The sequence below is a fragment of the Engystomops pustulosus genome, chromosome 1 (genome assembly GCF_040894005.1).
Source record: "Engystomops pustulosus chromosome 1, aEngPut4.maternal, whole genome shotgun sequence".
NCBI lineage: Eukaryota > Metazoa > Chordata > Amphibia > Anura > Leptodactylidae > Engystomops > Engystomops pustulosus.
In genome coordinates this window covers 98,925,094-98,997,182 of record NC_092411.1, presented here as the reverse complement: position 1 = coordinate 98,997,182, position 72,089 = coordinate 98,925,094, and the positions used below count along the sequence as shown (strand labels likewise).

Sequence of the window (72,089 nt, the reverse complement as noted above, 5' to 3'; positions counted from 1 at the left end):
ATGTAAGTGTATTTACTCTGTAATGTCTTATTTTGTTTATATGTGTAGCCCATGATCTGTAAAGAATGCGATGGAAACAACCTTTTTGCCCATGGCAACCAACAGCTGCACACTTTTTTGTTTAATTAATCAGTTGAAAAAATAAAGCTATACTGTGATTGATTGGCAAAGAAAACTGCTTGTCTTAAGATAGATGTCATGAAAGTTCATCAAGAACAGATTAACTAGAGGTTAATATACTGTTTCATCAGGAAATTTATATTAACCAAGTCATCAAACTGTCCCATGGTTTTTTTTAGCAAAATAGAGATTGAGGCTTCACTTTTGTCACAATCCTACAGTGATTTTAGGTATCATCATGTCAACTGAGATATCTGAAAAAAGGTTTTCTAGGATGGGACAAGGAAAACAATGCTTCTTTTAGTAAAGGAAGCCCTCTTAACATCAATCTTTCAGGAAGCCTGATGACAAGATGCAGGATTACAGCCAAACTAGTATATCTATTCCAGAGGAACAGATTTCCAACTGTAGACAGCACTGTTTCAAGGTGGTTGCATCTCTTCAGTACAGTGTAGGGAACTGGTTTAGCCGAGTGAGAGGATTTTGACTAGGGTTGGATAGTAAAAATTCTCCTTACTGAGACAATTAAGACTGCATTTCATGTATGTGTAGACATATAGCCATTGAAGAATTACTAGCCAACTGAAATACAGTACGCACATTTACCATCTTTATGCTTGCACTGAGTTTCTTTATTTCCTTTTCTTCAAAAGATACAAAAGGAAAGCAGCAAACAAAATTGAGGACAATGTACACTAGGGGCTTGAATCTAAGCTTAGCCAAACAACTATATAATAGAACACAAACGAGTAACATAGTACAGGGGGCCCTCTCAAGTCTGCCTACTGCCTACACTCAACAGGTAATTATTTCAAAGGCTATACAGGAAAAAGGGAGGAAGACAAAGAAAGAAGCGATACAAAAAATGGTGAAAGAAGGAAACTTGGTTGAACTTTGAAAAACCATGAGATATTTTGGGGTGTAGTAGAAATCCTCCAAGACCAATTCTTCCATCCATTGGATATAGATGATTTCTTGGACCCATCTGCAGCATCTAATTTTTTCCAGAATCTGTAATTCTAGAGGTGATTCATATATAACCCCTTACCAACATGTGATGTAACAGTACATGGATGTAATGGTGCATGGAGAGGGCTCACGGGCTGAGCACTTTCCATAGCCATTAAATCTTTGCTGCATATTGTGGATGTTAACCCGCCATTTTGGCGAGGATCGTCGTTTCATTATAATGTGGGATTAGCACATTGTAATGAATGAGGAGGAAAATCCCCATATACTGCCATACTGTAGTAAAGGGCTAATGCACTGACCAGAGGCTGCACAGCCCTAATTACCAAGTGCAGCTGAGAGAAGGGGTTATAACCCAGAGCTGCATCCTGGGCTGGAGCTCTGTGTGAGAGACATTGCTCTGGAAGGCTTGCCAGCCGTGTGTCACTAGCCGCTGTGAGTAAGCTCTTTATCTAGAGAGGGACTTACCAATGTACAGGTAGTGCTCAGACGAGCCCGCTTTTGTTTTCCGCTTTGTTTTGTTTTACTTGCCTGTAAAGCTGCATTGTTTTGGCTGCCAATAAAAGCCGCAAGGAAACCGCATTTCTGCCGTCAAGCCTGTCTGAGTCTCTGGACTTTATCACATTAAAAACTGACCCCGCTACAATATACAGTAAAAATCATAAACACATTGGGTATCCCCACGTCCAAAAAATGTCCCATCTATCAAAATATAATAGTGTTTTTCCACTGGGTTTAAACGGAAAATCGCGCCCAAAGTCAAATCTTTTTTGCCATTTTTAAAAATATAAAAAATTCTATAAAAAGTGATTAAAATGTCGTACAGTCCTAAATTGGTAACATTGAAAAGGTCATCAAAAGTCACAAAAAATGACACCACCCACACAGTACACCAAAGTATGAAAAAGCTATTAGCACCAGAAATGAAAGGAGGATTTAATCTTTGTAAATGTATGAAAACATTATAAAACTTGTACAAATTTGGTATCCCTGTAATCGTACCGACCCAAAGAAAAAAGTAGATATGTCAATTAGGGTGTACAGTGAAATCTGTAACATCCAAGCCCACAAGAAAACTGCGCAAATGCGATTTTTCATCAATTTCACTGCATTTGGAAATTGTTCCTGCTTCCCAGTACACGGCATGGAATATTCAATATCATCAAAATGAAGTGCAATTTGTTATACAGAAAACAAGCCATCACACAGCTCTGTACATGGAAAAATAAAAAAGTTATAGACTTTTGAAGGTGGAGAGTAAAAAATTAAATGCATAAACGTAAAAGAGCTGCGGCGGGAAGGGGATAAGGTTCATCTTAGTGGGGAGTCAGGGGTGCTACAAATTGTCTTAGAATTAAACGAAATATAATCTTCAATAAGACATGCATATTCAGAAGGACTATGGGTGGGCATATTTAAACTCTTCCAATGATAAAGTAGAGGAAATCTTATCTCATTTATGGCAGCCCAAGAAAAAAAAGTAAGAAGAAGTGATAGAACCCTTGCACATAGCTAATTGGCCTTCAGCAAGCAGCTTAAACTGTACCTCACTTTTTACCAAACCTTTCAGAAATCAGTAGTCCATTGTATGTGCATGAGGAAAAAATGGTCATTATGTGAATTGAAATAATTCCTTAAGTTCACATAAGCTTTCCTCTCTACTGCCTGTATATATCAATTTTCCATCTTCTCTATGCTGCAGGGTGGAGATCTAATTGACCATGACTTAGGGTAGCACGGTCTGTTAGTGGTTAGCATTACAGCCTTGCAGCACTTGGAACATGGATTCACGCCCATGGTCAACATCTGCAAAGAGTTTGTGTGTTCTCTCTGTGTTTGCGTGGGTTTCCTCCGGTTTCCTCCCACACTCCAAAACATACTGGTAGGTGTCAGGATCGGTGGTAGTGGATCCTCTATACCACCGCGGATGATGACGTAAGCTGACACCTAGGACCGGGTTTTCACCAGAGCCCGCCACAAAGCAGGTTGAACTTGTTGCGTCGTGGTACCACCAGGTCATTTCACAGGCGCGGCTTTGTCCGTGGTGGCGGCCAAGGGGTAGTTCAGAATTGTCAGGCAAACTTGTGGTTGGGGACAGGCAGGGATCGAGACAGGCAGCACATGATAGGAGTCAGGAACGTAGCAATAGGTCAGGACAGGCAGCACGGAACATAATCAAGGTCACAATGGGAAATCAGGATCATCGCAAAGGGTTTGGAATACAGCTTTCTCTCAAGCACAGAAGCACAAAGATCTGGCAAGCGACATAGGAAGGGGCTGGAATTTACAATGGCAAGCAGCTGGCCAGCGCCAATTAGCGGTGTGCTGGCCCTTTAAATTCGACAGTGCCGGCTTGTGCGCGCCCTAGGACACGGGAGCGCACCGCAGCCGCTGGAGATATGGGATATAGGATATGGGTCGCAGGGCCACCCGTGACAGTAGGTTGATTAGATTGTGAGCCCCATTAGGGACAGGGACCGATTTGGCAAGCTCTGTGCAGCGCTGCATAATCTGTGTGCACTATATAAATAAAAGGAATTATTAATTACCCACCTTTAGAAAAAATTTCTGAGAAAAAAGCAAAATAAGGCCAGAAGGAGATGAATGCGTTCAGCCTGAGGAAACTGACCCATTTGATGGTCCAATCACATGGACTGAAACCATTGGACGGGAGTCCTTGCATCATACAAAATATGATGCAAGGACTCCCTGCAACAGTTGAACAGCAGCTAATAAGAGCGAAAGTAAATGCAGAAAGAAGCACTTTAATAAATTAGGGACAAGAAGACTTTTTGTAAAACTATGCATAAAACCTGATGGGACAAAGGATTTTCCTTTTTGAGTATCTTTTATAGCAGAACACAGAGTTTGGACTCTGGCACAGGAAGAGGAAGAGTCTTTTCATGGACCACACCAGCCTGGCCCCTGATGTTGTATTGGTTCCTATAAAAGTCCTCAGAAGTGTCACCAAGTTTCAGTGGATGATGTTCCATACTGTCTTCAAATGTTCACATACAAGAACTTTGGGAGGCCTTTCACATCCTTTCATGGCCCAGAGTGACTTTGAAAGCAATGACTTTGACTAGATATGTAAATTAGAGTCAACTTTCCAGTCCCAGAGAGCAGGTTTAATGAACCTGGGCACATGAATGTCAGTCACAGTATGGATATGGCATTCTAAGGAGTTAAGATTAGGTCTCTGTGACTTCATACAACTAATTTGAATATCACTTAAATGTTGAATTTCTGCTGAAGATACTTCTAGGAGCAGGCACATTTCATCCCTAGTATTACGGTAAGTAATTGGTTCAGGGTGTGAATATCGGACAGAAGTGTTGACTTGGTGTGCTTGTTCCCATTCTATGTTTTGCTTGATAAATACTCCTCAGAGCTCATATTAAGGGTTTCTCATTAGACAGGAATGCAGGTGGAATCTGAATGGGTCTTGGCATAATGTTGTTTGGAACCCAACTTTTAATAAACCGACCCTTCCTGTGTGTTCACAATGTTTCTATTTTTACTAACTTTAAAGCACTGCCCCTTGAGAGCTCTTTAACCAACCCACAGGCACACACCCATCCCTAAATCTGGCCACTTTAGTGTGGGATTTGAAAACCCCACTACTTTTTCATCATCTTCTTATATTCTCAAAGGAATCCTGGCTAGTGACCAGCACTCATGTAAATAGAATCTACCCAGAAAAACATTGGAGAGGTGAAGTAGCCACTAAGAAAATGGCAGGATGCCAAGAGATTAACATAAATGTTTCTGAGAAGTGTTGTCAGAAACCTCTCAAAGCACTCAATGCTAGGAGAAACCTTCTGAGCACTGCATGGACTATAGACAATAAAATGTCTATAGGGACTGAGCAAAAATCCGGGAATTTTAACCTTAAACTTTATATTCTCCAACATAAGATATAACTGTTATCTGGCGACAGCTAATTTCTCTCCTCTAAAGTAACATGCCATTTGGAGATTGACTAAGAGATTAACTGTCCAAAAATTATGTTTTGTCTTATTGCACAGAATGACTGCAGATTGGAAACTCAATCAAGTGTCACGCATATAGCTTAAAGTATGTGACCACCTGACAGTCACATCCATCTAACTAGTTGGAAATCCATTACAAAATCATGGTTGGTAATATGGACTTAGGCCTCTGTGACAGCTACAACAAACTCTCCTGGTTTCCCACAAGAGTTTGCTATACAAATAAGGGCTTTGTGGACAATAAGCCAGACGGCCCTATTATTGGATATTGTCTGGCTCTCAATCAGCATTCAAAGTCATCGCAAAAACGGATGATGTGGAGATCAGCAATCTTTTCAATCTACCACAGTTATTGATATGAATTCAATCAAACCATCTTGTTATGGACATTTCCTTGCTGAAACAGAAGTACTGTATTAAGTATATTGCATGAACGCTAAAACCTACTAGTGTTTAAACAAAAAAAGGAAAAAGTTATGTCTGAAAATGTGTCAGAAAATGGAAAAAGATCTATAAAACTCTTGCCGCATACAGCACTAATAGTACGTCTGCAGGTGGCAAAAGGGAGTATGGAGAGGGATCATTGGCTGAGCCCTCTCCATACAGCCAGGTGTTTGCTGCATATTGAAACACCCTTGGCTAACACTCCCAATTGCTCCCGGGAATTATTGTGGGTGTAAACCCTTTGAATGTTGGTGACCATCTTGGCAAGGGTGGCAACTCCCAGAGGCCTTATCGAGGGTGACAATCTGTTGCTCTGGATGCATGGAATCTCTGTCAGATTCCATGGCCTGTCATTTTTTATAGATCTATAGAACAGAAATGTAACAGAGCAATATATAAATCACTAGCAAAATGTTCATTTACTGCAGTACATTATTATTGCAGTATATGGAATAAGTGATCTCCTAGCGTAAAAAAAAAAAAAAGTAAAAAAACAAAAACTTTTAAATCACACCACTTTCCCAAGAATGAAAATAAAAATAAATAGACAAACATCATAAACATGTTAAGTATTGTCGCATCCCTATCTATCAAAATATAAATACAATAATTCAGGGCAGTAAACCTGTAATGGAAAAAAAAGGCACCTAAATACCTAAAAATAGTAGCAAGTAAAATATCAGTTTTTTTTTTAACAAAAGGTATTCATTTTTATTAAATATATTAAAACCTAATAAAACATTTATAAAAATGAAAAACGTATAGATTTTGTTATGGAGCAAAAAGGGGAATACAAAATTAAAAGTGGGAAGTAAGGATCTAAAATACCTATCCCATATGCTCAAGTGAGATTAAAAAAAAATGTAAATGACATGAAAGTCTTTAAAAAAAACTAAATCTCATGGGTGTTTATGGGTACCACTCTATATCTGGGATTTTTGTCTCCTCCAAGCATTGATGCTAAAAGCTCATATTATATAGTCAGAATTTTAGGGAGCGTCCACACACTTTTTCCCATATTGGGGCTTATTTACTAAGGGTCCGTGGAACACACTTTTGTTTGATTTTGGAAATTTTTGGAGATTACACAGCTGTGGCAGCTATTTAGAAGGGGATTGTGTCGCATGCGATTGAATTTTGGCGCAGGGGCGCATATGATAGAAATTGGGAGACAGGCTGTTGGACGATCCGACTGATTCTGGTCTGAGTGTGGAATTCAATATTCAAATTGTGTCGCAACCAATGCACTTACATACACCGGGAAGAAGATGGTGAACTCCGTCGGACCTGAGCAGGGAAGCGACAGATGCAGGAAATCGCAGCTCAGTGCATTGTCGTCTGACAATGCACTTCGCGTGAACTCCGTTGGCCGGGTAAGGAAATGTGCCCCATAGTGTTTAAGCCAACATTTCCAGGAACAAGAGAAAAATACAGCATTTACAACAAGCAGCAGTAAAACTACATCACTAGAGTTTGTATCATATCATGGAAGGTTTAATAATAGGGATACAGAATATACTGCTATTCACTATAGTATAGATTTCTGAGATATTTTCTAGATGTAGCTTAAATCTGACAATGACCGAGTGTTAGAATTGAATGACCAAGACAGCATTGCTAAAATAAAAGCATAATCTGCGAAAATCAATACGGATCCAGATGGAAGAAGCGAGATATCATTAGTTAGGTAAATGGTTATCAATAAAACAGCGCTCAAAAAACTGTTATCAGTATTTGTTAGAGATTATGGAAATTCACTACAGCAAATCACAAACATGCTATTGCTAGAAATATTAACAATTGAAATCCCAACTTTTTATTGTCAAGGTCATTGTTAAGGTGCCTGCAGTAACATTGATTGTAGCTATGCTTGGGATGTAATTCTCGCACTGATTACTCTAGCACGGCAGAACTACAGAACTGTACGTCTTCAATGTGAAGTCGGCTCCTTACACTCATTACTTAGAAACATACTGTTTCTTCATGGCCTGTTAGCTTCATCTATGACCATCAGAGCATAGGAAATTATAGAACATAAACCACACAACCAAATGAGCAGTGGCCATATTGTTAAGGACAGGGCTGTAAGAATGCAGTTAGTGATTGTAGCTACTTCTCATCTTTTCTTAGAAAAAAATAGCTAAATATTTTGTTTCGTCATTGTACTAGAAATGTATAGTTGTCAATTTTCTTAGGTTTACTGATATTTGTTGAGATTCTAACAATAAGAGTTTGAGTAGACATTCTTAAGCCATTTTGACCATACTAAGCTGCAAATAGTGTTAGGTTGCATGTCTAAACTTACCTCTGTCTATGTTGTTAGAAGCAGCTGGACTGTGAAAAAAAAAAAATTTTTGTTCCAGAAATGTGACTGGACTGAGATGTTGTCACCAAACTGCTCCTGCAACATCCCCCACCGGGGCCTGACCTATTTGCTTGGGGGCAGCTGAATTTCCCCGATACCTGGGTGGCTGGTTTGAGCACTGTTTAGAACTCAACTGGGGTCATGGTCACTTGGTCCATTTGGAGCAGCCTCATCCACGCTGGGCAGGAATCCGGATAGATTGCAAGAAGAGGGAGATGCCGTGGAATTATGGAAATAGTTCTCCTTGGGGCACTTCCAATGTATGTGTGTATGAGGATCCCCAGATAGAGGTAGAGGGGAGGCCCTTGATCTTAACGGCAGCAAGGGATCAAACATAGACATCACACCATCTGAAAGACCATCATCACACCATCTGAAACTTCTCTAAAGACCTGGAACGTTCCAGCCACAGGGAATTTAATAGACTTCACCAGGTGGGTGGAGAGTTCTAGTATCCAACCAGGGACCTTGTTACAAATAGATTCACATTAATCAAATATTACATATCATTGGTCAATATTTATACAGGTTCTATCCAGGCAGAGGTTATTCAGCTGCAATACCTGTTATGACCAGTGTCTTTTAAGGGTAAAGGACATGTTCTAAGAGTAAAGGCAACTTCCTATAGGAACTACAGAGATTGCAGGAGTAGATGTCTTGAGGACATTGAAAGAGACACTGAAGGCATTGATAAAGTTCGTAACTGACCCATCCAGCTGGTCATTACTCTCCTCAGCTCCTCCCTTCAGCTGTGATATCTAACCAGAAGCCTGACACTACTCTGACTCAGAGGAAAGGGTTGTGTTACAAGATCTCAAACAGGAGTGAATCACAGTAGTGATGGGAATTCCAGCTCTTTTTAGTGAACAGGATCATTTGGCTCAACTCACTAAAAAGAATCTTCCTCTCTGGCTTCCGAGGGTCTCCCTATGTAATTTTATTGGGAAACATCTTAAGGTGATCAACCACCCATCACTATTCACAATTTTAACATGATTTTATCAGATTAACACAGACAAGGTTGCCCACATAGAGGGAGGATTTGATTAGTAAGGGTAGGGGTAAGTGAGCTATCAGTTTTAAGCAAAGACCCAACTTTTGTTGTTCAGCTGAAAGATCTGTCTATTTCGCGAATGACACACTGTAACTCTGCGCACCAAGTCCAGCTACAACTCTGGAATATAAATAGATTTTTCCATTGTGTTATGCTACACAATGTGCAATTTAATATAAAATAAACATGAGAACTCCTGCAGTTAGAAGTCTTTATCCAACATGCATAAAATGAACATGTTACAGGAACTGACCTTTGGCTTTTACCCAAAACAGGAAACTAACAATCTCTCAATGCTGAGTGATTGGTATGATGGATAAGTGCATTATGGTTTTAAATCTAGAGAACACAGAAACATTTCTGTGGGTAACAGAGTTGCAGCGTAATGCCATTTCAATCCTGGTAAATATCTGCAGATTACTCATAAGATCCAGTTTAAGAATTCCTAGTTCTTTCCATGTTGTGTAGTTCATTAGGTAATGGGTCTGTACTTCATATGGCACACCTCTAAAACAGCAATACCTGATCATGACATGAAATGCAATACAGCAATAAGGTTTAACTTAAAATCTAGCACCAACACAGAATATATAAAATACAGTAGGTCCAGCACTAAAAGCTCTAGTAGTGCAAAGGTTAATGAGTGCTGGCAGGGGAAGCGGCAGTGATGCAGGACAGGCGTGTACTGATCACACACAATGACAGGAAGGACATAGGAGTCCACAAACCCCCACTCCCTGCTGAACCATCATCTATAGTGGAGAAGGGAGGGGGTATCAGAAACAGAAAAGGCAGATTAAGGCACATTTTCTATTTTTATTGTGTCACTTCTTACATCTATATCTGTATATTTATATATAGAGAGAGAGATTGAGGTCTCCTTTTGACACCCATGCAGAAAAGTTTGTGGAAAAGTAATACAAAAACTATTATCTGTGAGACAACTTTTTCACTTTGGAGGAGTCTTCAGAATGATCACTTTTGGTGATTAAATAGTTAATCTACTTAGCAAAATTAGGGACTAAACACATTTATATTCTGGTTTCAGAGACAGATACTGAACAGGAGGGTTGTTTCTCTCCCCACTGTGCTGGCACATTATAAATGATGCCAATTATCCCACTATTGTTCTGCTGATACCAGGCTTGGCATACTAATAATAGCTTTCACAATCAATGTTACCATCATAGCCTGTTGCCTGATGTTCATTTAAACAGGAAAGAACCCCCTCCACCCTGCAACATTCTTTAATCTTTGTGAATGAGGGGCAAAAGTCAGATACCACCTTTAGCAGCAGAGTGCTGGATGAGATGGGCATATGTATTGTGGCATCCAGAGCTCTACTGCTGGCTACTAAATGAACATAAAGATATAACAAATGGATGTCTACCAAATCCCTAAGTGTATCATGCCTGGTTCATGATAACCAAACAACTACTCGCCTGGATTGATTAAGTGTGTGTGAACTTGACCTACACACTAGTTTAAATAGAACAGCCAGAGACAGACTTGTGTATGACCTCACAATAACTGGCAAAAATAGCTAAAACTAAATTTATCAGATTATTTTTGGCCGTACTGCAAAACAGAGTGTGCAGGTGACCACCAACTGCTATATATGTGTGACATGTGCCATATACAGTGACAAGGTTACGGTGCCCTGCGTGACTGGAACTTTTCTTGGATGCATCTGAGTAGTCAACTTGCAAAACATACTGTGAGGGGCTTATGATTAAGCAGGGTCCTTGCGACTTTCTTCGGTGCTCCGCTGCCTGTCAGATGTATTATAGTGGTTTAGACTGATTGATACGTCTGGTATATGAAGGGCTGAAGGGGGTTTGCGACTTTTTCAGTGAAGGAGTCAAAGTTTTTGCTGCAATACTTTTTTCTACACCAGGAGGAGACTTTAGTAGTTTTGAGCCAAAATCTGATTTGTACATCTGGATTGCCTTGATATATCCGGTATTAGGTGGAAGAATTAAAAAATGTGGATTAGGTGTGTAAAAGTCGCAGAAAAAGGCACAAATAGGGCACCAAATGGCGATGTGACAATTCTGCAACCTTTATACACCAGAAAGCGAGGGGGACCGTAATGATTCATTGTCCCCAAATGACATTATTAAGAAGCACAATTAAGGAGAGCTCCTACTAGATCATTCTAAGGCCTCAACATCAATGAAATCAAAATTGTAAAGAGTTAATTGTTAATAGTAAACAGAATTCAGGAACATTGGAAAGACTCCCTTGTAAATGTTGAAGGCAAAAATAGAATATTTACCCTATGTCCTGTCAACACCCTCTCTTCCTAGAAGTTAACCCCCACCCACTTACACCGCGGGCCCTGGTATGCCCTCTTCTGTACCGTACCATACAGTTACCGCTGTGTCTATATTCATTAGCAGATGAAGCATGGCAAAGAATTCTGGGAAACTTCTCAGGTCTCCATGTGCGGAGGGACTTTAATTAGTGACAATTCCAGCAGTGAAAGAATAGAAAGGCAAACTCCCATGGCGAAGGGAATGAAACAGGAAAGTCGGGGACAGAGGTGGATAAGAGCTTTTGTGCAGTTTAGGCAGGCGTGACGAAATTGCACATACTAGTTAGTTATTACAGAATGTTATGTACATATATCAAGTCTGCACATGGGAATGAATATTTTGTGTCTACTCTGCACAATAAAGTTACTAAGGTATGGTGTTAAATCCAGTGTCAGAGTAACACATTTTGGCTTCTTCACTGATAAGATTTCATTTCAGCAAATATTGTAGGTAGTCACAGGATGAAATGACTTTTCCATGTGTGCTTATCGCAGAAAATCCAGCCTTCCTCAGACTCTAGAGAAGGACATGTATCTATATATCATATCAGCACATTTGCGGCTGCTGCCAGTAGTCCTTTTAAATGCAATAGCACCTTGTAGCAATTTTATAGAATATATTAATGAAACTGCTTACATAGAAAATGACTCCCCTTGGCTACAGGAGCAGTACAACAGTTGACTGTAGAGCACTGGAGGGAATCCCATTTCCCAACCAATCACCTATCTATAAGCTGAGATATTTCCAAGAGTCTAAACAGGGAAGTAGTGGGAAAAGTAAAGGTCCACAGAGATTTCTGCCAATAATGAGCAGTGACTGGCTATACAACACATTGATCAGCGCGTTTTCTTACTTTAATCTTTACAGTTCAATAATTGGGAGAGGTTTGAATGAATGACTGCTCATTGAAAGCTCTCCTCTCATACACGTACGTTGTTGTTACATCATAATCCCCTGTTTACATTGGGATATGTGCTGCTGACAAATTAACTTTTTTATGCCTGGCTAAAGAATCTGATAAGAAAGTGTTTGCTTGTTTGTTGTCTCCATCTTCCCTCCCATAAAGACTGTGAGTACTCACGGGCAGAGTCGTTCTCCCGCTTGTACTTGTATTTGTTTTTGTCTTAATATAATGTATGTGAACCCCTTACGGATTGTACAGCACTATGGAAATAATAGTGCTCTATAAAAAAAAAAGTTTGTTGATTGGTTGATCACTGGTATCTTCATACAGTGCAATGAGTGGAGGAGGGGGTTTGTTCAAGTGTTCCAAACTGCAATTGTTCACCAATGTTAAAGATCGTAAGCCTCTTAGTGTTAAATCAATTTTGACTAACATGTCCAAGGTGCCGTATGCGGGCTTGTTTTCTGTGGGTAGAGTTGAATCTTTTAATGGCAACATTTTGAGGCCCATATTCTATTCAGCAGTCATAACCCTGTTTAGCCCAGTAAGGCCAGGTTCACACCTGTGTTTGGACCTCCGTTATTATCTGCCATCACTTAAACTATAATAATGGAAGTATAAGGGATCTGTTAAAATATCCATTAATTTCAACTGAATTTTAATGGCTTCCATTAGTGTCTGATTGCACCACTTTTGAGCAGAAAATTGGACCACAGCTGCAGTGCTATTTTTCCTGTTATGGCAAATAACAGGAACTTAATGGAAGTGATGCGAACGGACACTAAGAGAAGCCTTTAAAGGTAACCTATCAGCAGAGATGTGGAAAGATACAAATCAGCACTGCATGAAGGAAATCCCCGGCGAGTCTTGAGCCAAACAAATATCCTTTATTTAGTAAAATGCACAGATTCACATGAGGAGAAAGTACGGTTAACGTTATGATTAAGACGCCAAGCGTCGAAACGCGTTAACCGTACTTTCTCCTCATGTGAATCTGTACATTTTACTTAATAAAGGATATTTGTTTGGCGTAAGACTCGCCGGGGATTTCCTTCATGCAGTGCTGGTTCGCAACTTTCCATATTTTGTATCAAGACGGCTGTGGATCGTTTTCGTGCACCGGAAGGAACCTAAGGTTGCAGTGCCGCTTCAAGGTCCTAAGGTTGGGTGAGCTGGCGATCTTTACTACCTTGTTGTAGTTTTATTGAATATACATGAGCAGAGATAGACCTAATAAACCACTACCAGTATGTTGTCAAGCGTCTTCTAGATCATGTTTCTTTCATGATCCAGAGTGGTGGAATCATCAAGAAAATCTACTTCGAAGTAAGATATAAATTTGTTGTATGAAGTCAAGGTGACTTAGAGTTTAACACTGAAGTCAAGCTTTCACTTCCTCAAAAGACCCCCTTTGGTGTAATTGATGGTCCTGCATCAAGAGACATCCCTAACCAGGTCTCCTGAAGTCTGATGATTTCAATCATAGAGGAGGCATTCAGAGCTCCCCACCTTGACATCAGTGTTAAACTCTTTGCCTCCTTAACTTTACACAACCAATTTACAGTTCTATTAAAAATTCATTTTCTGGATGATGCCATCACACTGGCACATGAAAGAAGGTTGGTGTGAAAGAAGGAGATGTTACGCTGCTAAACGATATTCTGGTAGTGGTTTATTAAGTCAATTGCTGATGACAGATTCCCTTTCAAAGTTCTTTGACATCAATAGACATTTTAATGCATCTGTTAAACATGACAATCAGTAGAACTGACATTTTCTTCTTACTTTTTTCGGGGAGGAAGAAATAGTGTATTCATGGAAGGAAAATTAGTACAGTGCAGTTTTATAAACAAAACAAAAGGCACATAATTAAATTCTGTCACTGATATATCTTCCTAATGTTTACAAAACAATACCAAATCTTAATTTATTATCCCATATTCAGCTGCTGTTTGAAATTGTTACACGCAGTAAAAGACAAAACAATAAATAATCCTGTTCCTATGTTGGTACACATGATTGATTCTTATCTTTGTTCATGGTTCCAATGCGGACGAAAAGGAGTTAACTCCGCTCACCGTCATCATCTTCATCATCAAAGAAGCTGCTCCTGTAATCTGTGGTAACGTAACACTCTCAGTTCCTTGTTCCCTTACCACAACTGCTGACCTTTTCATGAATTCTTTTTGTCTGACAAAGGGTTAAAAATAGATACCGGAGAGGCGCTATAGTCTGTCTTGTCTAAAGCAGTGACTGGTTTTACCTCATTCCATAGGCCTGTGACTGTCAGGTGTAGAGCAGATGGTTTTCTGACACCCTCACGTAAAGTTCTGAATCCAGGACGACTCTTTCCGTCCTGCGTAGGTGAGACTGTGAGCAGGAAACCTGGAGAGAGTGAGGCATGATGAAGAGTGAAGAGTAATCTTATTCTCCATGGCAGGTAATTATAAAAATAACCCAACATTACAAAATAGAACACGGCAGGGTCTGAAGAGGAGGAAATGATAGTTAAAAATAGAACGGCAAATAAAATAGGTACTTCAGACAGGCATACAGACACCTTCATATGCTAAGAGTTCGGGAAACTGTGGACAAGAGAGCAGAGACAAGACAGTGGAAGGAGGAACTGGCTGGAGAATAGGAGGGAGATAACGGCAAGACAGGGAGCTGCTGTCACTCTTCTTTGGGCTCATTTCCAACTGAATCTGGTAATTAAAAATCAGCAGAGATAAATTGGCTGCATCTTGTGGCGCTGTGCCACTCCTGTCTCTTGTATACATGCTTGTAATCATCCGCTTGCACCTCTGCCTGCCTGTTCCATCTCCATCCCATGCTCATACATGTCTTTAAAGTTCTCAGCCCCCTTTTCTGCTGGGTACGAGGCATTTTGTCTAATCCACAATGTCTTACCTCTGCTTCTGCATTTATCCGCCTGTTACCTGTCTGAGTTGCTCTGCGTTGCCTCTGTGGTTTCTAGTCTGCCTTTTCCGTCTTCTGCTTTCCATGGCATCTAATTAAAATGAAATCAAATGCCCCAGATAGGAAGATAATTATGAATTCCTATTGAGGAGCCTGCACAGTATCACACCTTAATGACTTTGAAGAACACAGACTAGACAGAGCTAGCTTCATTGCACTTTACAAATTGACTTTTTTTAACCCTTCCCATCCCTGGAAAATGGCAATGAACCCTTCTAGTCTTACGACACAGGTTTTCTATAAAGCATTACATGACTGGCGTCATTGGGCATCCTGACATGATGTTCCGCTGCCATGCCAGCTGCAGAACATCCGCTGACATTGTGTGCAGACAAAACAATATAATTATTATTTGTGCTTTTGTGTTTTGCTATGCCAATGCCTTGCTGTAGCCAGCTCCGGAGCTGTTGTTGGAATAGCAGAATTAGATTCTAGACTGGACTTGTTGAGTGTTGTTAGTATTCTGGGAACATAAAAGACCAAATGGGATTACTTGATCCTGATAAAACTTTACTAAGTGCAGAATATATTTGGAAAAAGAGAAAACTAAAAGTAGTGCACAGGGCTTGTTTACAAGAGGCATGCACAAGTGGCTAGCATAGAGAGTGCTTGGCAGGATGAAGGTATCATTCAGCACTAGAATACATTGCGATGTGAGACAGGAAGAAGGCGTCTGTCAGCACAGAAATAGCAGATTGGACTTCGAAATGCGATGGAGGTACATCAACCGAGCCCTGCCTGCAACGTATTAGACCTGCAATATTAGAGCCCTCTCTAGGATTCAGCAGGAAGAGTTAAAGGATACACAGGAAACCACAGGGTGGGTCAGACATCAGACAACAAGAAACAAAGATGGAAAATACTAATAAACTCTGCTAATGACAACTAATTAGCTGTGGAGGGGAAAGGGGGGGGGGGCTGGCAAAGCAATGAAGGGAAGAAAGACAATGAGACTGACAGGGGCAAACAAACTGAGACATACAGGCAACATTTAGAGACATACAAGAAAGGAAAAGAGAGTTGACACCCAGAGCAATGTGAGAGAGAAGGTTTAGTAAGGCAGAAGGAGGGATGAGGATTAGGGAGGGACTCCAGGCTTTGAAGATTCAGTCTAGAGGCAACCTGGAGGCAATCTCGGAAGAGAGGGAAGGAGAAGGAAAAGAAGGCATTTGACTGAGACCTATGATCTAGATGGTGTGAGTGGGACCACGCTGATTCGGGGAAGACAAGGGCTGGCGGCTTAAAACTGGTGAGAAGGTGTTGGGAAAGAGGTGTTGTGAACTAATGAAGCTCTGTGGCGGGAACACTGATTATTATGGGATATCTGAAAGGTGTTTTGTCTGGTGACAATCGAGTAGTTTATGCTGTACATAGGACTATCTTGTGGAGGGCATGACTTTTAATAGATTGTAAGCTCTTAAGGAAGACATCAGCTTTAAGTTCATTGCTCCTGCCGCTTATCTTTGGTAGGTTGTTCTCTCTCCCTGACTGTAAAGAATTTAGAATATGTAGGTGCTATATAAGTAAAACAAGGAAATGACAGAGTACTATGAACATGAATGGCTGATGCTGAAGTTTTTAAGAATCGACAGCTCTTTCATGTGGGCTTGATGTCCTTTTCTTCTTCTGTGTTTCTCTGGGAGCTCTTACTCTGCAACAGTTGCTGACTACTGAGCTAAAGGATTGAATCACTAGCAAAGCAAAGGAGTCATTCTTTTTATATATGATTTTTTGTTGTGAAGACTGGTTATTTGAGTTTCTGACAAAGGGGGAAGGGAGATAGTATTGTTTCAGCCATGGAACATATGTATAAGAATGTCACAGAATGGATGAGGCAAATCTCACCCATGAGGCAACTATTTGCTGTTGTACTTTTGTGTACTAGACAGTCTTGCAAAATGTTCAGTGCGTGTGTCACTCAATGGCCAACACCTGTTAAAAAGCTTTTTTTTCTTGGAAGAGTCAGAGCAAGATTAAAATTCATGTGTTTGTCGTGTTGGCAAAAAATACTGCATTTTAAGACTGAAGGACTGTACTACAAAAAGTATTTAGTATGCAATACACGAAAACTCATTCAACAAATATCTCTGCCTAGGACATTCAATGTTCTATTTATTACAGTACAGGCAGTCCCCTGGTTACGTACAAGATAGGGTCCATAGGTTTGTTCTTAAGTTAAATTGTATGTAAGTCGAAACTGTATATTTTATAATTGTAGTTCTAGACAATTTTTTTTTTTTTGCCCCAGTGACAATTGGAGTTCCAAAATTTTTTGGTGTAATGGGACCAAGGATTATCAATAAAGCTTCATTACAGACACTTTACAGCTGATTATTGCAATCTGGGACTATAGTAAAGCACCCAGAGAGCTTCACCACAGGTCACAGTGGGCAGAGGGGTCCGTCTTTAACTCAGGGTCTTCTGTAAGTCGGGTATCCTTAAGTAGGGGACCGCCTGTACTCGCTTTTTGGTTTGTTAAAAGGGTTCAATCATTCTATAAAATATCATATAACTAATGTATACCAGTCAATTGCTGGTGTAATAGAACCCTCGATCATTGGATCAGAAATTGTTTGCTTGTTGTAAATCATGTATTATATAGTTATGCAGACATAATGATGTTGTCATAATCTTTGTTAGCTCCGTCTGTCTAGTTATATGCCTGGGTCAGTTTTTTCTTTAGCTGGTAACATAACAGACATCACCTGAATGTCTACTCCATAAAGGATGCCAATCCATGTTGTATGGGATACAGAGGGTAGATTATTCAATCCAGATACATCAGGTGCCGCTTATCTAAAGGATATGACTGCTTGTCCAATTATTGCCTTGTCCCCTTTATTGACATGAATTATGAAACCCGTCCATCAAAAATCTAACTTCTACTTTGGCTACAATATCATGCAAAAATGTAATGCTTTATAGCCACATGTACCTGAGAAATCATGTTCACTGTCAAATATTGATACTTTTCCTGCAAGTATGGATCAGCTGGCACCTGCTTTATACATGTTTTGTATAGGAGAAATAACCTGTGTGTTTATAGAAGTTTATCTACAATGATACCATGAAATAGAAAACCTTTATTAAATTTAAGTTCAAGAGGAGGTGAACCTACAATTGTAAGGGTTATCTTACGTGATCCGAAAAGGAAGTATTCCTGCTTGCCTTTCCAAAGAAAGTAGGACAGCAGATGATAGAAGGACTAGAAATTGGGTTAGAAGACAAAATTACCTTGGAGGTAGCGTAAAGAATGTGGCAATAAGTGTGAAATTGAACAAGGAGCTAAATTACGGCTTACATCCCGCGTAGAAATGACAGAATGGATACATCTGATCTCACAGCAGGGCTCGGGATGCAGCACAGATAGGAGCTTTGATTTCCCTGAGCGTCTACCTTTTACATAATGCTCTGTAAATGATTCACAATTTGTTTAGGTCTCGGAGTGTTACAGTGTGGTGCATTAACTCGGAGTCATGGACTTATATATGTCATACATACTCCATGCTCATTTAATGGTGGGAAGCTGGTATTTTTCTGTATAGTAGGCATGCTTGTCTTATGAAAAAAAAGAGAACAAGGGCTCAATTCAAGGTCATGTGTATAGAGAATGTCATTTGTAGCGACCAAAAAACTAGAGAATGTGATGCATTTGTGATAACTTTGGTAAAGCAGACCTTAGTTTCCTAGGTAGCAGATGCATACATTGTGGGATATTGATTGGGAGATACGGTAAGTGATGTCAAGGTAAACAGAACTGACACGCTATGCTCTTTATTTTTTGCATCACAGCAGAGTCACTGTTAGGAACTGGAAAGTGTACTTAGCTAGCTTTTCTGAGAGCTTTAGAAAGAGTTTAGGATATCAGCATTAGGAAACCACTAGGTATTAGAGATTGTTCATTTATATTTAATAAATCAATCAATATAAATATCAATAAGTCTGTGATGATACTTTGCTTGCCCTTATCATCGATGTGAAGGTTGTATACAAATCTGTCCACGTAGATATGACCTGGGATATTGTTGCCTTCATGTGGCCTTGCTGTGCCAATGTAAATTTCAACAAAAATGTACACACTGCAGATACCTTTCCACAACACGGGTCCATGCCCAATTCATTTTCCACAGTGTGTAGATCACAATAAGAAAAATGTTACCTACTTTGCATCATTGCTACATAAAATCTGCATTACGATCTGCACATCGGACATTTTGATGTGCCTTTGCTTTCTTAGGCACGCTAAGCAAAGCAGATTTTCTGCTTTCAGTTTCATGATAGAAAATCTGTGGCGTATTCGCCCCATGTGGATGTAGATGAGGTCACAAATGTCTGCAAGTGCAAGTTCACCTATTCACTACTTCTAAGTATAGTGTTTGGTGGCAAGCACATGGGTTTCTGCAAATGAATAAAGGGGCACATACATTTCTGCAACAAATCTGCAGCATGTGAATATTCTTTAAAGGGGTTGGCCACTTTACCTAATATATTTGTAATGTGTGTGTAAGTGTGAGTGGCAGGATCTTAGGTAATTTACCAATATACAACTATAAAATCTTCTGCACCAATTTATTAATATATAAAGTGCAGCGTCCTATCTTTTACCTTTTCAGCAGCCAGTGCAGAGGGTGCAGTCGCACTCGGGCCCATAAGGCGTAGGGGCCCATAAGGTTTCACTTTCCCATATGAGAAGACTAGTACTATACACCATATACATTATAATCGGGGGCCTAGCACAGACTTTGCACATCAGCCAGACATTCCTGCCAGTAGCATAATTTGAGGGGGCGCAGAGGGTGCAGTCGTACCTGGGCCCAAGAGGCTTAGAAGGCCCATAAGGTGTCACTTTCCCATATGAGAAGACTATATATATATATACCATACATCATAGTCTGTGGCCTGGCACAGACATTGCACTGGGGTCCATCAGCTTCAAGTTACGCCACTGATTCCTGTCCATAACTTGGCCGCAGATGGAAGGTCATGTGACCCTGAGCAAAAACCCTGCCAGGACCTTAATCTTATACTTATAAATACTCTCATACCATCCGGTTGGGAGATTGTTCATGGACAGTTAGAGATCACATGACCCTTCATCTGCTGCCATTTTATGATTACTTTATAACCTGCCCCCCACACTTACACACACATTACAAAAACCGTGGACACTACCAATAATTTCCTTCCCCATTGTAACACAAGTTTGATTTGCCAAAACCAAGCTACTTCTATTGCTTGATTTTAGTTTATATGCATAAACCTCAAAAGTAATGTAATAACTAATATTCTTCATGCAAAGCTGAAACCAATGACTGAATGCAGGAGCAGGATCCTAAATTATACAGGAGCTGTAGATGCCACTTCCTATGAGTGCGTTTCCCTGCCAGCCTGGAGGTAGAACTGTCTCCTTTACTCTAAAGATCTTCGCCTTGACACCTACGGATAATTTGTATAGTATCAAAAGTGTTTAAGCCACAGCATTTACCATGTAATTATGCATAGTGAAAGAACTAGCGTGGCACTTCTGTGGTTAAATCCTGTTTTATCTCTATGTTAACTGATGTGTCGCTACTACAGTGATCTCACATTGTAGTGACACAATGGTGTCAGCTTATTCCTGGAATGGTTCACTTACAGAACTGGCTTCAGTAGTACAGGGACAGTGTAATGACGTCCAAGGATTGATTCGGTAAGCGTGCCACTAAAATCTCATTTAATTGCTTGTTAGATGAATAAAAAGATAATGCAAATAAACCGTCTTATTAGAATAGTTCAGTGATGATGGTCGTGTGCAGAAAGTGTACAGTGACAGCTCGGCTGCAAGGAAGATGCTGGTTCTGGAATGGTTCAATAACCATGATGAAAGTCCTCCAGCAATGCTATGCACAAGTCTCTCATTAGTGACGGGGGAGAGTGGGCGCCCAGATCTCATTAGCTGTATAATACCACTGGACTGAGCCTGAATATATCCTTACACGCAACAGGGAACAGGCAAGAGCACAACTACAGTGTAGGCCAGGCAAATGTACAACCAGTCCAATCCCTGGCCTAAACCATTACGTCCGATTTGTAGTCACCACTTCTGGTCCAAAAGCAATGTAGAGTCGCTGCTTTTTTTTTTTTTTTTTTTACAAGACAAAGATGTGGTCTTATGAAAAAAAAAAAAAAGTATGACAAGTGGGTTTTTACCAAAAATTATGCAAATGCACCACATTGTAGACACTTTTTTTTTGTGTAAACTAAGCAAGATTTATCAGTCAGCATTGGACACTGTGATAAATATGATAAAACTATTTTAGGGCTTATTCACACAGCAGTTTTTTTTCTCAGTATGCAATCTGTTATTTCCAAGGACAGCATACTGACTGTTTTTAGGCAGTCTATTTGTGTCACTATGGTATCCGCATGCGTTTTCTTTCACGTTCACATGGCATTCATCCATCAGTTTCTCTTCCAACTTCAAAATTAAATTGATTGTTTACATTGATGAGAAGGCAACACAACTGGTTCTCCAGCATCATCAGTAGTCTAGTGTATAAGCACTGAAATAATCCTTAATTCCTGGCACACTTATTTTCCCCCTTATGTCACCTCCATGGCAAGTGGGCCGTTCCCACATTTCTGCCCCACACCTGCGCACTACTTACAGCCTGTTCCAGGAGCCTGCGCCCAGAGTCTCCTGATATATCCCCGCAAATGCACGGGGTGTGGGGTTCTGATCATAGGCAGATGCTCGATGCGTCAGGGCGCGTTCACACGTTGCGTTTTGGTCGCGGTTTCATTGCGTTTGAAACACATTACAACAAGGTAATTTGTCCAATTACATTACCATTTACGTTTGTTAATGCAATGCTAACGCATGTGTTAACAAAACACATGTGTTAACATCGCGTTTACGATGCATTTTGTAAACGGAAATGTTAACAGTGATGTAATTAGGCAAATCACCTCTCCTCAGCTGTTCAAACGCAATGAAAACACAGGTCAAAACGCAACGTGTGAAAGCGCCCTCAGTGTATGATACATCTTGCATAGACATCAATGTGCGTAGAAATGGGTGTATTACAGCCCAGATTGCTGGATGCAGAGAGCGTGCACTACAATGTATACGCCCAGGGGTGGCGCTCAGACTGATCCCATGTACGTTTCCATTGAAATGCACGCAATCAGTTACCAGCAGTTTTGCATGTGGCGTAAGGGGGAAATAAGTGCAATTCCTGCCTGTATTTGTCTTTTATTTTTTTATGATGCAGGTTTATTCTAGAGCTCACAATTATGGCATAGCTATACTTGTGCGACAACCACACATATCTGTAGTCCTACCCTCCTGCAGCACACAATGGGGAACATGTGTCATTTGTCTGGGATTGTGCACCTACCTTTTCCTGCATTACTATAGGTCAGAGGTATCGTAATCCATGTTAACATATGGCGTTTGTGTTGCTTTTTGAGATGCATGTGCAAACGCGCCCATTGCGTTTTGGTCGCGTTTTCACTGCGTTTGAAACGCATATACAACAGCTGATGTGAGGTGATTTGCCTAATTACATTACCGTTTATGTTTGTAAACGCAATGTTAACGCATGCGTTAACAAACCGCATGCGTTAACGCTTGCGTTAACATCACGTTTACGATGCATTTTGTAAACGGACATGTTAACAGTGATGTAATTAGGCAAATCACCTCTCCTCGGCTGTTGTATATGCGTTCAGGGGCGTAACTACAGTGGTAGCAGCCATAGCAGCCGCTATGGGGCCCGCAGTGTCAGAGGGCCCCATCATCCTACCTGACATACTAAAGAGTGGAGGATGTGCACCATTATATACAAATTATGCTGCACATTGTACAGCATAACATATATATAACATATATGTGATATATATGCTCTACATGTATGAATGTGTGAGTGTAACTTGTATATGTGAGTATACAAATATGTATATTTTTATTAAGTGAGAAGGGGGGCCCCATGCAAAAACTTGCTATGGGGTCCTGCTTCTCCTAGTTATGCCACTGTATGCGTTTCAAACGCAATGAAAACGCAGGTCAAAACGCAACGTGTGAACGCGCCCTAAATGTTTCAAACATGTGGCATTCGAGGAGTTGAGGGTGCGGTCATATCACAGTCTACAAACTCAAAGCAAACATCTGGGGATGGGGCTCGGGCTGACCACATTGACATGTCCATCAAAACGCATAAAATCAATTAACAGCACTCGGTTGCATTTTTGGAACACATTGAAAACGTATGCCTTTTCGTAACGCAATGCTTGATGTGCTTTAGTTGAATACATCTGTGTCTCTTGCATGCGGTTTCAGTGCGTTTAAAAATGCACTGTGTGACTGCACCCAGTGAATTTAGCATAAGGAATTTATTTCCATTATTCTCCATAGCAAAAAAATCTAAAATGTTGATATAAACTTAGACTTTGGAGGTCACATTCACACAATGTAAATAGGCAAATCTCCTCAGCTTTTTATATTGCGTTCCAAAACTGAATGTAAACGCGCCCTTAGGCTGAGGAGAGGTGATTTGCCTAACTACATTACTGTGAACACTTCCGTTTACAAAACGCACCGTAAACGTGATGTTAACATACGTGTTAACATTGTGTTAACAAATGTAAACTGTAATGTAATTAGGCAAATCACCTCTCCTCAGCTGCTGTAATGCGTTTCAAACGCAATAAAATCACGAACAAAACGCAATGTGTGAACGTGCACTCAGGCTCATGTCAGATTAGTACAAACATGAGAACTTTCTTGTGCTACTGTGTATTACATTACTGTTAATGTTTGCATTTACAAAACACATTGTAAAAGCGATGTTAACGCATGTATTAACAATGTGTTAACACATGTGTTTTGTTAACAAAGTGTTAACATATGTAAATAGTAATGTAATTAGGCAAATCAATTCTCCTCAGCTGTTGTAATGCGTTTTAAAACGCAATGAAAACGCGACCAAAGCGGAAAGTGTGAACACGCCCTGAGGCCTTTGGAATGCGTCAAAAATGCATCAAAAAACGCAACGCAATGGATTGTGTGAAATCGCCCTAACACTGCTGGGTCTGTTGTAGCACTAGGAGCTAACTTTAGTAAGCAGCTCCTAGTCAGGTTTTTACAGGTCCTCTTTCAAAAAACTTGAGGGCGCGTTCACACGTTGCGCTTTCGTCGCGTTCATAACGCGACGCAAGCGCACAGGGGGCGGAGTTTGGGGCGATCGCATATGCGTTTCCCGGGAAACGCATGCGATTGATAACCCGATCGCATGCGTTTCTCTGGAAACGCATATGCGATCGCCCCAAACTCCGCCCCCTGTGCGCTTGCGTCGCGTTATGAACGCGACGAAAGCGCAACGTGTGAACGCGCCCTGAGGTTGCGTTCTCACGCTGTTTTTCAGATGCAGTTTTTGAAGTCAAAAGCAGGTGTGGATCAAATTGGGCGAGGACTTATCATTAAGGCTGCGGTCACACGTACCGCTAGGCGTCCAGGGAAACGCATGCGATTGTTAAGCCGATCGCATGCGTTTCTCTGGAAACGCATATGCGTTCGGGCCGAGGACCCCCCCCTGTGCGCTAGCGTCACATTATGAATGGACGTTTAGCGGTACGTGTGACCGCGGCCTAAGGGTGAAGACACACATGGCGTTTTTGGGCCGTTTTTACTAAGTGCGTTTTTAAAAACGCATGCGGTTTTGTCCGGTTTTTATTGCGCAATTTCAGAAAAACTGACAAAAACGCATGCGTTTTCAAAAAACGTTTTTTGAAAACGCATGCGTTTTTGTCCGTTTTTCCGAAATTGCGTAATAAAAACCGGACAAAACCGCATGCGTTTTTAAAAACGGGTGCGTTTTTAACGCATGCGTTTTTGACGATCTGAAAACGCATTTAGTAAAAACGGCCCAAAAACGCCATGTGTGTCTTCACCCTTAAGAGGTGCTGCTCCAACTCTATTTTCACTCCACTGCTGGTTTGGACATCAGAAACCGCATGTGAAAAACAGAACGTGTAAACACACCCGTTTTTAAATGCATCCAAAACGCTAGTTTCATTGGAAACGCATATGCGTTTTGGCCACACACCCCTCCCACTTGCGTTTTGGATGCGTTTTAAAAGGTGACAAAAACGCCACGTGGGACACCGTCCCAAATCTTCTATATGCGAACACCTTCAGCAGATGTGGAGGCGGTGGCACGTCAGGTCTCCCCTCAGCGCTCTCCATTGCACGCAGCTGTGGTAGCAGAGCTCGGGATAAGCGAGCACCTGTGCTAGCGGGACTTCCCTGCCTGAGACGTCGCTCATCTCCCTGCTCCCTCATTGCTCCTCTGTGACAGATCAAAGTTCCCTTCCGCTCTGCTATCTGCGGCTCCTCGGCTGCCAGTAATGAGCGGCCGGTCCTCGCTTCCTCCCAGCCACTTGATCTGTGCGGTGGGGCTGTAATTAGAGCCTGGCACTGGGCGGGAACAGCCGCTTCTATGACTTTATCTTATCACACACTGCTCTGTTAACCGGGGTAAAGCTCAGCTCAGGAGGCAAAGAGCAAGGAGCGCGCTGACAGGACCCCGAATGGAGGTGAGCTGGGCACTGGCTGGGAAAGTTTCCCTCACTAGTTCTATATATATAGACGAGGTGCCAGTCTAGTCATAAATAATCCCTGCTGGTGGCAGCTGCCTCCTCTATGTAGGGCACCTGCCCCCGGCTCTGACTAGACCCATTTTGTGCTGCCCTCATTATAAATCCCCTGCTGGAAATCATGCCCTTGAGCTGGGACACAAGTATGTGCCAGTAATGTATGCAGGAATTCCCTGCTCGGCACATCGGCCCCGACATGTCCTGCTTTTCTTGACAAAATGGAAATTGCTTGATTTCCACAGTTCTGACTCCCAGGGGGGGGATGTCTATATGGCTTTATGTGGAGTGTACAGATAGATGGCTTTCTATTTATATACATGTATATGTGTCACAGGACTATTGTAAGCTTTATTAATGCAAAATAAGTTTCCTAAAACCCTCACATGGATGTTACACTTGAGACAGACAAAAAGTCGCACTTGTAAGTGATGTGCTCTGAGAAGTTTGCACTTTGTCGAGCAAGAGACACAAATGACAGGTGAGGATATATTAGTAACAAAATACATGCAATTACATAGATACAAAGTCCTTTCATCTGGGGAAGGTGGCGTTACATGGGCAAACGTAGACTTATAGGATTGGAACAAACTCCTTATAACAATAATAATTCCTTTATTTATATAGTGCATACAGATTACGCAGCACTGCATAGATCTTGCCAAATTAGTACCTGTCCCCATGGGGCTCACAATCTAAACATCCTACCAGTATGTTTTGGAGTGTGGGAGGAAACCAGAGGACCCGGAGGAAACCCATGCAAACACAGAGAGAACATTCAGGGCGCGTTCACACATTGGGGGACATTTACTTAAAGTGTCGGTGTCTGCACTGGCTTTGTTACCGACCTGCTCTGGGAAAGAAGAAACACATTAATATTGTAGAGCTGTGCAGAGACATTTCTGGCGCCGCGACCATTTTCTGTCCCTGGGACCAAAATCTGTCCCGAGCACCAGAAATGTGTCCAACAGTCCCTGCTAGACCAGTTTTCTTTTGGTCTATTTTCCGCCAGTTTACAGCGCCCAAAAAGGGCTGCAACACATATTAATTGTGTCTGAGTTTCCACTCCGCCAAAGCCACGCCCCCTTTCGGAGAAGAGTCGGAGCAGACGGAAAAAGTCATTTTTTTCTAGCGCCGCAAGCTAATAAATAGGTCTGAGAGCAGAACATGTGGTGAGAGCGCCACAAAACTGGCGGAAACGCCATAGTAAATGTCCCCCATTGTGTTTTGACCTGCGTTTTCATTGCATTTGAAACGCATTACAACAATCGAGGAGAGGTGATTTGCCTAATTGCATCACTGTTAACATTTCCATTTACAAATGCGTTGTAAAGGCATGTGTTAACAACGCGTCAATGCATGGATTTTGTTAACACATGTGTTAACAAACATAAACGTTAATGTAATTAGACAAATCCCCTCTCGTCAGCTGTTGTAATGCATTTCAAAACGCAACCAAAACGAAACGTGTGAACGTGCCCTTAGGGTGAAGACACACATGGCGTTTTTGGGCCGTTTTTACTAAGTACGTTTTCAGATCGTTAAAAACGCATGCGTTTTTGTCTGTTTTTCATTGTCCGTTTTGCAATTTCGGAAAACTGACAAAAACTTATGCGTTTTTAAAAAACGCATGCGTTTTTAACGATCTGAAAACGCACTTAGTAAAAACGGCCCAAAAACGCCATGTGTGTCTTCACCCTTAGACTCTTTGCAGATGTTGACCCCAGGACTTGAACCCATGTCCCCAGCACTGCAAGGCTGTAATGCTAACCACTATGCTACCACACTGCCCCTATTTCATAATATCAATATGTGTAACGTGCATCCAAATATTACAGCAAGGAAATCAGGACCTCAGAGCAGAAGAGGCCTACATAGGAAACGCCGAAGCCTCTTCTGCTCTAAAGTTTAAACGGTGTTAAAACCACGATACAGCGGTTATTAACACTAACGAAACTAAGCACCGTCACCAGCTCGCCCTGAGCTGGTGCTCGGTACTTACTGCTTACCACTGCCATTCTAACTGGTAGGTTTCCTTTAAATTTGCACATCAGAAAATTACATTGCCTAGATTACGTAGATTCTTGGCATGTAACATCAAATATTTACCCAGCTTTCCCACATTAGCTGACTCTGCATGGCACTGCCGACCCAGCTTTGCTATTGAGCTCCACTGCTCAGGTGAAGGACGGTTTCCTTTTGAGATAAATCTTATGAGACTGTACACACTGCTGCAGTAGTCTGGGAGGAATCTAAATATTTAGTGAAATCTTTAAGGGGTCCTCTGAGGGCGCGTTCACACATTGCGCTTTGGTTGCGTTTTCATTGCGTTTTAAAACTCATTACAACAGCTGTAGAGAGGGGATTCGCCTAATTACATTAAAGTTAACATTTGCGTTTATAAAACGCATTGTAAACGCGATGTTAACGCATGTGTTTTGTTAACGCATGCGTTAACATCACGTTAACAAATGTAAATAGTAATGTAATTAGGAAAATCAACCTCTCCTCAGCTGTTGTAATGCGTTTTAATGAAATGAAACGCAATGAAAACGCAACCAAAGCGCAATGTGTGAACACGCCCTCAGACATTAAAAAAAAAAATATATATATATATATATGGCCAAGAAGGGGCTAGTTAAAAAAAATAAACATTTAATTATCTCTGTGGTTCCTCCCAGTGTCCCACTGTCTCTCTCTTGTCTGTGCCCCTGTTTCGGCTTCTGGCTGGCATTCCGACTGGTCCCTATTCCCAGATGGGTGGGCATGGCCGGCCGGAAGATGAACTCTGCTCTTTTTAATTTTGCCCAATTTATCTGAATAAAAACAAAATTGGAGAATATCTCATTTGCTTTTGCAATGCCGTGTTTCCAAAGGCATAAAGCTGGTGTTTAGGGGATTTTTTTTTTTTGTTGGTTTTTTTTTTCTTTGTTTTTTACTATAATTTTCCCCTTCAACTTGAACAAGCCATCAAAAGATCACCTGCTTAATATACTGGACTGCAATATATATATATATATATCTCTGAACTAACTATGTAATGAATAGTTTATTACACTGGGGGGCAAGTGTTATCACAGCTTTCTATAACTAGCAATGTGTGACAGACACTCACTGCCTTTGCGCTGCCTTGTTCTTGCTCACTGACCGATAACGATCTGACAGGGAGAAAGAAGATCGTGCAGGCAGCCAAAAAGGTTGCAAAAATAACAAACTTTTCCTGTGAACACCATGATTAGCTCATCATGGTGTTCACAGATGTGTTCTCTGGTGCTTGAGCTGATAGCAGTCAGCACTGATCGCAGAAGCAGCAGGGAGGAGTGCTCTCAGCGCTGTAATCACTCCATGTGAATTAAGGGGCTAGAGGCACAAGGACCAGCACTGTAGAACTTTATAGGGTTGTCCGAGGGTATAAAAAACCCCTTGGGTGGCCGGGATGGGGCATTTTAAAAAAAACATAAACACGTCCCGGTGTCCAGCGCTGTGATCTCTTCAGTCCGTGCCCCATGTAAACAAACGGGTACGGAAGCTTTGCTGCGCTCAACTTCTAGCCGGCCACACACCCACCCTTCCCCATTCCTAGCAATATCTATTTTTACAAATATTATTATTTTTGAGACTTTCTTCAGAAAAGTTGCACAGAAGTCTCAAGTGTTTATGAAACCGTTGCCTACGCTGGCTCTGGACTGGAGGTTATTTGCGGGACTTTTTCAGGGGGTACTTGTGAGTAGGGAGTACTTCACTTGCCAAGGTTGGGGAATACCTTGTGGGTGCTCACTAGCCTTTGACACAAACATTGTAAAGCAACAAAATGCCATAATTGCAATATGTGTCAGTCCTGCTTTTCTAATGAAAAAATAACATGGTTTGCACTACAGAACATGGCGACAATAACTAGTAGCGAGTCCGCTTGGCCGAGTCAAGTGGTTTTCATTTTTTAGGTTATTAAAATGTATGAACATAACATGAAATGTATACAGACAGTCACAGGTTACATACAGGATAAGCCCCCTCAGGTCTCCCCATTGAACCTATCATCATGCTTTCGGGTAAGCATTAACCATTTACGTGTATTTTGGGAGCCGGAAGGTACCTCCGGTCTCCACTCCACATATGATTGATTGAGGAAAGCTATCTTTCTTATACTCCTGTCTGCATTACTGATTATTGATCAGACCTTTGTAGTCTGAGTTGTTACTTATTAATTTTTGGTTCTTGGGTATTCTGAGGGCGCTTGTGTATTCCATGGTTGCCCCAATTTCCACCAGGGGCCACTTGTTTTCTCCTCTCTTCTTTCCCCATTATATGGTATATAACCTTGAATTGTATGTATTGACATTTCAATAAAGTATATTATGCTTTATTGCAGCTTTTGCAGCTCTTTTGTTTGGGCTTTTTTTTTTTTTTTTTTTTTTAAACGTACACAATAGGTTCCTTGGGTTTGTAATTAAGTTGAATTTGTATGTAAGTTGGAACATATATTTTATAATTGCAGCTCCCGGCAAAAAAACTTTTTTGTCCAAGTGACATTTGGATTTTCAAAATTCTTTGCTGTAATGGGACCCAGGATTATCAATAAAGCTTCATTACAGACACCTTACACCTGATCATTGCAGCCTGGGACTCATGTAAACCATCCAGAGAGCTTCACCAGAGGTCACAGTGGGTAGAGAAGTCTGTCTGTAAGTCGGGTGTCCTTAAGTAGGGGACTGCCTGTAAACAATTAATCAAGTTTATCAGTACTATTATGTCTATACTTTTAAATTTAATATTTTTTAATGGTTTTATTTCTTCAAAACATAAAAAATTTGAAGACTCTTAAAGCAGTGATGCACGCATGGTAAACTCGCTTCGGGTCAGACACAGATCCTCCTAAGTAGAAATATATGGTTTCCACTTGAATGAGGAAAACCTAAATAAGGGCTACATCCTGTACATTGTCCCTCATACTACAGAGGCTAATCCTGCCTTTGTATTGGAGGGTCAAGTAATGTTATTGGCACCTGAACAGTTATGACAAGAGGATACTTGTCACGACATAACATGCTACCCAGTTGTATAGAAGATCGAATTATGTGATCATGGAATAGGGAAGAAATTGCAGTCTCTAGTTTTCTAAAATCCAGCAAAGCCTCATGTCGGGTCAGGGACAAAACTACATGCTGTATATTACATGTTGCCGCCTAGTCAGAAGAGAAATGCTGCCAAACTTGTTAATAGGATCTTGTTCATGTGTATTTACTGGAAGGAGGAAGACCTTAGAAGGGTGACATGAGATTCTTGTCTTAAAGGGTGTAGTAGTCTTGTAACTTAGTCAGTATTAAATGGTCAAGTGACAATGATGTGATTTATATATTGACTATTCTGTTTTTCTTTCTTCTAGATCTTGTTTTTTTGTGAAGCTATTTCCTGCAAAATTTGTGCAATATGTGCCATCCATGGAGGATTTACAACTCTGTTCCAAGAACTTTGTAAAGGACCCTAAATTATGTTTCATGTCCTTCTACCAGATTTACCTTGTGCCTACTTTTTCCTGGAGCAAAAGGCAAAAAATAGTTGATACAGATGCCAGAGAATAGCAGGGCTCATCTGGGCCCTTATCCACCAAGATGTAAACGTGTAAAAGAAGGTCTTTCCAATGAGTCACACTATCGTCTGAGCCAGCAGTATCCAGTCATCCTGCTCCTGCTACTCATCGTTCTGGCAATATGCTGCACACTCATAGTTGTTACCTTTGGCACTGGCCGGGTAAGTAGAGCATAAGACTCTTCTATCATTAGTACTCCTAAGTCATAGCCTCGGATTGAACAAACACTTGATTCATATATGTGCAGCTATTTCACAGGGGATTACTTTCAAAGAACTCATTCAGGTCAAGAAATTCTAATTTTGATTTATTGTAAAGTTGGTACAAATTACTACACAACTAAAGTATACCGACTTTCAAGGCAAGAACGCTGGCATTTATGTGTAGTAAAAAGAAAATTTGTTGAAAACTGTATTATGGGAATATGAACATCTGATACAAAAACCCATAATGCTGTAAATAAATGAATATAACAAAACTCAATGTCATTGGTCAAAGAATAGAGCTTAAATAGTTACCGTATATTCCGGCGTATAAGACGACCTGGTGTATAAGACGACCCCCCTACTTCCTGTTTAAAATATAGAGTTTAAGATATATTCGCCGTATAAGACTAACCCTTTTCCAACGCATACAAAACACCGGTAAAAATAAAAAAAAAAACAGATTTGAATTTAACATGGTCCTTTTTTTAATTTAAATTCTTATGACATGCAGGTATATAGCAGGAAAACTGTCGCTCATAAACATAAGGCATACAACAACAACATTACCATCGTCCATTTTACTGTAAATGTTACCATACTGTACCTTAAATTTTTATTTTATTAAATATTCCATGCCATGTACTCAGAAGCGGGAAAAAAAATTCCAAATGCAATGAAAATGGTGAAAAAACGCATTTGCGCCATTTTCTTTTGGGCTTGGATATTACGTCTGTCACTGAGCACCCCAAATGACATGTCTACTTTATTCTTTGGGTCGGTACGATTAAGGGGATACCAAATTTGTATAGGTTTTATAATGTTTTCATACATTTACAAAAATGAAAACCTCCTGTACAAAAATTATTTTTCTGATTTTGCCAACTTCTGGCGCTAATAACTTTTTTATACTTTGGTGTACGGAGCTGTGGGTGGTGTCATTTTTTGCGAAATTTGATAATATTTTCAATTATATCATTTTTAGGACTGTACGACCTTTTGATCACTTTTTATAGATTTTTTTTTTTTTTTTATATTTTTCAAAATGGCAAAGTGCCATTTTGGGCGCTATTTTCCGTTATGGGGTTAAACGCATTGAAAAACTGTTATCATATTTTGATAGATCGGGCATTTTCGGACGCGTCGATACCTGATGTGTTTATGATTTTTACTGTTTATTTATGTCAGTTCTAGGGAAAGGGGGGTGATTTGAAATTTTAGGTTTTTTTATTATATATATATATTTTTTTACTTATTTATACTATTTTTCAGACTCCCTAGGGTATTTTAACCCTAGGTTGTCTGATCGATCCTACCATATACTGCCATACTACAGTATGGCAGTATATCGGGATTTTCCTCCTCATTCATTACAATGTGCTATCAGCACATTGTAATGAAGGGGTTAAAACGAAATAGCCTCGGGTCTTCGGAAGACCCGAGGCTACCATGGAGACGGATCGCCGCTATCTTTTTGAGGCTGCCGGCGGCTTTGCCGGCAGCCCACGCTGTGAAAACACCCGCGATCGGTGCTAGCACTAATCGCGGGTGTTACCGGTAAGCCTTTGCTGCAATATGCAGCAAAGACTTACCGGCTATGGAGAGGGCTCAGCCCGTGAGCCCTCTCCATGCAGCGCGACCCGACCACCGCCGTGAATACACGGCGGGCGGTCGGGATTACCGGCGTATAAGACGACCCCAGAGAAGACATAAGATTTTTCTGTCTTCAAAAGTCGTCTTATACGCCGGAATATACGGTAGTTTTTTTTTGTTTTTTTTTTATTCACAAAATGTTATGGGCTGTCTAAAGAAAGAGTTATCACCAAGATGAACACCACTGGAAATTACAAGTCCCATGATCCTTTAGTTCTCAGTAACTCCTCCTCCCTCTTCTGCTCTGCTCACAGTGAAGATGTAACAGACTGTCCTGCTCTGTTACCATAGTAATGATGTGTAAAACTGCCATCACTGCACATTACCTCATTAAGATGTCTCACAACACTGGCCGTACTGGATGCACTGCACAAACTGACAACAGCCAAATCGACTGGTGATCATATGAGGGCAACAGTTAGCATATCATTGGTTATAGACAATGGATATGTTATGTTTTTACTGTACAGCAATCTGGAAGCTGATTGGAGAGTGCTGCCACCTCGCTAGGGGAGTTTAAAAACCCTTTGTAGGTGGGAGCACATGGTCAGACTGTGAATCAGTCTAAGCAGAGGAGAGTGCAGCAGCTACATGTGCTGAAGAAGCCAGTGTCAAACTACTGTAGCCAGTAAGCATACTAGGCTAGAGCAGAGGTCCACTGTCTGGACTGAAGTTACTACCAGGCTGTGAGAACCCCTTCCTTTTGGAAGCTGTCTCCTACCAGCTTTCCATCCTGCTGAACCTGCTGCTGATGTTAGGCCGCTGCCTGCCGTTGAAGTTCAAATAAACTTCAACGTGCCTTAGTGTGATCCCTGGATCAGGCTGCTTCACCATCACAGGCTCCCCATCCTCCATCACCCAGGGATTCTCCCATATACACCTCAGGGGTTTCCCCAGGGAGAAACCTCTTTCACCAGCCTCTCCCTCCATTTTTCTTACACACACCACCTTTCCACACTGCATATCTGCTTACTATTCTCCATATCCTCCAAGCCATTATGTCCCAGTTAGTACTGGGAAGTCCGGCTCTTTATAGTGAGCATGATCGTTACAATAAAGATACAATTCTTCTGGCTCCTCAACAGCTCCCTATGTAATTACATAGGGAATTTGTTTTCAAGCAGCCAGCCTACCATTGACAATCTGCTTTTAATCCAAACATTTCAGGTTAAAAGGGGCATGACCGAAAAAATAAGAGGCAGAGCTGGGTGAGCCGTTGGCTCAATAATATATTCATTCCGCCACTTTCCCAGGCAAACCAGCAGTGATTTCCGCGCCTCCCCTCCCCCCCCACCCCCTTAGCCAGTGGATCTTGTATACTCGCAGTCAATTGGTAGTCTTAACCCCTAGGCGCACCAGGACGTTATAGTACGTCCCTGGGGCTACATGCTAAGCGCACGCGGATGTGCTATAACGTCCTGCTTCTGGCACCGGCTCTCGAACGGAGCTGGCACCAGAAGCAGCAGCTGTCAGCTGTCTATCACAGCTGTCGGCCTGCGCTGTAACACCTGCGATCGGAGCCGACTCCAATTGCGGTTGTTAACCCCTTACACACCGCGGTCAAGCATGAACGCGGCGTGTAAGGGTGTTTGCGCTATGGATTGGCTCCATTTCTGGGCAGCTCCGAGGACTGGCATGTGCCCGGAGCTGCCCGATCTCCCTGGCAGTCAGACCCCTTCCGGGTCTGACTGTAAAGTGTCTGAGTATGCATGGGCATGCCAGAACGATTACACTGCTCTAAAATAAAATAGCATTTTAGAGCAGTGTATTGAACTTTAACCAGCGATCAGAGCATCGCTAGTTCAAGTATGTAGAAGTAAAAAAAAAAGTGAAAAACACTGAACACTACACATAATAGAATAAATAAAAAAATAAATACATTAAAATATGAGCCCCTAAAATGTCACTTTCCCATAAACACTTAAAAAAACACAAAAAAACCCTGCATATTTGGTATTGCCGCCTCCGTAACAATCTGTATAATAAAACAGAATCGTTACTGGACCCGCACAGTAAACGCGGAAAAAAACGCAAAAATGTTCCGAAAAAAGATCATTTTTAATTAATACCCTATAAAAAAAATGCTCTAAAAAGTGATTTAAAAATTGTTATGCACTCTAAAATAAGACCACTAAAAAGAACAATCCTTCTCGCAAAAAATAAGCCCTTAAACAGATTTGTGAGGCGAAAAATAAAAAATGTATGCACGGTGATGCTTAACAACATTTTTGACAAATTACTTTTTTTTCAGTAAAAATGAGAAAAAATAAAAAATCTATATAAATGAGGTCTTTTCGTAATCGTGGCGACCCATAGAATAAAAATAATATACTATTTTTATGGTATGGTTAACGACCAAAAAAAAAAAAAAAAAAAGTTTCCTAAAATTTTATGATTTTCATTTCCTCCACCAACAAAGAGTTAAAGGAAATCTACCTCTTGAAGTGGCAGGTATAAGAGGGAACTACCGAGCACCAGCTCAGGCTGAGCTGGTGCCGGAGCTTATTTTTGTTAGTTGGCTCAATAATATATTCATTCCGCCACTTTCCCAGGCAAACCAGCAGTGATTTCCGCGCCTCCCCTCCCCCCCCACCCCCTTAGCCAGTGGATCTTGTATACTCGCAGTCAATTGGTAGTCTTAACCCCTAGGCGCACCAGGACGTTATAGTACGTCCCTGGGGCTACATGCTAAGCGCACGCGGATGTGCTATAACGTCCTGCTTCTGGCACCGGCTCTCGAACGGAGCTGGCACCAGAAGCAGCAGCTGTCAGCTGTCTATCACAGCTGTCGGCCTGCGCTGTAACACCTGCGATCGGAGCCGACTCCAATTGCGGTTGTTAACCCCTTACACACCGCGGTCAAGCATGAACGCGGCGTGTAAGGGTGTTTGCGCTATGGATTGGCTCCATTTCTGGGCAGCTCCGAGGACTGGCATGTGCCCGGAGCTGCCCGATCTCCCTGGCAGTCAGACCCCTTCCGGGTCTGACTGTAAAGTGTCTGAGTATGCATGGGCATGCCAGAACGATTACACTGCTCTAAAATAAAATAGCATTTTAGAGCAGTGTATTGAACTTTAACCAGCGATCAGAGCATCGCTAGTTCAAGTATGTAGAAGTAAAAAAAAAAGTGAAAAACACTGAACACTACACATAATAGAATAAATAAAAAAATAAATACATTAAAATATGAGCCCCTAAAATGTCACTTTCCCATAAACACTTAAAAAAACACAAAAAAACCCTGCATATTTGGTATTGCCGCCTCCGTAACAATCTGTATAATAAAACAGAATCGTTACTGGACCCGCACAGTAAACGCGGAAAAAAACGCAAAAATGTTCCGAAAAAAGATCATTTTTAATTAATACCCTATAAAAAAAATGCTCTAAAAAGTGATTTAAAAATTGTTATGCACTCTAAAATAAGACCACTAAAAAGAACAATCCTTCTCGCAAAAAATAAGCCCTTAAACAGATTTGTGAGGCGAAAAATAAAAAATGTATGCACGGTGATGCTTACCGTATATACTCGAGTATAAGCCGACCCAAGTATAAGCCGAAGCCCCTAATTTTACCACAAAAACCTGGTAAAACCTATATATTTTTTACTCGAGTATAAGCCGAGTTTGGGTTTTCAGCACAATATTTTGTGCTGAAAAACTAGGCTTATACTCGAGTATATAAGGTAACAACATTTTTGACAAATTACTTTTTTTTCAGTAAAAATGAGAAAAAATAAAAAATCTATATAAATGAGGTCTTTTCGTAATCGTGGCGACCCATAGAATAAAAATAATATACTATTTTTATGGTATGGTTAACGACCAAAAAAAAAAAAAAAAAAAAAAGTTTCCTAAAATTTTATGATTTTCATTTCCTCCACCAACAAAGAGTTAAAGGAAATCTACCTCTTGAAGTGGCAGGTATAAGAGGGAACTACCGAGCACCAGCTCAGGCTGAGCTGGTGCCGGAGCTTATTTTTGTTAGTGTTTTAAACCGCAGTATTGCGGTTTAAAACTCTTTTTAAACTGTATGGCTGAAGCTGCCTCGGTGCAGGGAGGTACGCACTCGGCGCACTATGCACGCGACCGTGCATGTGGCTACATAGGAAGCGAATGAGAGTGCGTACCTCCCTGCACCGAAGCAGCTTCGGCCATACAGTTTAAAAAGTGTTTTAAACCACAATACTGTGGTTTAAAACACTAACAAAAATAAGCTCCGGCACCAGCTCACCCTGAGCTGGTGCTTGGTAGTTCCCTCTTATACCTGCCACTTCAAGTGGTAGGTTTCCTTTAATAAAATCTCACCAATTAGCTATAGATGCCCCAAAATTAAGTACCAGAAAAGTGCATCTCATGTGGCAAAAGAAATAAGCCCCTATAGGTCCACAATAAAAAAATAAAAAAAATTATAGCCTGTACAATGTGACATAGCAAATCTGATCTGCATGGCGCCTCCTTCCCTTCTATGCCCGGCCGTGCGCCCATACAGCAGGTTACCACCACATATCGGTGTCGGGTATCGGTGTACTCGGGAGAAATTGGGTATCAAACTTTGTGGAGCCTTTTTTTCATTTTATCCATTGTAAATGTTTAATTTTCCACCCAAAATGAGTGTATTGTGAAAAAATATTACAATTTGCAGACTGCACCTCCATTTTGTTTTAACCCCTATAAAACACCTACAGGTTTAACAGACTTCTTAAAAGTGGTTTTTCATACATTGAGGGGTGTAGTTTCCATAATGGGGTGGTTTATGAGTCTTGCTATTATTTAGGCCTCTCTGTGTCGTTTAGAAGTTGAGCAGGTCCATCTAAATACGGGTTTTGGTGATTTTACAAAAAATGTGAAAAATGGCACCTAAATTCTGAGCCTCGTAACATTCTAGTAAAATCTTAAAAAACCATCCAACATAAAGCAGACATTTGGGAAATGTAAGTTATGAATTTATTTGGGTGATATCTGCATCAAAAGTAGAGAATTTAGAACGTTGAAAACAAAGAATATTTCCAAATTTTTGCCAAATGTAGTTTTTTTTTTTTTCCATAACTAAAAATTTGGATGAAATCTTTTGCGTTTTTAAACTAAATTGAAGTACAATGTGTCATGAGAAAACGGTCTCAAAATCCCCTTGATATCTCATAGCGTTCCAAAACTATAACCACTTATAGTGACACAGGGCAGATTTGAAAAATGGGTCAGCGTCCTTAAAGGGGTATTCTCGCCTGGGCATTCACATTCAGTTTCACTAATCTTCCATTTATAAACATTTCTTCAATTGGATGTTATTAAAAAAAATGTTTCTGTGTGAAGATAATTTCTCATAAATGTAGTCATTCTGTCCCTTAGAAACGAGATGGCTTCCTCGGATACGACCACGTCACACTCTGGCAGCGGTGGCCAGACATGAGCTATTGAGTCCTGTCTGACCTCCAGGATTCAGCGATAATTACCACAGGACGGCTGTGGGACATGTAGTAAATCCCAGACATTTCATATACAAAAACCTTTTGTTTCTTTGTGCAATCCCTCAAGCAGAGGTGGCCGTATCCGAGGAAGCCATCTCGTTTCTTAGGGACAAAATGACTACATTTATGAGAAATTATCTTCACACAGAAACATATTGTTTAATAACATCTAATTGAACAAATGTTTATATATGGCAGATTAATGAAACTGAATGTGAATGCCCAGACGAGAATACCCCTTTAAGGCCAAAAGAGGCTGAGTCCCCTAGGGGTTAACCTAAGGTAACCAATGATAGTAAACTTGGTTCTGAAATGTGAATTCCCCTTTGGTTCTGTGGGCTGCTGGGTGTATCCCCAGAGCAGGGAGTGTATTACTCAATGCTTTGCTACTCGTCCGGCTCTAGGTTTCAAACCGAGAACTAACTGTTTGGTGGTAATATATTTCATTATACTTTCTTTGTATTGATCTTATTGGTAATATTAGCATTTAGATAGTAAATGTTAGTTTTATAATCGGTATATTGCTATTAATGTTAGAATGGTGGTAGTCATCACGTAGCAGTATTATTTGGCCCTTATATAGTGGTATTGTCGGTAATTTTGGGCTAAATTACTATGTTGGCACTTTGCAAACAAAAACTCACTTATCTAAGCAGTTCGGGAACATGGTCTCTAAAAGGTTCCCCATAGGCTATGGCCTAGGCCAGTGGTGGCAAACCTATGGCACTGGTGCCAGAGGCGGCACTCGGAGCCCTCTGTGTGGGCACCCAGGCCATCACCACAGAATGAAGTTCACCAGACAGGACTCAAAGAATCTTCCTGGAGAATCTTCCTACAATGATGAATTTTCCCTCCTCCTTTCAACTGTGTTGGTGTCCTTAGGAGGCTGAACGATTAAAAATTGTCAAAGAAAAAGGAGAAAAAAATTACTGCTTAAATTGCTGTGCTGGCACTTTGCAATAAATAAGTGGCTTTAAGTTGAAGTTTGGGCACTCCAGCTCTAAAAGGTTAGCCATCACTGGCCTAGGCTAGTTGTGGCGAACCGATGGCACGGGTGGCATAAGTGGCACTCAGAGCCATATCTGTGGGCACTCAGACCATCACCCCAGGACAGAGTTCACCAAATAGGACCAAATATACCAGATCTTCCTGCAGTCCCAGGCTAAACTGCAGTCCCACTAAAGAGATGCTGCTTTCAGCGCTATTTTAAAGCGACACTTCATTGGCTGTTTGGAACTGTGGGAAAAGTGAGGAGGTGTGGACTAGGCTGCATTATCTTTAGAGGTCATCTTGCTGGACCCACAATTCTTCCCCTCCAGAATGAGACCCTGGAGAGAGGCTTTAGGGGTTTTCTTACAAATGATGTGCAAACCATTATAGATTCACCGTAAAGTGCTAGTGCCACTGTAAATATACACTATTTTGACATATGATCGCATCATCTTGTAAAGTGCTAAGTGCTTAGAGATAACCCATAGTTATAATAACCTAAAGTGTATAATAGGGTAATCACTAAAGTTTCCCAACAACAGATATGTTTTCTAAGTCGCGTTCACACGTTGTGATTTGATTACGTTTGAAACGCATTACAACAGAGGTGATTTGCCAGATTACATCACTGTTAACATTTGCGTTTATACGCTTCGTAAATGCGATATTAACGCATGTTTTGTTAACACATGTGGTAACAAATGTAAACAGTAATGTAATTTTGGCATATTACCTCTCATCTGTTATTCCAAAACGCAACATGTTCAACATATTCAGTTTTTTGGATGCAGTTTTTGGAGCCCATGGGTGTGAACATATCATTGAGAGAAGCTAGTTTGGACATCAAAAACTGCATCTGAAAAACTTAACATGTAGACACGTTAGAGCCTCAGAGGAGATATTTTCCTGAGTTTAGCTCCTCTACATTTAAGTGTGGCAGAAACTATGCACGTTGATATTCCAGGGTTCCTCTGAGCAGGTCATCCCATGCTGCCTCACTGTCTAATTCCTCTCTTGTTTAAATAGAAAATAAAATAACATACTTGGCTGTATGGAGGGCCCCCAATACCTCCAGAAGACCTGCTTTGGCGTTAACTCCATTATGTGCCTTTGAATGGGCGCCCCTAATTGTTCTGATGCTTCTATCCATCCACTTCTCAACTGACTGCTCCATTTGTTTTGTGGTTGTTAAATCAAATTCTCCTTTCCCGTTTTTGCTATCCTAGAGGATAGAGGTATTATCCTGTACTTGCATTTTTTTTCTTTCTCCATTGGAATGCTTTGGGACATCTCGTGTGTCCCCCAGTGACCTAGGCAAGAAAAAATCAGAAAAGAAAAAGGACATCTGTTAATGCCATTCTATTTATGTTCATTGGAGGGAATGGCCCCCTCCCTTTGCCTATGGGCTGCAGGCCGCTGTGGGGTCTTAGCACCAGGCTCTCGCATGGTATTCTCTGTTGTTGCAGATAATTGGCTACATTTTGCCATTTATGTTCTTTGCTTCATTACAAATTATTTAAACTCCGTGGTAGCAGGAAGAGAGAAAGTACAAATGAAGCAAAACTCTATAGCAAAATGCTAGCAGATATACCCCAGATATACCCCAAGGTCTCATATATGTCCCCCGATCAGTTTGACAAGGGAAAGATTTTATGGTATGTAACTTAACAGGCTATACACTCTCTTGGTTGTTATGACTTTTGTCTTATATCAAAAGTTGTACAGATTTATAGAAGCATCGCTGAAAAAGACCTACACCGCAGTGCATTTAGCTGCAGTATATTCTTCCCAGCACCTTCAGGAAAAAAGTGACCCCATACCATGTAGATGGGTGTGGATGACCTTTAAAGGATTGGGAAAAGGAAATGGTTACTTCCAGCCTATCAGTTAGCTTCCTGAACACAAGACTTGCAGTTTCATGCTTGCTTGTGTAGTCGCCAGGTGAGTGCTGCTCATGCGCCAAAGACAGTCAAAAAATACTCCCCAATACACAAACTTGGACAGGATCAGGACCTCCTCTATCTTTTGCATCACAAGCAGTGAATGGGGACGTGTGCTTGTTGTTGAGGATGCCTAGCACACTCCCAAAATCCTCATGTCTGCATGAGCTCTTGCTTAGAATAAATGCCCTATCCATTGTGGATCTTCATCTATATGAGATAAAAATAAATCTAGTATTGCTCTGCCAGTTGCTATTGCTGACAATATGAGCTAACTGGAGAAAAGTGCTCAATTAGCTTCTAATTAGTTCCTTATAGAATAAGATTCTGCATCTGCAAATCTGGAAGGGCCAGTTCAGCAAATACATGTCTGCTGTGTACTGCTCTTCAGTAAAGAAGCTGCTTTCCAGAATAATGGAATGTTACAAATTCCAGTAATTGCTACTGTAATAATCCATGCACATCAATTAACCCCTGGTTATAACATTTATTAAAGATGGATTTCCAAAAACAAAAGCATGGAATCTTTTTTTTTTTCTGCTTTCCTGCTGTTCCTTAATGCAGAACTTGGATCTCTCCTTTGACAGTGGCTTTTAAACAAACAAATAATAGCTGTCCCTTATACATTTTTCAGGCCATGTTCACACAGGCTGAGAAATGCAGGACTCAATAACTTGTGGCTTGTTTTCCAAGTCCAATGCACATGCATAAAGCCCTGACTTTGTACAATGGATTAAGTTACAAAGTGGTCCCTGAGGGGAGATTTCTGCTCTGCTTTTTGCAATGGTTTGTTTACATCTGCATGAAGGATCAGCTTCTGGGCATATGGTAACAACCTGTGCTAAAAGTAGCTGTCCTGAGATCTCCCTTCAGGGTCCACTTAGTAACATTTATGTAACAAAACTTTTGTATGTGAAATGCTACCAGCACCTTCTCCAATTGTGGCCTGACTTTATATTAAAGGGTATTCCCATTTCAACTAAATAATTTTAATGTTTTTATGATAAAAAGTTATACGATTTTCCAATATACTTTCTGTATCAATTGCTCGCGGTCTTCTAGATCTCTGCTTGCTGTCATTCTATAGAAAGCTTCTATGTTTACTTCCAGTGGACAGAAATCTCACCATGGTCACACAGGTGCACGGCTCGTTATATCACACAGCTCCGATTACTCTCTGTGAAGTAACGAGCCGTGCACCTGTGTGACCATGGTCAGATTTCTGGTCACTGGAAGTGAACATAGAAGCTTTCTATAGAATGACAGAGATCTAGTAAACCATGAGAATTTGATACAGAAAGTATATTGGAAAATCGTATAACTTTTTATCATAAAAACATTAACACAAATTTGCTGTAATGGGAATACCCCTTTAAAGTAAAGTAGTCAAGCTAGTAAATTCTGTGACTTGACAATAATTCTCTGTATCAGGAGGTTTGATCTAAATTCAATCTTGTAGTAGTAGACTCCTGCATTATATTCTATATTTACATAAACCTTGTGGAGCTATTCTTCCATCTCGCCAGCGGCTGCTGTTGACTGCAGACTTGAGGATAACATGCAGCAACCTATAGTACTTTTATTATCAGACTTTCCAAGGCTGGGGCACTGTACTCACCTGTGTTTAGTACAGCAAGGCTTTTCCTACCATGTTTATAGTAAACATAACTTTTTATAGTTGTGCTTTGGGTTGTACTAAGTGAAAAAGGTGACAACTGTTAGTATTGTTTCCAACGTGGGGGTAAGAAGTCAGGTTACTGGCAACGCATGAAGAGTATTCAGGCCATTGGTATTGGGTAAGAAATAAACTAGGTGTGACATGCCACCTACTGCACCATCCCAGATCTCCATTGTAGTTGGAATGTACATGTTTATGTTAGTGCATTTAAAGGATTAACGTGACATTTAAAGATTCAGATGTAGATGATTTACAGCCTATAACATTTCAAGGAGAGGGTGGTGTGACATCTTTTTCTTGTGTTTTCACTCTGCAGAGCTTCTCGGACAACGCGGGCTTCCTGATAAGTATTTTCTGTGCCCTGGGAGTATTTGCACTACTTTTCATCCTCGTGTGCATAAAAAGTGTGCTGCAGAAGGGGATGAAACTGTTGGCTCTTATCATCTGGGGATGTTTAGTCACCATGGGCTATGTATTTATATTCACTAGCAACATTGTGACTCCATGGGATCAGGTAACTAGAATAATGTTGATGCTGTAGTGTGTTGATCTAGTGTGTCCTTCTGTTTATTCAAATATGCCATGTTCTGTCTCTTAGGTTTATTGGACGTTGTTTGTGACTGTCAGCCTGTATACCATGCTACCTTTATGTATGAAAGGGGCAATCTTTGCTGGGATTAGCTGCTCCATATCACATATCATTGTTCTCAGTGTTTACGTATCTTCAACAAGTCATCCAACTTCTGGAGAATTTGCCTTGCAGGTAGGAATCTATCCAGACTACTATAAATTCCAGTTCTGGCTAGAATTGATTTTGAAAGGATTACATATTTGCATTAGAAACAATTTCCCTCCGAATATACAAGCTTTTCTTCATAATTTGATTTAGATTTTTTTTTTTTTTAAGTCTTGAATTTCTAAACTTTTCATGTTCATTAGGGGTTAATTGTGAAAGTGCACCCCAGTGTGTGACACAATTTCTCCTAAATATCCCAACACCACACATGTAGATATGAACTGCTGGATTGGCACAGAAGGAAAGGAGTGTCATTGGGCTTTTGGAGGGCGAATATGGCGGAGGGTCCGATGTACAAGAACAGTGCAGAAACCCTGCAAGTGACCAGATTCTGCATTCCATACCTGCTCTAAATTTATCTAGGCATGTATTGAGCATTTGACCCCAGAGGTGTTAAATAGAATTGGGATGCAAAAATGCTTTTTTTTTTTCTTGCCAGAAGAAATTCACTGTGACCTAAAATATATCATTTTCACAAAGGATTTAAAGTCTGGGCAGCAATGTTGGCTTAGTGGTTAGCATTACAGCCTTGCATTGCTGGAGACCTGGGTTCAAGTCCCAGGGTCAACATCTGCAAAGAGTTTGTATGTTCTCTCTGTGTTTGCGTGAGTTTCCTATGGGTCCTCTGGTTTCCTCCCACAATCCAAAACATACTGGTAGGTTGATTAGATTGTGAGCCCCATTGGGGACAAGGACTGATTAGACAAACTCTATGCAGCGCTGCATAATCTGTGTGCGCTATATAAATAAAGGAATTATTATTATTAATTATTATTAAAGACAAATTACACCCCAGGCAATTTTTTTCACCTAGGGGTATTTCCCACCTGTGGATGTAGAATTACTGTTTGTCAGGAAGTCCCTGAGATACTAGAACATTGGAAACCACCACCAAGTGACCCAATTTTTGAAAACTCAAACTTTAATGCATTTATTTAGAAGTATAGTAAGCATATTGCCCCCTCAGTGTTGGACTATGCCACAGTTCGCTACACTTTTTCTCCTGTACAAGATTCCCACATGAGGGCTATTATTATTATTTTTTTTACTTAGCTGAATTTTTCACATACTATATATCCTCTTGGGATGTTTTTTTCACTCCAGTCACCACTTTTAATCCCTAGGAATATGGCTGTACCTTTACTAATAAGGTTTTTATGTTTGAATAATTTTGGAGAATAAAAGCCTGATGGCTAAGTGTTTTTGCATTACTATGGTTTTAGAGTAACATGTATACTCCAGTATATAAGCCGATACGAGCATTAGCCAAGACCCCTAATTTTGCCACCAAAAACTGGGAAAACCTATTGACTCGAGTATAAGCCGATGGTGGGGAATGCATTGGTCACAGCCCCCCCCAGTAGTATACAGCCAGCCTGCCCCCAGGAGTATACAGCCAGCCAGTACCCTTTATTAGCCAGCCAGCCAGCCCCCAGTTTGCCCAGCACTTAAAAAAAAAAAAAAAAAAAACTTGCATACTCCCCTTTGGGTGATCCCGATGTTCGGCGCGGCTCCCCGATGCTCAGCCCAGCTCCTCTTTTATCTTCTCCGTGATGCTCCGGTCCCCCCCTCTTCTGTCCGCTGTAACAGCAAGCAGAGCCGCGACCAAGCGCTCCGCCGGCTGGTGCACACTATGATGTGGCCGCTGATAATGTCATAGTGTGCGCTGGTCAGCAGAGCGCATAGCAGCGTCTCTGCAGGGGACCAAAGCTTCACGGAGAAGACAGAAGTGGAGCCAAGCATCTGGGGTGCCGGAAGGTGAGTCGGTAAGTTTTTTTTTTTTTTTTTTTGTTTGTTTTTTTGTTTTTACTTGTGTATAAGCCAAGGTGAGGTTTTTCAGCACTTTTTTTTTGTGCTGAAAAACTGCTTATAAACGAGTATATGAGGTAAATACTTTTTGATCACTTAATTTGATGAGAATTTTTTTTTTCCTTCCATGGCACACATCATCTGTATACTGTAGTGATTTGAGATTTATTTTATGAAAGTTGTAAATGTGTGGTTTTTGTTTTTTGAGGACTTGAGACTTTTGATTTTTTACTATTAAAAGACTTTGTGTTCTGCCTTTCATCAGATCATAGCAGATGTGGTCATCTTGCTGTGTGGGAATGTGGTTGGAGGTTATCACAAACGGGTCACCGAAAGTGCATTAAAGGACACTTACCATGAAGCGATCAACTTCATTCATTCTCGCCGCAAATTGTACTCGCAGGAGAGACAGCAGGTACGCTAAAATTTTGTTTGGATTCCCATGGCTAGCCATATTAAAGTGTTCTGTCTGAGAGTTCTTTTTGTTTTTAGTAGGTTTCCTGCAATGAACCACTTTTTACTTTATCCGTAGACTTGGACTTCTGTTGGTTTTGCTGCATTGGAATTCTTATCAATTTGTGTGTGTTAGTGAGACTAAACAATTCAAAAATGATAGGTATTGACATACTGTGCAGCGATTTGCTTTACTTGTTGCCTTTCATCAATATTTCAATCAAAAATTTTCTTCATTGATTTTGTCTCCTAGTAGAGGTTTTTAATGTATTATTGATACAGTTGACTTGGCTATTTAGCGCTAGTCCTTTGGTGGGCATGAATGTTCTTTTGTGTCTTACGCTCTATTTTCCCACCACCCAGGAGCAGCTGCTGCTTTCAATCCTGCCACAGTATATTGCAACCGAGATGAAAGAAGAAATCATAGCGAGATTAAAAGAAAAACGACCACAGCAAGAAAGCACTAACAACTTTCACAATCTTTATATCAAGCGGCACAAGGATGTAAGGTGAGTAAAAAATAAAAAATGTTGCCCTTGAACCTTATATCAATTATATATTCCTACATCGCTGTGTTTTCTCTGCAGATGGTCTGACAAATCCACAGATAAATCTTATGTTTTGTCTTGCAGCATCCTTTATGCAGACATTGTCGGCTTCACGTTACTCTCCAGTGAATGTTCCCCCAAAGAGTTGGTACTCATGTTAAATGAGCTTTTTGGGAAGTTTGATCAGATTGCCAAGGTGAGTGGTGAAGAGTATGAATGACTGGCTGACCACTGAGATGTACATAAATATCAATGTGGCTTCTAGAATCTTCTTCTGAATCACTTTTCACAAAGAGGATGTTTTGTCTTTTGCAGGAAAACTACTGCATGCGCATCAAGATTTTGGGTGACTGCTATTACTGTGTGTCAGGGCTACCAGAATGCTTGCCAAACCATGCCAAGAACTGTGTACAGATGGGATTAGATATGTGCCAGGCTATCCGGTGAGAACATTTTGATATTCCCGCAGTGCTATGTAATGTGCTGTTTTCATTGCGCTTTATTTGAAAGTCAAGAATCTCATTACAGGTTGTGTAATTTCACTGTAAGCTGCCAAATGACTTTTAATTTAGGGGAAGTAATTAATGACCTGGTCTGATTCCACAATGGCCCTGGTAATATATTCATTAAGACCCACAACACAATTTTGTGACTTCAACATTCCCCGGTAAACTTAATTGCTATCATTCCATAATTTCATTTTGTAATGAATGATCTGCTCTGCATCAGGAAAAGCCTATAAACTAAACTAATAGTGATAAAGTCTTGGCTTTATACCTGTTTTATTGCTAATTTATGGCACATTTAAAATTCTGACAATGAAACTCATGTTGTGAATAGACGTGGATCCAGTGCTCTCTTTTTGGATTATTCACATGACAGTTGTCTTGTCTGTAAATATGAATGTTAGATGAGAGAACATTTTATATAAAAGACAGATTTGACCCCTTTTTTGTTTTTGCAGTTCCTTTTTTTATTCTCCACCTTCAAAAATCTATAACCTTTTGATTTTTCTATCTAAAGAGCTTGTTTTCTGCGTAACAAATTGCACTTCATAGAGATGGTATTTTATATTCCATGCCGTGTACTGGGAAGCCGAAAAAAAAAAATCCACATGCTGTAAAATTGGTGAAAAACACATTTTCGCCATTTTCTTGTTAGCTCGAATTTTACATCTTTCACTGTGCACCCCAAATGTTTGCTTTATTCTTTTGGGTCGGTACGATCATGGGTATACCGAATTTATATAGATCTTATGTTTTCAAATCATCTGTACAAACTCTCTTTTTGCCATCTTCTGGTGCTAACTTTCATTCGTAAGTGTACAGAGTGTTTTAGGGACTGCACATTGATCACTTATTATTGAATTCTTGAATTTTTTAAAATGGCAAAAAAATGGCATTTTAGAATTTGGACACTATTTTCTGTTACGGGGTTAAACCCTGGGTAAAACGTTATTATATTTTGATCGGACATTTTGGGATGCAGCAATCAGTGGCGTAACAAGGAGAGACGGGGCCCCCTAGCAGGCTACTGCATGGGGCCCCCCTTCCCACTTAAATAATATACATATTAGTATACTCACACATGCGAGTTCCAATCACATATAAATTCACTCATGTGCATATACACATGCATACAGTGCCATATGCAACATACTTGCATACATATACACATCACAGATATATATGCATATATTCATAACAGTATATGTTATATACATATTATGCTGGACAATGTGCAGTACAATATAGATATAATGGTGCACATCCTCCATTCTTTGTGTCAGGTCGGATGATGGGGCCTTCTGACACTGCGGGCCCCATAGCGGCTGCTACCACTGTAGTTACGCCCCTGGCAGCAATACTTAACATGTTGGTATGGTATGACATGGTTTTTACTGTTTATATCAGTTCTAGGGAAAGGGGGGGTGATTTGAATTTTTACAGTAATCTTTATTTTTTACTTTTTTTCAGACCCCCTAGGGTACTTTAACTCTAGGTTATCTAATTAATCCTACCATATACTGCCATACTACAGTATGGCAGTACATGGAGATTTACCACATCCTTTATTACAATGTACCAATCGCACATTGTAATGAAGGAGTTAAAATGAGACGGCTTCAGGAGAAACACAATTTTGGCGTCATAATAAACACGAGTGTCTCCCCTTTAACGTGATATAAGGAATCTGTTTGGATGCTTCAAAGAAGCCGCAGTAAAAGTGATGAAAATGGAAAGCTACACTGAAAAATCTAAAATTTTTAGTACAACTTTAAGGGTGGATATCTCTGGGTCTGTGAAGTATCCATAGCCAATTGAGACAATTATAGTAATTTTACTTCATGCATTAAATTATGGGGCACAAGTGATTTTTTTTTTTTTTTTTTGTTTTGGTCTCAAATTTTCTACCTACAGACCAGAGTATGGCCGACGCTCCGGACCCCCTCTCCATCCCGTAGCTGACTACCAAATCCCCAGACTCTACCATGGCTAACTCCGCAGCCCCCTACCTAGTCCAGACTATGGCTCATGCCCCAGACCATATAATATGTACATGTGTGTATAGAGAGACCAGACTTTCATGTGCTAGTCCAGAGACATTGGGATGTAAAATGGCTGTGGCTTATGGTAGCTCTGCCCACTCTTACCCGGCTACAGAGAAAAAGCCTTGGGTCAGCGAGGGGCCGAGACCGGGTGCTACACTGCTCAGGCTCACACACAGAACAGGTCAGCTGCACCTCCGTATTAACTCCATAGCTCCTCTATCTCCTCTTACTAGCGGCTGTGTGTGTGCCGAGCTGTCAGGACGGCAGGACATGGCAGAACTGCTGTTGAAGTTGTGGAGGGGTTAATGTGATGTCTGAGTGGCCCTAATGTTTTGCCTGGAAATTCATCTTCTTTTGATATCTTGTTTGGTCATTAAAACATGTTTTTCTTTTTTGTGAAGCAAGAAGCTTCACAAGGGTGAAAATAGTGATCAGTTGGACCCCAGTGTACTTGTCAAAAATAAATGCTCAGTGGTCGATAAAAAGTGAAAATGTTATTTTAATGACTCCTTTTATTTCACCAAATAAACAGTAGAGCAATGTAGGCTTGCACAAAGCATTGAAATATCGATTGGCTATTGTTTGCCCATTTTAATAGCCGGTGCCCACATCTAGTCAAGGGAATCTCTACACAGTTTGGTGTAGATGTTGCGCAGACCTAGGCAGTAAGTGGTTAGTCTTTGGTATGCTTCTGCCTAATATGATAGATGCTGTATGTCTTCCAGTGCCAGATTGTTGCCAATAACTTAGGGCACACATAATGATGAGTTGTACAGCATCCAAATTAACTGAATTTCTGATGATAAATGTTGTGACTTTATTCTGCGGTCCACTCTGAAACCAGTAAAATATAAAATTATCCTTCCTTCAAAGTAGGTAATGCATGGCCACTTCACTTCATACTTTTATTATTATGGAACTATGTTTAAATCCACCAATTTGTGAAATCTGTCATGTTACCTAGGCAACTACGAAATAGCTGTGGCTGAAAATGTCTGTGCCTCTTCCTTCCATTTTCTCCACAATATTGGAATATAAACTCTTTTCTTTTCTCTTTTAATATAGCAGACCTGTAATAATTCTGCAATCCACTCAGACAATAAGACTTTATGTAAATCCTTTCCTTCTCCAAAACTAAGGTCAAACCGCAAAATAGAGACAGATTCACCAAATCAGTTATGAACATACAATAAATTTTATTATATACCGTATCTCTTTCAATGCAATTGGAGTCAAACATGCAATGTTAGTATAAACTTTTTGAGCCTAGGCTAGAGGTGCATGCAAGAGAAAAGATATGTATTCTAGACATTGGGGCAAATTTATCAAAATTGTTATAAAGTAAGACAGTGGACAGATAGACTAGACAGTCTTGTGCTGCGCCCGATTATTCACTCTCTGCCATATTAATTATACAGCGGAATAGTATAAAACTGTCTAGTTGTATTTTGCACCTCCTATTAGTTGCCATAGTTTTATGCCACAAACCCATGCCAAAATTCTGGCGCTCTTTTTCAGGGGTTATGCCGCCTTTGTCGTACTGGTTGTGAAAGTGCCTGTAAACTTTATAAAACCTTAAATAAATTTGGTGCAGGCCGTTATTTGACAGAATTCTAAACAAATCTGCCCTTTTTTTTTTTTTCTATTTCACATAGTGTTAGACAATTTACACATAGTCTGTTATAGCTCGTTCTGAAGCCGCAAACGTGCCAGAATCCGAGGGAATCTGTCTCTGATAGATTTGAACTAATTCAATACTAGACCTATATTTTAACAAAAAATGGTGTCCTGCTCCATCTTGCTGCAGTTTAATACCTCAACAACCGCATCCAGGATCTGGATGTCAGTTATTAAGATGTCTGTAGATTAATGCCTTCCAAACTAAATTCTCTAAAAGGGAACCTGTCACCACCTTTTTCAAAAATTCAGCTAGTGTCAGGTTCCCAGAGAGCCCTATTATCACAATGATGCCCTCCTTTTATCTAAAAAAAAAAAAAAATTTCCTAACAATACCATAAAATTTACTTTGTGCTCTTAGTTGGCATACAGCCAGATCCTGCAGTGAGCTGTGACTTTGTGAAAAAGGGGATGATGGGTTCCCTTTAGGGAAATTTTTCAGTGGTTTGACATTTGGTCAAGAAACTTTTATTTAAGAACACAAAAGATATCATAAATATCCCACATATTTCCATAATAACATAATATTGAGATCAGTTAGCTTGTTCGACTGTTATAGAGGAAATTCCAGTTGGAATGCCACAAAGGCTAGATCAGTGGTTCTCAACCTTTCTAAAGCTGTGACCCCGCAATATAGTTCCTCATGTTGCGGTGACCCCAAACCATGTACAAGAATATAACTACTATAATACTGCCCCCTATGTACAAGAATAGAACTACTATAATACTGTCCCTATGTACAAGAATACAACTACTATAATACTGCTCCTATAGAACTACTATAATGCTGCCCCTATGTACAATAATATAACCACTATAATACTGCCCCCTATGTACAAGAATAGAACTACTATAATACTGCCCCCTATGTACAAGAATATAACTACTATAATACTGCCCCCTATGTACAAGATTAGAACTACTATAATACTGCCCCCTATGTACAAGAATAGAACTACTATAATACTGCCCCCTATGTACAAGAATATAACTACTATAATACTGCCCCCTATGTACAATACAAGAATAGAACTACTATAATACTGCCCCCTATGTACAAGATTAGAACTACTATAATACTGCCCCCTATGTACAAGATTAGAACTACTATAATACTGCCCCCTATGTACAAGATTAGAACTACTATAATACTGCCCCCTATGTACAAGAATAGAACTACTATAATACTGCCCCCTATGTACAAGAATAGAACTACTATAATACTGCCCCCTATGTACAAGAATAGAACTACTATAATACTGCCCCCTATGTACAATACAAGAATAGAACTACTATAATACTGCCCCCTATGTACAATACAAGAATAGAACTACTATAATACTGCCCCCTATGTACAATACAAGAATAGAACTACTATAATACTGCCCCCTATGTACAATACAAGAATAGAACTACTATAATACTGCCCCCTATGTACAATACAAGAATAGAACTACTATAATACTGCCCCCTATGTACAATACAAGAATAGAACTACTATAATTGTGCCCCCCTGCTGCTTGAAGTTCTAGTTTCTACTCAGTGAGCAGAGCAGCCTGTTCCGCGGGAGTCTGTGTAGAGGAGAAGCTGGAGGGTCATGTGATGATATCACCACAGGTCCTCAAGCTTCCCCTGTACACAGCAGCCGGCAGGTCCTGGAGCAGTGAGTGCTCATGATTTATTACGTTTTTGCCGCGAATCGCGGCAAAAACGGAATAGGGTCGCGACCCCTGTGTCTTGGTCATTCGACCCCCGCCGGGGTCGCGACCCACAGATTGAGAACCGCTGGGCTAGATTGAATAAAATGCAACAGGATTTCAAAAAGCCTATGAAAATTGTTAGAATCATCGACAAAGAAAAACAACAAAAATACAATACTTAAGTGACCAAGAAGGGGGGATTAAATACTAGGGCATCTGAGAAATAGCGGGTGAAGCAAATAGGAGATATGAAATATGATTTAACTTAATTTAAAGTAGGGTTTTAGATCAGACCCAGACAGCTCCATAGAAGAAACTCTGTCAGTCAGTCTCTGAACATCTCTCTCCACATTGAGTTCCGTACTGCATGACTCTTCTAAATGGGTCAGGTAACTTTCCATGTCCTCCCTAGTAGTGATGTGTACGGAGAGCTATCACATTGCGCTATGTTCCCAAGGTCGGGGCTCACAAACTATGTGACCGGCGCAGGAGACCAGGTATCAGGTTTGGGACTGCTCACTTGGCTCACTCGGAGCATCTGCAGGTTTGGTGGGGATGTCGCAGAAGCTCTATTCTGCGGAGCCAAACAGGCAGAAGTAGCAGCAGCTGCCATCTTGATTGCAGGGGCAGCATGCAAAGACGCAGTTCTAAGTGGAGCATGAGGTGGAGGTGACTGGGATCCCTCTAATGTGCTGACCTGTGTGTTGTCCTGACTAGAGGTAAGGTGGGGTGCCGATACGAGTTTGGCAAAGTCTGTGATGCAGACACGCTGGCTGACATGATGGAGCCTCATGGTGTAAGTGCAGGAGTTGGGAACCACCTGGTCCAACTAGTAGTCATTCTTTTGAGGGGGACATCAGATGTCTTGGGGTCTCCACACTTTTTGGGTCCCATTTGATGCTCGGAAAAGCAGCTTCAGCGCTTAGTATTTCCTCGCTACCCGACATGTGTCTAGTCTCTTCCATAGTCAGGACATTAGTCAGGATTGATAAATGGGTATCAAAATGCTGCAAATATGTTTGTCCAGTTCATTTTCTGAAAACTTATTTTGTCTGTTTCTTCAGGAAATTGCGAAAAGCCACAGGTGTGGATATCAATATGCGTGTTGGGGTTCATTCAGGAAACGTTTTGTGTGGGGTCATTGGGCTCCAAAAATGGCAGTATGATGTCTGGTCACATGATGTAACACTGGCCAATCACATGGAAGCAGGAGGAGTACCTGGGTAAGATTTGCATTGTAATTTATTTTTCTGTAACTTATGCTTTTTTTTTTTTTATATAAAGCAACAACTTTCTCCATTATTTTGTAGGAGAGTGCATATCACAGAGGCTACCCTGTCACACCTTGGAGGTGAATATGAAGTTGAAGATGTACTATATGGACAAAGAGACCCATACCTTCGAGAAAATAATATAAAAACATACTTGGTGATTGACCCCAGAGTGAGTTTACACAGATAATTCTAAATATTTACATGGAAGAAAATTTTGCATGTGATCTTTTGGTGACAAGAATCCTATAGCTGAAACACAAAGCCATAGTAGCACTGAACTTTTTTTTTTTTTTTTTGCTTTGCACTTGCAGGTCAGTGATGACAGTGAAGAAGATGACATACTGCCTACAAAGTCGTCTGAGGTCACAAAGACAAGAGCATCAGTCCGTATGACTCGCTATCTAGAATCCTGGGGAGCTGCTAAGCCATTTGCTCATCTAAATCATAGGGACAGCCTAATACCGGAAAACCTCAGCAATGCTCACATTATGGTAAGTGTCAGGAAAGCTGTTCTTTAATAAAGAAAGAAATCCTTGCATCTTCAGTAAAAAAAAAAGTATGTATGTGTATATATATATATATATATATATATATATATATATTTTTTTTTTTTTTTTAACATGTATATTTTGTCCTTTTTATAGGATTTGCCAATGTCTGCTATGCCTCAGCACGGGAATACTGACAAGTAGGAGCAGGAATCTTCTTCTCTCTTGCTGCTTTATGCTTCCTACATGCCCTTGTGATGTCACATCCCCCTCTTTAGAGAATTTGCTACATGTTCTCCCGCTTGGCCCTTCTGTCCTGTGGCTTCCATGTGTCTGATGTCGGCACAGCTTCTTGTGAGAAGAGTCTTTCTGTCTTTTGTGTGTGTGTTTTTACTCCTTTGTCTCTGATGTGCTTTTTCCAATATCATTATACTTTTACTGACTTTTCTTCCATCAAAAGCAAACAAGACGGTAACGGAGCATACGCTTGTCGCACATTGTGCAGTGTGGTTTAGTTTCCTTTTGAGGAGGCCCCAAACTAGAATATAAGGCACTGGGTTATCTCATAATAAAAAGTATAGATTTTATCCTCCTTTTTCCTCTTTGCCGAGCTATATGCCCACTTGGTAAGTTTAAACTAGCCTACAGATTATGCATCTGATAGAGCCGATGATGGTTTTTCTGTGGTCTGTGTGCCCTGATAGGACTGGAAATCTGCTATACTAGTTCTCATTCCACTCCAAGATCCTACACTCAACCTATTTAGTCAATGAGATGAAAACAAACTACCACTAGACCTTTACGTCAGTGGTTTACCCCATTACGAAACACAAAACCTGACATTTTAAAGCAAACCTGTCCAATCCTTGTTTCAACCACTATTTGTGAGTGATGGCACTCTTTGTGTCTGGATGGCACCCTACTCCCTACCATGTCTTGCTGCCCTTAATCTCAAGTGGATTGTCAGCTTTAAATACTGTATGTTTACTGCTTTTGTTGTATTGGTTGTACTTTCTATTTTGTTTGTTTTTTTAATACTTTTTTGGGGTCTGTATTTTTCTGTTCTTTTTATCCTTTTTCCCTCATTCCTTTTATCTTCAAGGTTTCGTCCCCCCAAAGAAGCAAATGAGTTGTCAGCTGATAACAGTATCTACAATATTACAGAAGAACTTAAATCATTGAGGTACTTAATGTAAAAAAATGGTCATGTTGTGCACTTTTTATGTCAGTTATCAATTAATCTGATTCATTTTTTTTTCTCCACATCAGCCAATGGAAGAAATCTGATGATTTTAACCGGGTCACTCTGTATTTTAACCATAAAGCCATAGAAAAAGAGGTAGGATGATACACAATATGCAGCAAATTTTACTAGTTCCCAGTATACCGGAGGCCAAGAAAGCCTGGAAATCAAAACTTTTGTAAGATGTTTGTAAATAATAGGTTTACACTGTTGCACTATTAGTTCAGACAATGAAGCAAGTTGGTAACTATATCTCAGTATATTATGCCTACAAATGTAACTATTATACTAACATATTAAATGTGACAATTTGTTTGGATTCAAATGAGCAATTCTATGGAAATTTTCCTATCCACTAAAATGTTTAGGACCAGATTCATAATATGTACAATCCCTAATGATTTTTATGGGAAGAACAGCAAAAAGTAATATTCAGCATTTCGAATAGGCCACTAAGCAAAAAAGAAAAACGTTTTAAACATGTTCCAAAATTCAAAAAATGCTTGAAATTTCCATTTTTTACCAAAAATTCATCTTGAAAGCGAGCAGCAGTTTTTTATTTTATTTTGATCCTTTTGACAGTTGTTACTTTGTGCAGCTGTTCCTAGGGATTAACAGTACACAGGGTGCCAGCAAGTAAACCTCAATCCTCTCAACTAGTCATTTGACACCGAAAGCCAAAATATCTATTTAAATATTCTGTGTTAGTGGTTTACAGCTGAGACTCTGTGAAAAGCTTTTGGAAAAATATGGAAAATATCTGAGTGCACAATTATTGCAACCTCCCTGCACATGGAAGTTACATGGAAATGTTATTTTACACAGTGTAATGAAGCAAGGTATTTCCCTGAACTGTACAGGATTTGATAAAAGCATCTGACTTTGTATTTGGAGAGTATCGGAGCAGTTTCAGTAAAAAAAAAAAAAAAGTTTTATAAAAAGTATATAAATAGTACAGAACATCATCGCATATAGCAGAAGAAGAAGAAACACCAGTGACATAGATGGTACAGCCAATACAGTAATAAAGTACATAAAATATAATGTAGAAGTGTATGTATATGTATATATATCTATAGAAAGCTAACAAAATGCATTTAGATAACACAAATAATACTACACAATAAAAAACTAAATCAAATGTGCATAGATGGTGTAGAACTGATTTAGCTCACCGTCTGCAGGAGCCAAATAGCAGAGAGAGGGAGGAGCTAAAAACTTTGACTTAAAGGGAACCTGTCACCAGGGACCTCATTTTGCCTAAAGACAGGTTACAGATGCACCTGCATTGGAAATATGCCTTTTGGCCTTCTTTAAGAATTTGTATTACATTATAATTGTGTGTTTTAACTTGCCTGGCATCCTGACAGAATCCCCTGATTAGCCTCAGGGGTTGGTTTTGGTTGGGATGCATTTCTTAAAACAACACATGACTTGTCTGTGCTGCTCACTCATCAGCTTTCAGTCCCCACCTCTTCCTGTACAGCTCCTCCCTCCTGCTCCTTCACATAAATAGAGCTCACAGCCTGGTGAGCTGACATCAGTGGGGAAGGGGGAACTGTACAGGAGCACAAAGGTGGGGGCTGAGAGCAAAGGAGTCAGCAGCACAGACAAGTCACATGGTTTTTGAAATGCATCGAAACCAAAGCCCAACTCCGATTCTGTCAGGATGCCTGGTAAGTTATAGCACACAATTCTATTGTAATGCAAATGCTTAGAGAAGGCAGAAAGACTTATTTGCACTGCAGATGTGATGGGTTGTACAACCTGTCTTTAATGAAAATGAGGTCCCTGGTGAAAGGTTCCCTTCAGTGGCTTCCTAGTGGTAACTGTTTTACCCAAGGCCCCTTTGTTCCCAATAACCACTGTGAGAAAAGGATTTTACAGATGATTGAATGAGTAGTTTTATTAATTGATTTTTTTTTTTCTTCAGAAGCAAAATAGTTTTGCTTTAAAATATTAAAACTCAAAGAAAGAGTTTGAATTCCTAAATCTGTGTTGTTTTCTTTAGTACCGGCTCTCAGACTTGCCATCCTTCAAATATTACACTGCCTGTTGCTTCTTCATCTTTATTTGTAACTTCATGGTCCAGATGTTGGTGTCTCCCAAGTAAGTCATTGTCGTTGAATGTTCCAATGCAATACTGTATTTTATACAAAGTGCATGAAGAAAACTGACAGCTGTTTTTTGACAGTGCCCAATAGTAACACTACAATGCCCTTACCTGTGTTCTCCTTCTAGGAATACTACCATTGGCATCTCCTATGGCATTTCATTCTTCTTATTTCTACTTTTCCTATTTGCCTGCTTTGCTGGACATCTCTCTGTGAGTGGCATATTGGACTTTTTATATAGCATTTTTGTACATCTTGTGTGTGGGTATGGGTGTTTATAATCATTTTAATTGTTGTATTTCATTGTGATGACAGCCAATTGTGGGGTTGAAAGAAATCTTGAGACTTTGATAAACACTTTGGCGTTTTAGACCAATGCACTTTTATCTGTATCTGTACACTTTTTGCATGGTCTCCGTCTAAATAGTTAAGTAGTTCTCTACATTTTTTTTTTACAATCGTTCTTATTTTTGATTATTGATAATGCCTTGCATGCTCATAGTGTGCAGAAGATTTGCCAATCATAATGGTTACAAATAATGGACTTAGTTGCTCTAGTTACTGCCCCACAATAATTTTAATATTGTGGCGCCAATCCAATCCTCTTTTCTGAGACCACATCCCTTTTTGTGCAGGTTGGAAATGGGCCTAAAATGGTCTAAAATGTGGTGCAAGGCATTTCAGACGTGTGTTGTTTTTTTTTTTTTTGTGTTGTGGTTGTTGTTTTTTAACTGCAGAAGATAAATCTCCCCCATTATTATCGGCCTACTGACTCACATATGTGTGTAATAGCAGGTCTGCTCATGTGCTCATGACAATAGAGAATGACTGACTGCTCATTCAGATGGCAGTGTGTATGAGCCCATTCACATACAATGGACTGTGTGCTAGCTGTTGGAACAACGGCAATATACACTCAGAAACCACGTTTGTGTGTATGCAGCTTCAGTATGAGGGAGACCTGCAGGTCCACTTTAATTTTGGTGTTATTGATTCAGATGTTTGACAGATTTATAGTCTGACCAGATTTCCTAATGAGTATTCCGTGCTTTGTAAGGTTAATCTGTGTAAGTCACCTTGTTTAATCAGGTCTATGTATGTTTTTGTTCCAACAGAAATGTATCCTTAAAGGACCACAACTTCTCCACTGGGTTCCTTCTCTCTCTTCTGCTCTCTCCAGCCGGCCCTGGTTGAGAGTACCTTTTGGTATCCTGACAATTCTCACTGTATTGTTTATGGCAGTTTTCAACTTGGTAATTGATCACATTTCATATATATTTTATCCCCATGATAATCGGTGAAAGAGAAAAAAAATATATATAGTTTATTTGTTTTAAAGGGAACCTGTCACCAGGAGACCCATTTTTAGCAGCCCCCCCCCCCCCTCCCAGTCCCCACAGAGCATAGTACATACACTGCCAAAGGGTTTTTGTATATAAAATAGGTTTTTTCAGAAAAAAAGATATGTTAGATTGTACCTTTCATTAGCATCTGCTGTGTGACTAGGCAGTTGCCTTTTGGGAGGAGCTGGAAAGGAGCAGTCCCCTCCCCCCCCCACCCTTGGGAAACATGTGACCTTTTCTAGTATATGAATAACTCCCCACACTCGGGATTGGCTGTAGAGGAGCAGGGGGCGTCGCTAAGCCAAGTGATGGGTGTTTTCATATACAGGCGGTCCCCTACTTAAGGACACCCTACTTACAGACAACCCATAGTTACAGACAGACCCCTCTGACCTCTGGTGAAGGTTTTTGAATGCTTTACTATAGTCCCAGATTGCAATAATCAGCTGTAAGGTGTCTGTAATGAAGCTTTATTGTTAGTCCCCGGTGCCTTTAGAGCAAAAAATGTTTAAACTCCAATTGTCACTGGAGCCAAAATTTTTTTACAATTATAAATTATACAGTTTCGACTTGCATACAAATTCAACTTAAGAACAAACCTCCAGACCCTATCTTGTACGTAACCCGGGGACTGCCTGTATTTGAAAAGGTCACATGGAGTAGCTGTTCCCAAAGGGTGGGGGGGGGGGACTGCTCCTTTCCAGACCCTCCTATTTGGCAGCTGCCTGAAAGGTACAATATAACATATTTTTTTTTCTGTAAAACCTATTTTTTTTTATACAAAAACACTTTGGCAGTGTATGTACTATGCTCTGTGGGGACTGGGGGAGTGCTAAAAATGGGTCTCCTGGTGACAGGTTCCCTTTAAGCATTACCAAGCATATGGTAGATATGGTGGAGATTTATTATGCCTTCTCTACCAGAAGGAATGAAAATCTCCACATCTCCACCAGTTTCCCTCCTTTTCCACCCTTCACGCCACTTTGGGCATGTCGTCCCCCTCCGGTTGTATTTACAAACTCTACCAGGTCGGAGCAGGTCCATATCTACTAAGCGTTTAGTAGATCCGGGACACCATGGGAAACTTTGATTGGCATTTAAAATGTCAGTCTTGAAATATTTCCATCTGTAAGTCTCAGAGTGGGTGGCCACATGGAAGAAATGATTCTACTGTGGTAACTCTGCGATCTTAACTGTATCAATATAATGACCAACTACAATACGAAAATGTCAATCATACCCAAGTCCTGTCCCATCTGCTGTTTGGAATGTGTGGCTTTTGGTTTACAGACTTCTTCTATGTAGAATAATTATACTTCTTTTGAATTCCTTTAAAGATGATCACTGATGAAGTTTTTTTCATTTAGTTCTTTTTACCAGAAGACTTGTGTCCAGATGTCTCCATAAATGCATCAGTCATTTCAGCCACTGAAGCCCAAATGCTATACAGTCTGCCGGTTAGTAGATATGTGGTTCAGTTTCATCTAACAATCTTCTTATGTATCTAAATGTATAAGAAGTGCAAAAAGGGGAAAGGCAAAGCAGCACAAGGAGACTTATTACTTGTCACCAAGCCCAGACCTCAGAGATCCTCCACAAACATACAAAAAGATAATGGCAGTACCCAAGATTCAAACAAAAATAAGAATGGAGTACTTTTATTACCACATATTCACTTGGATACATAAGAATATTGATTTATAATGTTTTTATATTTCTCTGTATAGTTTTCAATAGTCTGTCCTATGGTAAACCTCTGGTATTTTATTTATAATACTTTGTATTTAAAGTAAATCATAAGTTGTAGATAAAGTGACTTTTATTAACATATCTGATAATTACATCAATAAAGGAATTATTTTCCCTCTTTATAGTATTACATATACTGCTGCATTCTTGGCCTGCTAGCCTGCTCTGCATTCCTTCTCATGAACTTTGAAGTGAAGCTGATCCTGCTGACCATTTCCCTGGTGATATACAATATAATCTTCTTGCACACCCACAGCTGGCTATCTGACTGTTACATTGAATGGCTGGCTATGAGCCAGAATATTTCCAGGTACGCTCAAGCCATCGGCCTTGTGTTGCCAAAGCCATCTTCAGTCTCTACCACAGAATATTAATATAAAGCGCAATTTAAAGTTCAATGTTGAGTTGTGAGTTGACAGAGATGATGTGAAACACTGGCTGTTATAGCATGTCAGTACAGAAGAAAGGAAAGATGCTCATGTAAGGGATGAACCAGCATAATCTTCATTTCATATATAGCAATTCATAAAAACCATTAAAAAAGCACAACCTTTGCAAACAGGCAATACATGTGGGGATTTGTTCCCCTTCTCCCTTTATGCTTATGAGGTAACTATGTATAATTAGTTATGTTATGTATATGTGTACTTGTATTATACAAGAGGTTGTACTATTTGGCTACGTGTTTACATGGTGATACTTTATACTTGGGGTAAATTCACATGGCCGTCTGCAGGGACGTATGTGCGGCCACATGCACGTCCCCATTGACAGCAATAGCGGGCAGCACACCGCAAAAAGATAGAACATTCTCTATCTTTCGGCGAGTGTGCGGCGGTGCGCCGCTGTTTTCTAAGGAGAGAGGATGACCTCCTCCTCTCCAGCACATGGCGGGCATACCGCGTGTGAATGAACCCTTATAGTAAGTTATTTCTTTCATATTGTACCACATCTGGCCTTTATGTAAAGCATCATTTATTGCACACTCTATTTGATTTTCCTCTATTTGATGTCATTACTTTCTGGGACTGGGGATTTTGTATGCAAGCACATGGTTGTGCATTTTTAATTGTTTTTATGAAACTTATAAAAATTAGGTTTGTTCATTCTTCTTTTTTGTTGCTAGTTTACCTGTTGGCATGCTTTTTTTTTTTTTTTTTTTTTTTTTTTTTTTTTTAATATTATGAGATTCAATAATTTTATATCAAAACATGTCAGTACAGGCGGTCCCCTACTTAAGAACACCAAACTTTGACGACCCCTAGTTACAAACGGACATCTGGATGTTGGTAATTTCCTGTACTTTAGTCTCTGGCTACAGTGATAAGCTGTAGCAGTTATCAAATGTTTCTGCTATTAAGATTTATTGTTAATCCTGGTTATCCTTATGACAACTCAAAAGTTTTAAAATTGAATTGTCATTTTGGCTGGGGTTACAATTCTAAAATATACAGTTCCGACTTGCATACAAATTCAACTTAAGGACAAAACTACAGAACCCGGGGACTGTCTGTACAAACCGTGTCCTGCACAAATTTATACCAACATATGGTTTTCTTGCATCAGCCCAGGAATTCTAAAGGAGCCGAAAATTATGGGCAGTATTTCATTATTCCTCTTCTTTTTGACCCTTGTGGCCCTGGCAAGGCAGGTGAGTCTGTGATACCTGTGAAGGATTTGTGTAGTTTTATATGTCATTGTACTAGCCCAGATTGATCAGATGTGGCCACTCCATTATGCCACTTTATGTAAAGCTTTTTATTGCATGATGGCAATGTTCGGTCTGGCTAACAAAGATCAGACACAGTGGGAAATAATTCTTGTAACATTAAGTCTGCAAGGGCTAATGATAATAATCATATTATAATTATAATAATTACAATTAGCTATATAAAGGAATTATTATTAAGGGATGTTGATTAATATGCAAAGTTATATCTGCTTTTTGTGTGTGATAATCTTAAGTTTCATGTATTATTGAATCGCGTAGTAGTAACTAAGATCGAGTATATAGGTTAGATATGTTTTGTAACCACATATCTGAAAGCTATAATTTTCTTATTCTCTAGAACGAATTTTACTGTCGTCTCGACTTTCTTTGGAAAAGGAAGTTTAAAATGGAGCGTGAACGCATTGAGACCATGGAGAATCTTAATCGTGTTCTGCTAGAAAATGTCCTTCCAGCTGATGTAGCCCAGCAGTTTATTGGACAGAACCTGAGGAATGAGGTAACGGTTATTATTAGGAACAAATTGTGTGTGCATGGATACCATCTATCTTTGTATCTAATCTTTGTATAGTATTTCTATTTGTCTAGTGATGAAAGAAATAAGCATGCCTTCTGTACCCGCAGGACCTGTATTACCAGTCTTATGACTGTGTCTGTGTCATGTTTGCATCAATACCTGACTTCAAGGAATTTTACACGGAATGTGATGAAAACCACGAGGGCCTGGAGTGTCTGCGTCTACTTAACGAGATAATAGCAGATTTTGACGAGGTAAGAAAAGCTTGGTCTAATGAATTTTGTGAATAAAATTTATAACTCTAGTAATTGCTAAATTTTTTGGTTACTGATGTTATTCCCTTTTTCAAAAGTAAAATTTTGTACATTTATGCCCATATTGTGTATGTGATGTAACATTTTTAACGTGTGTATGTTGAGAGTCTGGTGCCAAAATAGGAATTGCAAATAATTTTATTTGCATCCATGGGGAGATCCATCCTTAGGCTGGATTACAGTGGCAAATACCCTCCAGAGCCCCTCAGGCTCATTAGCATAATTATAAACCATAAGTATATATATAATTGGACACTTTTACAGAATCAGTATGTGGTCAATATTTTGCATCAGTAGTTGTTGGCATAAAAATACGTAAACAAAGTCCTGTCTAATATGACCGCATGATTATAAATAAAGTTGTTTATATATAAAGTTGCTTTAGAAAGATATAAACAGATATTAAAAGTGCTAATATTAAAGTGTTGATTGTTATAAAAGAATAAGCTGAATTTTCTGTTTTGAATTTTTTTTTTTTTTTTTTTTTTTTTTTACAGCTGCTTTCAAAACCAAAATTTAGCAGTGTTGAGAAAATAAAGACCATTGGTAGTGCATATATGGCAGCAACCGGACTAAATGCTACATCAGGGCAAGAAAACCCACAGGTATCCATCATGGTACACCAAGTACTAGTTATTTTTTATATCATACACTATGTTTTAGGATCCTATAGATGGCTTAGCGCTACGGAATATGATGGCACTATACAAATAAAGATGATAATGATTATTATTACTTCTGTGGGGTTTCTTTCTTTAGGATGGAGACAGAAATTATAATCACATTGGCATCATGGTAGAGTTTGCAACAGCCCTCATTGGAAAGCTGGACTTGATCAATAAGCACTCTTTTAACAATTTCAAGCTCCGTGTAGGTGAGTAAAGGTCACATTAAGGCTATAGCCTGTGTTTAAACCTTTAAACATTTTATAGATCTGTATTACACAGGGTACATATAGTTTAGTATGTGTTCTTTTTTTTTTTACCACCACCAAGGTATTAATCATGGCCCTGTAGTCGCTGGAGTTATTGGAGCCCAAAAGCCACAATATGACATTTGGGGCAATACAGTCAACGTGGCAAGCCGAATGGACAGCACGGGTATACTTGGGAAAATTCAGGTAACTCCTGCATTTAAAGAAATTTAAAATAAATCAAAAAATTGCAAGAACGAAAACAAAAAAAAATGAAAAATAAAGACTGGACTGCTTAAGATTGAGGTCAGATTATCCTTTTTACTTGGCCCAATGAGGTGGCATCCTCCAGAAAATCAACTTTGAAGTAAGATGAAGTGCGCTGCAGTCAAGCTTTCCGTGCATCAGAACGCCCTCTTTGTTGCAGTTGACATTATCTACCAGAGCTCAGAAAAGCAGATTTGTGGTTACCCTAGAAGTAAAGGCATCAAATACAACAGAGGGAACATTTTGAAATGGGAAGCTTGACTTCAGTGCCCAGCTCTCTGCTTCCTTGACTTTATACAACAGATTTACATCGCCCTTCAAAATAAATTTTGTGGAGGATGCAACCAAGTTGGGTCATGAAAGAAAGACTATATGTAAAGTGTAAATGAGCGTGACAACAGCATACTGGTATGAAAAGTGTTGTCTGAGACTAACAAAAAAAATTGAGGTGGATGGAAGTGAACTGCATAAAAAAAAATAAAATAACCAGTACTTGCCTCGTCCGGCGCTTCTTATATTACAGGGGCATGAATGCTCTGCTCTTGCAGCTTCCAGCCAGCTGGTCACACACACATGGTGTCAGGTGGGAGTGCCCAGCCCACCGGAAGATGGCTTCAGCTGAGCTTTTGTGCCACTGTAAACAAACAGGGGCGCAGCACAGGACACAGAGAGTACTGGACAAAGGAAGTACTAGCTTTTTGTATTAAGTGGCCCACACCGACCAACTAGGTTTTTTTTTTTTTTTTTTTAACTCTTCTCCCATTTCATCCCCTTTAATTTATATTGACTGTTTACCTTTGTGATTTTCTGGGGGGACTGTATACACTGCTGATGCTCTTCTTTCAGGACTCTTTTTATTTGACGTTCTGTAGACTTTTTACGCTCAACCACTTGGGGGCTTATCAGAACCATTTACCCTTTATTGGTGGGCTCCATTTCTTCTCAGTAACAAAATGGGTAAATTTCGACCTCCGAACACACATCTGCACCTATTCCCCGTCATCATAAGCTTCACTTACTTTACAGATGGTCTCAGTATAGGACTTCCCTCAGCTCATGTGTCCTCTTAAAAAAGGGATGCCCAGGGGGCCCTTAGGTGGTGGTAACAGCTTATACATGCCTCGGTCCATTCTTCCAGTCCTTTGCAGCGCCTCATGTGGCTCCTTAGCACAGAGTTCTCCTATTTTACCATCCTATCGATTTTATGTAAAGTCTATAGATAACCATTTAGGTAATCTTTGTGGGATTACAGCTAACACTAAGTTTCTGATTTCCAGACAATTGAGCTACTATCCTTTAAATTGCCTATAAAAGTAAAGAATTTTTGATGGGGTATTATCATTTTAGTTCTTGGCTTACAAGTGCATTTATTGTTTATGAGACGATTTTAAGTGCTAAAAGCATGCTGCATTATTAAATGGGGCTTTTTAATCCCTCTGCCGGTGCTTACATTATTGCTGGATGCACTTTATGAGCAGACAGAGAGGACTAGGCCCAGATCTCAGTTTTCTATTTATTACATGGTATTATTAGTCTGAGGTTGTTTCCAGGATCAGTACAGTTCAGTTCCATTCCATTTGTATTGCTGCACATTTATTTTTATGCAAATCATACACAGAATACAGTTGGAGCTTCTGCATTTATAAAACCTTCTGAAGACTATGGTGCAAGCATCCCTGTGATGCACAGCAATTTGACATGTTGTCCAGGATGCTAGACACTAAGCTGAAGGCGCTGGATTTAATCTTTATGAACCTGCATAAAAATTTATGGAAAATAACTTTTGAACCATAAGAGATTTTGCAAAAATGATATTGATTTCTGAGATAATTATGGTTGTCTTTAAAGTGCTACATTACCACCTTTTCCATTTAAAAAGCTTACCTATAATAGCCCTGTTCCTGACACAGCCGAAAATATAGGACCCCACACTTATTAATCAACATTTAATATCCATTCTTCCATATGTCTTTAAAGGGAAACCTACCATGAAGAATCTGCTATCAGAAGTACATGTGATGGTAGATTCCTCCTGCCTGCCTCTGTCCTAATCTGTAATTTAATAATCCTGTAACGTAATCTAACTTGTTAAAAACATTATTTTAGTAATATGTAAATTAACTGCAGAGGCTACTGGGCATGGAGTAGCCTTAGTTTCCAGTGCCCGGCTAGGCTATTACACGTCCCAGTAGTCTCTGCCGTTATATAAATTAACAAGTTAGGTTAGGTTGGGTTCCAGGATTATCAAATTGCAGATTATGGCAGAGGCAGACAGGAGGAATCTGCCATCAGATCAGAAGTAGATCTCTCCCAAGTCTGCTAGTTTGCATGCGCAGCTGTATCTATTAGAACTAGAGAAACTGGTCAGGAGGAGCAGAGATCTAGGTAATGGTCACATGCCCTGTCCTCCGGCCTGTTACTTGCCCCGCCCCTCTTTAGTGTTATTTGATGCCCCTGCTATGACAGGGGACACAGAGTAGCTCTGGAGTGTAGGGGGTCGGTGCGCACGTGACTACTCTGTCTGTGCGCACCGCTGTCCGCTCTGTTCCTTACAAACTAGCAGACGGCAGCTGCACATCACTACTGCTGAGAGCCAGCGATTAAACAAGAAAATCCCCAAGTGTATTTATACGCTTGGTGTTTTTTTTTTTTTTTTTGAGTAAATCGGCCTCTGCCCGCGACATAGACGCTTATAGAGGCGTTATCGTGATCACTGGGTATTATGCTGTTTCACAATATACTGGTAGTGATTTATTAGGCCAATTGCTGAAGACTGGTTCCCTTTGAGGCCACATTCACACGGTGCACATTGTGCAATGCAAAACGTGTGGGGAGATTTATTAAGACTAGTGATTTAAACTCAAGTCTTAAAGGCTTCTTCGTAGATTGAGGCGCAGCCTAGTCTATCAAAATATTTTACATAGAATATGTTGCATGCTGCCAGCAAAGACTGATCAACATAACTGAGTTAACATTGACTTGTGCAGGAGGTGGGGGGTTCTGTGACTTTAAAGCTGCATTCACACTTGAATTACATCTTGAAACAAGCGCATCAGGGAGGAGTTACTCCTGAATGCAGATACACTGAAGCACTTGTCTCTTGGAACTAAGAGTGCATGTTTTGTAGGTCAACAAGGCAAGCATAAGCTAGTACACAAACAGATCTGCAATTGGGAATTACTCCTCCCCAGTGTGCTTAATTTGCGTTTCATAACTGAAGTGCGACAGTTTTTATAGGCATGGACTGTGCCAAGGCTAGCAGATGTGAATACAAATATTATACCTGTGTAAAAGAGAGCAAAGACTGTCGCAATACTGATTATTTTTAAATTTTAATTTTTACTGCTTATTATTTATAAAAATTAGGCTTAACCATCCCCATTTAATGTGAATTATAACTATAGCCACTTTTAGAGACACCCACAAATATATTGATGCATAAAATACACAAGATTGTCTCTATTCAATGTAACACACTTTGTTTTCTTAGGTCACTGAAGAAACCAATAAAGTCCTTCAGAAGCTTGGATACACGTGTGAACGCAGAGGGGTCATCAAAGTAAAGGGCAAAGGTCAACTGTGCACCTATTTTGTTTCTACTGACATGGCACGTTCTAGTTCCCAGGGAAATGTACTGAATTAGGTTTTGCAGTTGCAAATGGACTTGCCAGAATGTCCTTAGAAGGATGGTATATTTTATTCCTAGCCTTTAGCTGCCAGAAGATAACAGTATAGCAGAACTTAACATGCCTAATCCTAAACCAAGACCTCACATCACCGTGCCATGGGAAGGCCTGTTCAGATGCTAGCTGTGGATCTACAAAGCCAAATAATTTTGTGCTTTACATCTTCATCAAACGAGCACAAGTTAATCGGGCACTGCCATACTGCACAAAGCAAGGACCACTAGGCTTGTGTTCTCTACATGGATAATGAAGCATTATGTCATGTAATTTGTGGTACAACATGACATAGAAACGCCTAGAAACCTTCCACAGGACCGTATAGTCTATCCTCTTCTGGGAGGACTCTGTGTACTGTGTATTCAGCCTCTGAATTACTGGAAATGTGAAGGAACATGAGCAAGCTGAGACTGGCCCACCATGACTACTAGAGATGTGTTTTTGTATTGTCATACCATTCAGTACAGCACACAACCAATTGCTATGTACATATATATATTTATATACCGCATCATCATGCCCATTGTATTTATTCATCGTAATAAACTCTTGTTAATAAACTATGGTTTCGTATGTTTGGAAATAGCCTAAAGAACAAAAATGGAATAACGCCATGAAGCACATTATACTATTTCAGGACAGTTGGGCTTTGGAGGAACTTGTTCATGAGAGATTTAAAACTGGTTTATCTTCAGAACCTCTTGGTATATCCAATGTGTTGTGAGCCACTGAGGAATATATAGACTGGCTCTGCCAGTCTTGATAAATTCCACCCACCATTGACATTTTTATTTTGTTGAACTGGTTTTCCAGATTACAGATATTGATGAGCTATTTCTATCTGACCTATGGATCCCCACCACTCTAATGTTATTTGACAGGTTTGGTAGTTCCATAAGCATATGTGACTATAGCCTAGACTGTAATTCTGCAATAAAAATATTGAGTCTATAACTTGCATCCATGTATTCTAAATAAATGTACCAGCGCATGTTTTTACAGCAACACTTGTTTTGGGGGGGGGGGGGGAGGTGTTACAATCTTTTAATACATGGTCTACCTGTAGAAATGTAGGAACCATTATTGTTTACATTTTTATAAGATTCTTTCAGATTTGTTTACTTTTACTGTTCATTGGTTTTTCCAATAAAGGACTGTATTTTCCTACATGATATTATCTTCATCTAACAAATTTAGTGGAATTTTGTTCTTGTACTTATCCTTGTTGCTCATGAAGCCTACAACTCCAGGAGGTATCCATTTTGGGGTTTTCATTGTATGTGACCCACAGCAAAAGAGAGCCAAAAGCTTCTGGTTTCCACCACAGATCTGAGGAGCAATTCCCAGCTTCCAACCTTTGCAATCCACTGCTACATATTCAGATTTTATTCAGGATATTCTTTACACTTAGCAATGAAATGTGGGGAATCTAAAATCTACATTGAGATTAATACATACCACAGGCTAGTTCAGGCTCAGAATCTCCTCCTCCTCCTCCTCAACACAGGAATTGTAAAAAAGCAGTGTTTCCTCCTTCACCAGGACAGAACCATACATCGGAGAGAGTGATCTGTCCCCAGGGACAGGTAACCCTTCAAGCTCCATGCCTCCTGTCCCAGGGAAACCCTTGAGCCTCAGTGAGGCTCTCCAAAGCTCCATGATGATATCAGGCGAAGGGAGACTAGTCTTGCCAAACTTGTGTGTGCCGGAGGGAGTGTCAGACAACGGGAGCAGTGATGAGTCTTACAGGCAAAGCAAGTCTGGGAGCTGGGCGTCTGGTAGGATGATGATGTCCAGCTCCTTTGCATGTTAGCGCCGCAAGATGAACACCGCGGCTTGCCCCACTTCCAGCGGGAACCAGAAGTGGGGCATTCCAGGGCGTCCCACATGTTGCGCCAAATTCAGAAGGAGGACCTCACACGGTAGTCTGTGTCTTTCTACACTCCTTGCTGGCATAACAGGATTTGTCTATCACCTTCTACCTGCAGTAAGGATTATCACTGACCTGTTTCTGCTGATGCATAATGCTGTGAGAAGGTGCTGTTTCTGCATACCTATAACTCCCTTACCATGAGTTTAGAAGAAAGAGGAGAGGTTTCGGAAACTGCCAAGGACAGCTCCATGGTATGTTGACAGGTTGATCCTGTTGGTGGTGAATACAGCCTCAACCAGGTCTTGTAACTGGTTTGATAATGCCTTATGTTATGTTTTGTAAGTAATCATCTAGTAAGGAAAAGAATAACAACTGTAGAGTTTGTGAGGAGAGACTACCTTCTACTCAATCGACATGTGAATCGTGTATTTAGCAGGGTGGTGGTTCAGGACCATGTAGCCCCTTTTAGAATTTATGCGCACCACCATACAACTGGAGGTGCGAAGAACAGTTGGGCCCTCTTAGGAAAAGGTCCCCAGATTCCCGTCGACCTCTAGAGGGTTGAATGTATCTGATACTGACTCTGAGATAGATACCATTTCTGACATAGTGGTTCTCTGTGCATGAAAATCTTTCAACCCTTATTAAAGCAAAATGGAAGAGGCCAGAAAAGACAATATTTGTTCCCAGACCAGTCAAAATAAATTATCCCTTTGCTAATAAAGATATAGAACACTGGGACAAGGTCCCTAAAGTGGATATAGCTATATCTAAGGAAAGCTGTGCGGTCTTTGAAAGACTCAGGTGTTTTAAAAGTCCGTATGGACAAAAGAGCAGATGGGTTCCTGCATAAGGCCTGGGAGGCTTCCTCATCTACTTTTAAACCGAATATGGCAGCTACTTGTGTTTTCAGGTCTATGTTAATATGGCTTACATGGCTGGAGGAGAAAGTGAAAAAAAGGGATTCCAAGGAATCAATGAATAGTTGACATCACTACAGCTCAGAAGCCCTCAGCATTTCTGGCGGATGCTTCAGTGGATGCAGTCAGATTGTCAGCGTCCTCGTCCCGATTCACCCGGAATCACAGGTTTATCTGAGAGTAGCCTTCTAGATAAACAGAACCTTCGTACATCTCCAGTTTCAAGCGTTGTCTTTTGTGGTAGCAGTAGCCCCAAGAGTTTTCACAAAATTAGTCTCCAACATGGCTTCTTAATTTAGAAAGGAACAAGTTATCTTTGTTCCATATCTCAATGACTTCCTGCTGATGGGGAGTCAGAAGAAGCAGTGCACCTACTGTTGCCCATGGTTCAGGAGACGGATTGTCTAGGTTGGCTTGTGAACATCAAGAAATATCCCTAATGCCAACAAAGTCAAAGATCTTCCTAGGGATTTGACTGGATACTTCCTATCAGAGATCCTTTTTACCTGTAGAGAAGAAAGAAACTCCAGAAGGCAGTTTGTCTTTTACCATAAGGCAGTAATGGCGAACATATGGCACGGGTGCCAGAGGTGGCACTCGGAGCCCTTTCTGTGGGCACCAAGGGCTGTCACCCCAGGACAAAGTTCACCAGACAGGGATCTTCCTGCAGTTCTAGACTCAATGCTTTTTTAAGGTGACACATTAAATGATTGGAACTGCAAAAAGAATGAGAAGGTGTGAACAGGGCCAGATTATCTTCTGAGGTCCCCTTGCTGGCCCCATGATTCTTCCTGTACAAAGAGACCCAAGAAGCTACAATGATGTCCGAATTAT

At 40.3% G+C, this 72,089-nt stretch overlaps 1 protein-coding gene across 5 annotated transcripts; it reads left to right on the top strand.

The window, feature by feature from the left end:
- Nucleotides 1-14,468: 14,468 nt before the first annotated feature.
- Nucleotides 14,469-69,416, top strand: ADCY4 (adenylate cyclase 4). Of its 5 annotated transcripts, none has more exons than XM_072149783.1 (26): nucleotides 14,469-14,606; nucleotides 31,161-31,525; nucleotides 43,611-43,808; nucleotides 43,893-44,057; nucleotides 46,165-46,314; nucleotides 46,716-46,861; nucleotides 46,985-47,096; nucleotides 47,216-47,343; nucleotides 53,893-54,051; nucleotides 54,139-54,271; nucleotides 54,414-54,593; nucleotides 54,747-54,790; nucleotides 55,693-55,773; nucleotides 55,860-55,929; nucleotides 57,845-57,942; nucleotides 58,075-58,159; nucleotides 59,063-59,200; nucleotides 60,658-60,747; nucleotides 61,165-61,349; nucleotides 62,606-62,690; nucleotides 63,109-63,267; nucleotides 63,393-63,539; nucleotides 64,097-64,204; nucleotides 64,359-64,473; nucleotides 64,595-64,719; nucleotides 68,270-69,416. In XM_072149783.1, the coding sequence occupies exons 2-26, from the start codon at nucleotides 31,343-31,345 to the stop codon at nucleotides 68,420-68,422; spliced, it is 3,237 nt and encodes a 1,078-aa protein (XP_072005884.1). In that variant the 5' UTR covers nucleotides 14,469-14,606; nucleotides 31,161-31,342; the 3' UTR covers nucleotides 68,423-69,416. The 5 variants fall into 5 exon arrangements, with proteins under 5 accessions (XP_072005884.1, XP_072005892.1, XP_072005901.1 ...); XM_072149791.1 differs by lacking the exon at nucleotides 14,469-14,606 and adding an exon at nucleotides 14,854-14,874; XM_072149800.1 differs by lacking the exon at nucleotides 14,469-14,606 and adding an exon at nucleotides 15,859-15,965.
- Nucleotides 69,417-72,089: the final 2,673 nt, after the last annotated feature.

Excerpts from the sequence above, each read along its gene's own strand:
- ADCY4 (XM_072149783.1), top strand. The coding sequence starts at position 31,343 with ATGCCAGAGAATAGCAGGGCTCATCTGGGCCCTTATCCACCAAGATGT. Across the intron at positions 54,272-54,413 it reads ACTTGGTGATTGACCCCAGA|GTCAGTGATGACAGTGAAGA; the intron begins GTGAGTTTACAC and ends TTGCACTTGCAG. Across the intron at positions 55,774-55,859 it reads GAAGAACTTAAATCATTGAG|CCAATGGAAGAAATCTGATG; the intron begins GTACTTAATGTA and ends TCTCCACATCAG.